The sequence below is a fragment of the Girardinichthys multiradiatus genome, chromosome 22, assembly GCF_021462225.1.
Source record: "Girardinichthys multiradiatus isolate DD_20200921_A chromosome 22, DD_fGirMul_XY1, whole genome shotgun sequence".
In the NCBI taxonomy this organism is placed as follows: Eukaryota; Metazoa; Chordata; class Actinopteri; order Cyprinodontiformes; family Goodeidae; genus Girardinichthys; species Girardinichthys multiradiatus.
The window spans coordinates 17,481,486-17,553,574 of record NC_061814.1 but is presented as its reverse complement, the minus strand read 5'-3'; the positions used below and the strand labels follow the sequence as shown (position 1 = coordinate 17,553,574).

The window sequence follows — 72,089 nt, the reverse complement described above, 5'->3', positions numbered from 1 at the left end:
TCACAAATAGAAGTCAGGCCATAACTCCTATGGAAAAACTTGATCACACTGGAGGAGTGCTTCTAAATGGCGCAGATTATACTCATCTGCTACATGTTCCTCAACATAATAATGCTATGAATGTGGGGGAAAAAGACTTTTGCACGGGACAGTTTAATGCAGCTGGACTGCAGACATAGGCCAATTTGAATCTAAATATTGTGGCATGTTTAACATGCCACAATATTTAGATTCAAACAAACAAAACTGGAGGGAGGAGCAAGGATTAGGAGAAGACGGGTGCTTGTCCGTGCCATGAGCTAGTGCACTCGTGCACAAATAAATGCTCGTCAAATATCAAAACACTGTTGGTGGCAATTGATGGCGGAGAGGGTAATTTTTTATTCTTAAATATTGATGACAAAATAAAAAAATTGGGCTCGGGCACAAAGGGCACTTTTCTCGTCCAAGGCAAAAAGTGAGGTGCTTGAGCACCACTAGGTGTCTATTTGTGCACATGCCTGAATGTGTCCAAACTCTCCATGGTGACAACTAGTAGCATACGCAAAAACCTCATTTGAATAGGCACAACTTTTGTGCAATCAATCTTAGTAGATCACCCACAACACGTCCACTAAATGCAGTTGCTGTTTTTTTGTTTGCACAAGCAAATTATTATTAATAGTTATTTAAAGTGCCTGTGACATCAAATTTTCATGATAAATCCAGCTACATTAATGGAAAGGAAACATTGATCAAATATTTTAAAACCTTCATTCATGCCACTGAAATGAACAGTTGTTAAGATATATGGTCATAAATTTCACTAAAAAGGCATTTCCAGACTACTTCTCTGCGCTCTTTTATGATGTATAAGGGGAACCCCAGTACATAAACTGATTGCTGCTACAATGGCCAGCAACACAGACAGCAGCGAAGAATCTGATATGTCTTTATATATATTTCAGTCACTATCACAGAGAGACACAGCAGAGTCAGGAGAAGAAAGTCAGCTGTCATCAGTTGGCACAACACAAGTGCTGCAGCATGCAGACGGACATCTACCAGAGTAGAGTCTATTTTTGCCGGATGCACAGCCGGAGTCAATATGTATAATATGTCATCGACAGGAAACAGAATGAGCAGAACATTCGGATTTTTAAAAATAATTTACTAAAGACAGACTAGATTTCACTATATTAATAAATACACATATATTTATATATACACATGTATATATTGGCAGTTGTTAACATTAGATCAATTAGATCAGTTCCTAGGTTAACTAAGGTATTATAACCTGAGCAATTAAACATTAAATGCACCAAACTAATCAACAAATATAGCTTCTCTGCACTCATTCAGTTTACTCACCCATTGTAGAACAAAACACATGAAAATATCTGGATGCATAAAACACAAAAGGAAGCAGTTTAATTGGTTTAACTCCAACAGAATGAGTTGTTTTGGACTTGCTACTGCATTTATCACTGGCTTTTATTGCAAGATCTGCGTAGGCTTCTTGGAGCTCCTCCGGACCGGAGCAGATACGGTACAAATCCAGTGTTATATACTGTATATAAGGCACTGAGTGAAACAACCGGAGGAGAAGTGATCAGCATGGAGCACCACCAGCAGACACAAGGGATAATTTAAGATCTGAAGACACTACCTTGTGTGTCTTTTTTTTTTTAACTTCCCTTCAGAATCTTTAGAAAAACATTTATTTGAATATATCCTATGCGCATGTAATTTATCCTATAGTTATATGAATATTTTCAGATTAGTATTATTAATATTAAAAAAATTAAATGTTGGATTTTTAATTATTAACAATAACTGCCTAAATGTACTTTTGTGACAAGAAAGTGTTCTTATCTATTGAGCCTTGATCTGTTTAGCAACAGCAACAACAACCTTTTCTTTGGCAGTCTTTTCCCATCAGATGCACTGAACAGCTATAACCTTTGGTTATAGACTCTGCTTCAACATTTTCCTTTGTTTGTAAGATATCCCGTCCTCTGATATCATTTTTCTTGTGAATTCAGAGGTTTTTTGTTCAAAGCAGTTTGCTGAAAAGTGATGCTCACACAATGAATGACCCCCTAAACGTCATTTCTGGGCGACTTTGGATTTGCAAAATGTAACATCAAAATATGCTTATTTTATGTCACAACTGTCTTTTATCACATCTTTAATCCTAATATCTATGTCTATATATATATATGTATATATATATATATATATATATATATATATATATATATATATATATCAAATCCATGTTGTTTTAAGTCCACTGAGACGTTTCCACAGTCAGTTATGATTCGTGGGGGGGGGGTCATGTCATCGGCTGGTGTTGGCCCACAGTGTTTTCTTATGTTCACAGTCAATGCAGCAATTTACCAGGAAATTTTAGAGCACTTCATGCGTCCTTTGACTAACAAGCTTTAGGGAGATGCTTCATTTGAATTTTCTTTTCATTTTATTGGACTTGACACCGGCCTACACTGCCTAAAGAACCAAAAGCTGGGTCAGTGATCCATGGTGTTACTGTGCCTGACTGGTCAGCAAACTAGCCTCAACTGAATCCCGTAGAAAAGCCATGGAGTATTGTTAAGAGGAAGATGAGAGACACCAGAATCAACAATACAGATTACCTGAAGGCTGCTATCAAAGCAACCTAGGTATTTATAACACCTCAGCAGAACCACAGGCTGATCATCTCCATGCCACGCTGCATTTACGCAGTAATTCATGCAAAAGGAGCCTTAAATAAGTATTGAGTGCATATAAATTAACATGCTTTTTAGAAAACATTTCTGTTTAAAATATCCTTTTTATATTGATCTTGTGTAATCAAATTTTCTGAGAGACTGAATTTTGGGTTTTTGTTATCTGTAACCCATAATCATTAAAATTACAAGAAATAAAGTGTGTAATAAATAAATAAATATATATATATATACCTCCACCTGCCACCTCCATGTGCCATCAAGCATAAAGAATTTGCATATTTTAGTAGTCATTCCAGTAGTTTTGTGCATGCTTAAAACAGTTCGGGAACTCTTACACCATCAGGTGCAAAGGGGAGCATGAAGCCTTCTTGACCTCTCCAAGACCCTGATGAGACCATCTATGCTTTAAAAAAATTTTAATGTCACGGTGACAGTGTGAAGGTGAAGCAAGCAACGGACCTCCTTGTTTGTACCAGAGTATCTAAAGCTGACGGTAGGCCTAAAAAAGAAAAGATTTCCGTCTAACCATGTCTGCCAAAGGGAGCTCTCTGAATGCCTCTAACATGTCCTGTACATGACAACATAACGGAACTCTCTCTAAGCCTATTTTGGATATGTCAGGCTACAAAACATACAAGAAATATATATGAGCTGCTTATAATCTACCATTTCACTGAAGGTGTTTCCTGAATCTGATCATGTGAAGCACCTCCAGCAAAGCAGTAAAACCCTTCTCTGTGAATTCTTTAATTGCATCACTCCATAATCATAGCACTCTCACGTCCTCTTGGGAAGATGAGTGCCTCTTTGTGTCAATCAAATTTGCAGTGCTTAACCTGTGTCACCTGTCATTCGTCTGATTAAGCACTGTGTGTAATAAGGATGCTGTCAGTGGAACTGTTATTGGGTGCAGCAGTTTACATTAAACAATGAGTCATAGGTCTGCCATACTTTACTATTACATGCTGCACATGCTGCAAGAAGTTAAAGCATATCTCAAATTATTTAGTAGAACAAATGTGGGACCTTTTCCAATTGAAAACAAATCAGTTAAACTGAATAATGTAGTTGGCATTTTATGCTTATTTGATTTTAATATTTAATACCCCTTACTATGTATGGACTGCACAGTTGGTATCACTGTTGACTTGCAGCAAGAGAGTCATCCCAACGCAACCTTTAAGCTTGAAAGAAACATTGGTTGCGAGATATATTCAAAAATAGATAGATAGATAGATAGATAGATAGATAGATAGATAGATAGATAGATAGATAGATAGATAGATAGATAGATAGATAGATAGATAGATAGATAGATAGATAGATAGATAGATAGATAGATAGATAGATAGATAGATAGATAGATAGATAGATAGATAGATAGATAGATAGATAGATAGATAGATAGATAGATAGATAGATAGATAGATAGATAGATAGATAGATAGATAGATAGATAGATAGATAGATAGATAGATAGATAGATAGATAGATAGATAGATAGATAGATAGATAGATAGATAGATAGATAGATAGATAGATAGATAGATAGACAGATAGATGTATATAGATATATATATTTATATATATATATATATATATATATATATATATATATATATATAAAACTGTGATCTCTTTCTTATATAAAGAGATTTGTTTTGGTAAAATGACCAAAACAAGCGGGAGCTAGAGAGGAGATAGCAGCACACCAGAGGACTTCTCCACAGACGGGGAGCGTTGTAGAGGACCATTTAGGCTGAAGCTTCTGACATCATGTACAATACAACAAATACTTATAGAAGTTTATGTGCTCATTTACTTGACTATTAAGGGGGTGTATCACTTTGTGGTCGAGCCGGTAGCATTTTATTAATTCACTGTTATTCATTGTACGGAAACTATCTCTCCTTTCTCTCTGTCTTTCTGCCATCTTGCCTGCTTAAGGCACTCCAAAGCTCACCAAAAGTCCTCCTCACTACTCTCAACATTTCCTCACGTTAGGAGGTGTCTTAAGGCCTAAAATGCTTTGTGAATGACTTTTATCATACCGAGGGAAAATTCTAAGAATGACGTCACTAGGAACTACTTTTAGTCTTAGGATTCTTTGTGAATATGGGCCCTGGTGTTTATGATGAAGACAGTAAAAAAAAAAAAAAAAGTAATAGTTTGAGTGAATAATAAATCTGAAAATCGAAAGACTGAATGCTTTATGTTTGGCTTTTATTTATTAGATTTATTTTTTTGCACTGTAATGTTTGTACTTCCTGTTTCTGAAAATTTTTTGAGAATGTTATTTAGTGAGTTCATCGCTGTCCTGGGTCTAATTTCTCACCTCGAGACCTTTGCTACATGCCTTCCCCCCTTCTCTGTCTAGTAACTCTTATTAAGGGCTGCATTGAAGCGACAGTCCTCAATGCAGCTGTCATGGGTTCAAATCCCACCCCGTTCACCTTTGCTGCACTTCTTCCCCTCTCTACCCATTTTCCTGACAGTCAACTTACATAATAAAGGACACCAGTGCCACAAAAACTAAAAGAAAAAATTGCACCTTATCTCAATAGAAACTAACTCTAAAACCAAACATTAGCATGAGAGATCTTTCAGTGTTTGAAGTTGATGGGATGCTAACAAGAATTTTGTTAGCGGGAATAAATAAAATAAAAATTAGAAGTCAGAAAGTGAACTTCTGCTTCTTACTTACATAAAAGCTGGTGTTAGTCCTGCAGCACAGCTTGATGTTGCCAGAATTTATTTGAATAACACTTTGGAACTCTACCATGAATACGTTTTTTTCATGTTTATTTATTTTTTGCCCTGTCTGAAGAAATAGGCAAAGAATTATTTTAGAGAGTGTATTCCATGATGGTGTTGAGAATCAGTGTTTTGCACAAACAAGTTCAGAGTCATGAGTACCATTAACATATTGGGGAACTTTGAACAATGGTTTTTACTTGACAAATTTGAACTGAGAGACTCTCAACAGATATATTAATTTAAGCTCTATTCAATAAGTAACACTCTGTAAACTTAGAGACATTTAGAACACATGTTAGGTTCTTTATGGAGAAAAGAGTCACAACATGTCTCCTTACAGGCAAGATATTTGTAAATGATGTTTGTGTGTGTGCTTGTGTATGCATGCAGAGATGCTCTTCAGGCTGTTGTCACATTTATCTGAAAATCATCATGTATTATATGCCTCTCCCTTTGCGTTATACAAAACAATATAAACCTAACTAAACCTAACCTGTTGTAACCATTAGAACTTATAGATTATGCTACATTATGTCTGCAATACATTTTATTTGAGGGTGCCTTTCTAAAAACCATGGTCCCCTTACAGAGAAGAACGAATAAATGAATAAATAATCACTGAAATAACTAATTAAAATAGTAAGTCAGTAAACACCATTTGACAACAGTTAAAATCTGTTGTTACCACATCAGAGCCTGTTGCGGGCAGGGATTGGGTCCAGGTGTAGGTGAGCAGGTACAGCAAAGATGAGAAGATAAATGAAGCCCCAGCTCAATGCATTCCGTAACTTTTACCTTTTTATTTCAGACCTCATACAGGTAAAAAAGCAGCACAAATGTCGTCTTTACATTACATTTGTAAAGATTTTGTTTGTTTAAACAGGATTTTATGAGAGTAGAATACCAACCTCCACGTGCTTTAAAATTAAAGTGAGAGAAATTGTAATATAGTCTTAATAGGCCACTTTTCAGCTTACTAAAATTTGTTTTCGGATTTGTGAACCTTCATTTTCTAAATCTCCAAACAGCAGCAATTAACTCTACAGCAGCCTTCTCCCTTCACTCAAAACTGTTACTTGGTAACATTTTTCTCTTGCATGGATATTTTAAATCTTATGACAGAATATCAGTATTTTAAAAGTTCAGTTAGTCAAAACTTTATTAAATACTAACATGCATTATCTTAAAGTGACAATAATAGTTCTAATTTAACTTTACATGCATGCTAAGTTACTTTCTCCAGTTCAGTAAATGGTGGCTAAAATAGAGAGTAATACATTACACTCTGTTTGTAAGACAACTATTTTAATCATACTATGATATTTAGTCATAAATTAGTCATGCTAATCTTTAAGCTGATCATGCTCATTTTTCCACTTATGACCGAGAAACCCACAGCTGAACTGCTCGCAATAAATGTGCTGCTTTGCATGCAAAACCTAGAGGGAATTTCTAATTAGGTAAAAAAAAAAAAACAGCACAACACTGCAAAGAGAGGACCAAAGCAGGAGGAGGATATTGGTAGAAGCCTAGAGAAGGAGCAGACTGGTGAAAGATGAGAGAGAAGGCAGAAAAGGGAGAGAATTGGAGAAAGAGAAGACATAGTAAATAGTGTGAAAGATGACAGGACGCATGGGGACTTATCAATAAATCATATCACAACAGCAGCTAGAGAAGGCTGTAGAAATATCAACCTGTGATATTGAAAAGATGTACAGTGGGACAGATGCTCAGAAAGAAGTCTGAAGACTGCAGAGATTTGCACACAGAATGAGATTTACACAAAGAGATTAGCGAGAGGAGTTCATAAGAAGTTCCTAAAATGAAATTAAAAAGATTGTGGGAAATGAAAATCCCTCACACTCACACTGGTATAGATCATCAGAGACACCGGAGAGGCCATGTTCAAGTCACCTTGTCTACCTGACTGTCAAGCTCTACATGTCCCACGGATGATGCTCCAGAGGGGCCGGGCTCCGTGCTGACACATTCCAACACACAAGCCATTTTGAGCCTTCATGAGATGGCAATGATATGACCAGAGACTGGCCTGGGTCAATCAACACTGGAGAACTGATACGTGCCTAGACTTTACCACTAAGACCGTCAGACTGTCACTCAATGAGCCCGCAGATTGCTATGTCGTTGCTGCTTTAGGAGTTTGGGATTAAATATGTGTGAAGGGGGCAAAAGCACAGCCTCATACATGATAGAGAAGTAAAGAATCATGTAGACAAAACATTCAGCTGGTTGCTAGTACACACTTACACTAAACATAAGCCGCATGGCAGCACCACCTGGATCTTGGAGTACATTCTATTGCCTCTCAGCCTCAGCCAAAAATTACATTTAAATAAGAAGCAAGGACCAGTTTCAGTTGTGTTTCTCTGTTTGTTCCCATTTGCAATTCACGCAGGTACTCAAGGCCTTCTACTCATACTTGCAAATGATGCGTGGGAGTACCGGTAAGTGGGTTCACATGGATGCTGGGAGGTACACTGAAGTACACTGAGCTCGGCAAATCAAAACAAATGTTTAAGAAACAGCCCATTAGGAATGACTGCCTAGAATGTTTGGGTTTAGTCAAGACAGTGCAGTACAGGTGACAGATGAAGATGTGTCACATTTTATGTAATGTAGTTTTCTGTGACCTTAAACTGCTTTGGAAAAAAGTTGTGCATTCTTTTTGTTGCCCTTCTATTTTAGAAATATTTGCAGGAAATGAAATAAAGATAAAGCTGTGAGTTACGTTGGGATTGGTGACTCAAAAGGCACTGACAAGACACCCAGAAACTTTGCCATGCAAAAGTATTTATATCCATTAACCTTTTTAGTGCTGTCACATTACAACCACAAACATCTATGCATATTATGTGTTAGAATAACAAAAGATAGTTCAGAAAAGAAAAATGATAAATGTTTTTAAAATATTCAAAAAATACATTTAATATTTAATGAATACCAATGTTGTTAATTTTTTATAATGAATACATAATCTTAATAAATACCAATAAGTGTGAGTATTAAGACCCCATAAAGCACCCGTTGTCAAACTCTTGCTCCCAAGGGCTGCTGTTCCTCGACCTTTAGATGCGTCTCTCCGTCAACATGCCTGAATTTTTTAATTAGGCTATCAGTAGGGCTCTGTAGAAGTTGAGTGCATAAGGAAGTAATTCAGTCATTTGATTCAGGTGTGTTGGAATTGGGACACATCAAAAAATCACATGACTGTGGCCCTCAAGGACTGGAGTTTGACACCCCAGCTTTGCATATCTAAAGACTGAATGTTTTGGCAGTTCTTCTGACTTGATGATGAGTGTCTGTGAACATAAATTTTTAAGCTGTGGCCTGGATTCTCAGGTGGGTTTAGGTCTGGATTTTGACTAGGCCATGAATATGCTGTGATCTAAACCATTCGATTGTAGATGTTCTGGGCTAATTGAGCGCTATGAGTTGTCTCAACATAGTATTTAAATCTATTGCCTGCTTGGTAACCACTTAACAAATCCTTTGATGTTAATAAAGCAAGATACATATTTGGCTTTGCAAATGGTGTGTTTTTGTGTAGGTGCCCACTCTGAGTGTAGTAGTTCAGGCCAGGTACACAATGAAACAGAAAAGCAGAGAGACAGATTTAAATCCAAGCCCGCTGGGGAAAAGTGAAGGAATAAGCAAAAACCAAAAAGAAGCAGCTTCTGGCTGTATTTCAATGAAACCAGGGGCTGCAAAGCTGAGAGCAGAATTTATAAAATGAAAATATCCCTCAAAGTTTGGTCAATAACAAACTTGCACAGATACCTATAGGTTTGTATTGAGCTGTTAATTTTAAGGGTTTTTTTTTGTAACCAAATAACTCAAATAAAATGTTATTTTCCCCTTTCTAAGACACATTAGGTCAGATAAATTAGTTTTTGCATGGAGCTAAACAAGAGGCTGCCTATGAAATATTAGGTTCAACCTAAAAATTAAAAGTCTAACTTCAACGGAGAAAACACTGTGTGGTTTGATTAGTATCACTGTTCAGCATATACTAAGAACTGCAGCCCTTACCTGTGTTACCAGTTTTCACCAAAATCAACCACATCTAAACCTTCAAGACTTCAAGACATGAAAGTAACAACATTTATTACATGTAAATATGCAAAACAAATAAAAAACAAATACGAACGAATTTCACAGCTTACTGGGGTAGGTGAGAGTGTTGCCAGACAGCACCCAAGTGTAGAAAGACTCGGATGGTAAGAAAGATAAAAAGGACAAAGGCACAGCAAATACAGGCACAGCTGATAAGGAGACTTGGTGGTGGAATGAGGAAACACAGGATTGTGTATGGAGAAAGAGATCAGCTAAGAAGAAGGTTAGGGTGATTAGGGATCGAGATGGAAATGTACTGACAGATACAAGTGTAATAGGAAGATGGAAGGAAATGAGAGAAAAAAAGAGCAAAAAATTGAACCACTGTGGATGAGGAAGTAGCAAAGAACATTAAGGATAAGGTAAAGAAGGAACTGAAAGGGATGAAGAGGGCAAAGGCAGTTGGTCCTGATGATATACTTGTGGAGGTATTGAAGTCTATGAGAGACAGCAGTAGAGTTTTTGACTAGGCTGTTCAATGAGATTGTAGAGAGCGACAAGATACCCGAGGAATCGAGGAGAAGTGTGCTGGTACCAATTCGTAAGAACAAGAAAGATGTGCAGAGTTGTGGCATCTACAGAGGAATAACGTTGATGAGTCATACAGTGAAGTTATGGGGAAAGAGTGGTGGAAGCTAGACTGAGGTCAGAAGTGAGCATCTGTGAGCAGCAGTATGGTTTCATGCCAAGAAAGAGTTCTACAGATGCAATGTGTGCTTTAAGGATGTTGATAGAAAAGTACAGAGAAGGTCAGAGGGATGTGCATTGTCTTTTTGTAGACCTAAAGAAAGCATATGACAGGGTGCCGAGAGAGGAACTGTGTTTTTTTGTGAGGAAGTCCGGAATAGCAGATAAAATTGTTAGTGTTGTATGACAGCTGTAAGACAGTGGTGAGGTGTGCTGTAGGTGTGACAGAAGAGTTTAAAATGTATGTGGGACTGCATCGAGGATCAGCTCTGAATCCAACCTTGTTTGCTGTGGTGATGGACAGATTGGCACATAAGGTTAGAGAGGAATTTCCATGAACTATGATGTTTGCAGTTGACATTGTTATAGGTGATGAGAGTAGAGAACAGGTGAAGGAAAATCTGGAGAGATGGAGGTTTGCCATGGAAAATAGAAGAATGAAGGATAGTTTGGGCAAGACAGAATACATGTGTGTGAATGAAAGGGACCCATGTAAAGAAGGTACTTAAGTACTTAAGGTCAACAGTAAAGACCAACAGTGAATGTGGAAAAGAGGTGAAGAAACATGTCCAAGAAAGTTGAGTGGAGAAACGTATAGGGTGTGTTGTGTGATGAAAGTGTATCAGCCAGAATGAAAGAAAATGTGTACAAGATGGTGGTGGGTGTTGTATGGTTTAGAGACAGTGGCACTGAGGAAAAAACAGGAGGCAGAGCTGGAGGTAGCAACTATGAAGATGTTGACATTCTCTGTGGAAGTGACGAAGGAAAAGATCGGGAATAAGTAAATCAGAGGGACAACTCATGTTAAATGTGTTGGAAATAAAGTCAGAGAGGCCAATCTGAGAGGGATGGAGTGAAAGATGACATGAAGGTAGTGGGTTTGAAAGAAGAAGATGCAAATGAAATGGTTAGATGGACACAGATGACACGCTGTGGCAACCCCTGAAAGGGAAAAGCCCCAAAAAAAAGACTGTTAAAACTGAAATACCAGGAATGTTTAGTTCTTTAATGCCCAGTTGGAGGTAGCACTTTGTTGGCACAATTGGGGAAGCCTGTTGGCTTTTATTCAGTTGTACTCACAGTTGTCTTAGGAAATCACAGCTTTTATGTGTGGTCAGTTCTAAACCCTTCTGACTGGAGCGGTTTAGGGATCCCTCTGGCTCTCTGCAAACAGATGGAATAGAGTTGGACCTTAGAGTATGCAGAGACAAGTTCTTGAGTACTTCTGGTGCCGCAACTTGAATGGCATGTCTCCAAAGCCCAACATTTAGATTTTACAAAAATCCCAAATTAGCTGTCTCCAAATAACTCCAAAATAGAAGCTCTCAATGATTCCACTTACTCAATAACTCAGTGCAGAAACCTTTTCCCCATGTGCAAAATGTTTCCTCTCAAAGAACTACGGGGATAATTGAAAAGCTTCGGTCTCTCTTTCAGACTTTGTTAAATTCAAGCGACAGCACTGAATAGTTTTCTTACTCTAACATACACCAAAAACAGCCTAACAACATTAGAAGTCCTATACTGACACAACAACGAGAGCAACCAACTCCCTACTGACTGTTGATGCAAAAAATATATGGAATACATGTTGGGCTGCAACTGACAGATAAAAAATATGCGTTTTATTGCTAATGGCGCCCCCCAGGCCATGACATCCTAGGCAGTGAGCCATGTTGCACATATCAAAAACTGCCACTGTTAATAATGAAATTGAGTAGAATACCTATCCAGTTGTGAGAGTTTCACTCATCTATCTAGAAAGAGGCAGAAAGGACAGCTAGTACCGGCAGTAAAAGACTAAAGTTGTGCAGAAAAATAGATTTCATTTGTTTTGTTTTTTCAGTTGGTATCACTAAGATTCTTACAGTTTCCACTGCACTGGGGCAGTGAGGCACCATTTGTGGCAATATTTGAGAGAAACTGCAAAGGCTACCATTCATTGTTTGAAGTATTGGATTTATTTTCTTGTGCTGCTTTTTCTTACATTTTTCCCCCAGACACTGTAGTTTCTCTTTTAAATATATAATGTGAACATATACCCAGTTCTGTCTCAAAAAACAATATGATTAGAACAGGATTAGGGTTTGGCTTTTAAAACACCTGAGAAAATTACACTTAAAGTTAGCTTAATTTAATAGATTTAAAATAAAAACATTTTTAACACTGTGCATTATCAGAAGCCTAATCAGCAACAAAATAATTAAAACACATTTATGTGCATATCGGTGTGGAACGGCTTTAAAGCAGACAAAAAGGATCTAATCAATATCCTTCAATGCAATAGGTGTATTTATGCAATCTATGCTGTTATAATTTTTCTGAAGAAGAGACATGTTTTCCTAGGGGCTTAAGTTACACTATTGTATTTACACTATTTATAATTCAAGGTTTGTATATTTTTTGTATTGCAGCATCAAAAGAAAAGTTGGTCTTCCAACAGCACCATAGCAGATGCCTTCTTGATTACGTACTGATTCTCTGCCATAGCAGAATCAAAGGATCCCACATATCCAGGTTAATTTAATGATTGACTCATGAGAGCTAAAAATCCATGTTTGTTTGAACATCCAAAGGCTTCTTGATCACTACACGCACTTCAAATCTAAATCCCTTTCTACGCAAAGTGAAGTGTTTTCCCTTCATTCTTTAATCAATTGTCTCTAAACTGGAAAGTGGATTTCATTAATGGATCTAAAACATCAACAAAATTGTTTTTGATGGGGTTTTTTTGATTGTTTTTTTTTTTCCGTTGCTGATAAACATTCAATTTCAAAGATCCCTGTGAGGTAGAACATTATATTTCATAGTGTGGGACTGCTCCAGGTAAAGCCCACTCTTCCTGAGAGCTGCTGTGACAGGCATACTGAGTGACAGAGCACCAATAAACTATGAGCACATTGCACAAGGTGGAATGAAAAGAAAATTAATGAGCGGTTTAAAATTTAATTTTGAACATGGAAGAGGGGGGAAAAACCATGCAATTAAGAATAATAATGATTCATCCAGCAGAACATCTAGATTGTGGGCCCATCAGCTCAATATGAAAGAAGCAGGAACACCATTAATATAAAATGTACAAAACCACAAGCAGGCAAAAGCCAGAAAAACAATTAGAAACCAGTTTGTCGGACTGGTAGGCACAGAAATGTTTAGTTACAGTGAGATCGCCACCAAGAGCTAAAGATTTTCTTAAAACATCTCCCTAATGCAGCAATTTATTGAAGAAGGTATAAAATTAGAATTGATATATGGGTGACAAAAATGACATGAGTGATTATTTATTATGAGCCATTTAACAGCTGGTTCAGAGCTAATTATGAATGATTCATTAGCAATGTGGTCAGTGTGCTGATCTGTTGAAAGTGGTTTATTAACATCATTTTTTAACTGAGTAGTCTTATTCCCTGATTGCAATCCTTTACTATGAAATATACATTTAAACATCATTTAGTTTGTCATTTTGGTTTTAGGCTCTGCAACTCAATTTCTGAAGCTGGCCTCGTGTCAGCTCAAAATGTTATTAGGCAATACCCTTAATCCTTTATGAAATGATGTGTGTGTGAATGGGTAAAAGAGCTGTGAGTGGTCAATGAGTGTAATGTAATTTAACAGTGGTGTTATGAGCTGCAGCTGCTGCTGTTTCCAGCATGAAAAACTACGGGGCACAAATGTCAAGATGTATACTTTTTAAAACAGAGAAGATATTGTTTGTAGCGATGTAGCAAAAACTGTAAAAATGCACCAATGGGTCTTGTCAAAGTGAAGGCTGTTTTGAGATGGCCTATCTAGTTGCTGTTAGTGTGTATGATTTGAAAGCTAGTTTATTAACTTTTGATAAGGAGGTGTGTGCGTTAAGTTTGACAACATGCATTTATGTTTGACAATCTTATTTCAAAATACTGCAGTGTTGATGCATTGTTTGTCAGGCTTCCTGATAATAAAGGTTAGTAAAGAACTGAAGAAACATGGTGACACAATTTTGAAACTGTATAATTATAAGACAAGATACAATTGATTTGTAAGTGATAAAAGAAAATATTGTCATGTAGTGGTCTGGCAAGTCATACTGAAGTCAGAATCTAAGTTGTTATTTTGTACTGAAGAAAGGGCTTTTCACAGGTTTTTGATAATCTGGACTGCATTTGATCTTCTAGTATGCATTAGCAGCCTTAGTAGCAGGCTCAAAGTCTAAAATAACTTTGACTGATGAAACATGAATTAGAAACCTCTAGACTGAAACTGGATTCTTTAAAACCATCACAGTTTGAGATTTATGAAATTTTTATTCTATTTGGGAAAATAAAGATTAGAAAAAGGGAGCTCTCTTTAGTTTCCAACAAATTTGGTGAAAATCTATGGTTATACACTATAATCATGAGCATAAAAGAAAAATGTCTGCCAGAGACCGATTCCTGCTAAGGTTAAGAGTAAAACCATCTATGCCACTAAAACCACAGTCATATCTGCAGTCAAAATCTAAAGCCATGTGAACATGCCTATATTACATTTTTCAGCATACAAGCAATATTTTATTCAGAGGTGTCAGACCTGCAGAGTGCTCAGACTCCCAGGTTTGAGTTTCAGTTGTACTTTGAAATATAGCATATAGCATTCATTGTTTGTAAAGAAACTCTCTCTGCATGTACTCTGACTGATTCGAGACCTATTTTAGACTTGATGACTACAATAATTGTCCCAGGGGTCAGGGCTGTATTCTTTGACTAAAATTATCTCTCAATAGTAATACAGAGATAGAATCAGGCCCATAATCAAATTGTGAAAACTTGAGAAACAAATTAAAACTAATAGGTCAAACCCAGATATATTCATGCCATGTTTTTTGCTTTTGTAAATCTTAAAATACTTCACGCAACTCAAAATCCTTTTGCTAATTTTAGCATTTCTAATGTCAGTCAGTGTCTACCACTTCATCCATAGTGGGTCGCGGGGGAGCTGGTGCCTATCTCCAGTAGTCTATGGGCAAGAGGCGGGGTACACCCTGGACAGGTTGCCAGTCCATTGCAGGGCACCACACAAACAACCATGCACACACTCATTCATACACCTAAGGGCAATTTAGAGAGACCAATTAACCTAACAGTCATGTCTTTGGACTGTGGGAGGAAGCCGGAGAACCAGGTGAGAACCCGAGCATGCACAGGGAGAACATGCAAACTCCATGCAGAAATTCCCAGCTGGGAATCGAACCCAGGACCTTCTTGCTGCAAGGCAACAGTGCTACCAACCGTGCCACTGTGCAGCCCCATTTCTAATGTATTATATTCAATTGTCAATACTGTGGGGGTGACATTTACTGAAACACTACATTTTACAGCTCTCATTTTGCTACCCATAAAAGAAATTCTGAATTTAAAATGATAACTAAACAATAACTGTGCAACAAAATGACCACTATTTAAACAACAGTTGGTTAAATAAATAAAACCTACAGGGATATAACAGGAACATAAAATGTTATAATCGAGCTATCAGTGTAACTAAGGTGGATGTAAAATATGATGTCCGACTATGAAAATGAATGTAATTTGGGTCCTCTGATCACAAGTGGCCACTTGCAAGTGTTGTGTTACCTGGTGTAAAATGACTCACTTCTAATTGAGTCTGCCTGGAAAGCCTTTTGTCTGGCAGAGACCATCCCTGAGCTCTTTCAGAAAGAGACATTTAGCCCACAATAATATTTAAAGCAACAAAACAGCAAAAGAAAAACGTGGGGTTACCATACAACAAAATACAATGCACAATATAAATAAACTGTCAATTTTCTTATCTTGCTGCATATGCTGGCAGATCTGAAAAAGAGTTTTAGGTGTATCTAAAGATAAAAGACATGAAGCTCATTTTGTGAAGCTCCAAGTTCTCTCATGAGTCAACCTTTGTGCGTGCGTTGAGATTAAGGTTGTTCAAATTAGAAAAAGTTACCATATTTGGTGAAAGGTTCAATACTCTATACCAAACTCATAGTTAACAAGCTGTTAAACAAGCACCCCGGGCAATACTTGGACTGCCATTAGTGATACTCAGAGGAAATTCTGTTACAAATATCGTTGCAAAGCAAAATAACTATAATGTAGAGTTTAAAAGGTCAAAAACACCAAAAAAAAGGGTAGTTCAAGCACACTGATCTTTGCCTAAACAGATGCCACTTAAGCGTGAAGGGCAGTGAAGAATATTTCAAGAACCCCCAGAAAGTTAACCAGACATAAGTGCCATTGACACCTTGTGCTTCATTTGTATCACAAGTTGGACCTAGCCATGAAACCCCATTTAAGAATATTTTAAATGCATGTCAGAAAACCAGTTGGACCTACCAGTTGTACTCAGGCAAATCACTGTTCGCAATGCAAGCTAATGGTCATGTATATTTCTACATGATATGTATTTTGGAACATGTTCACAAATACAGGTTGTATTTATGTATGGGAAAGAATTAAAAGTGTGTAGATATACATTATATACATACATTATATATATACAGGTCCTTCTCAAAATATTAGCATATTGTGATAAAGTTCATTATTTTCCATAATGTCATGATGAAAATTTAACATTCATATATTTTGGATTCATTGCACACTAACTGAAATATTTCAGGTCTTTTATTGTCTTAATACAGATGATTTTGGCATACAGCTCATGAAAACCCAAAATTCCTATCTCACAAAATTAGCATATCATTAAAAGGGTCTCTAAACGAGCTATGAACCTAATTATCTGAATCAACGAGTTAACTCTAAACACCTGCAAAAGATTCCTGAGGCCTTTAAAACTCCCAGCCTGGTTCATCACTCAAAACCCCAATCATGGGTAAGACTGCCGACCTGACTGCTGTCCAGAAGGCCACTATTGACACCCTCAAGCAAGAGGGTAAGACACAGAAATAAATTTCAGAACGAATAGGCTGTTCCCAGAGTGCTGTATCAAGGCACCTCAGTGGGAAGTCTGTGGGAAGGAAAAAGTGTGTCAGAAAACGCTGCACAACGAGAAGAGGTGACCGGACCCTGAGGAAGATTGTGGAGAAGGGCCGATTCCAGACCTTGGGGGACCTGCGGAAGCAGTGGACTGAGTCTGGAGTAGAAACATCCAGAGCCACCGTGCACAGGCATGTGCAGGAAATGGGCTACAGGTGCCGCATTCCCCAGGTCAAGCCACTTTTGAACCAGAAACAGCGGCAGAAGCGCCTGACCTGGGCTACAGAGAAGCAGCAATGGACTGTTGCTCAGTGGTCCAAAGTACTTTTTTCGGATGAAAGCAAATTCTGCATGTCATTCGGAAATCAAGGTGCCAGAGTCTGGAGGAAGACTGGGGAGAAGGAAATGCCAAAATGCCAGAAGTCCAGTGTCAAGTACCCACAGTCAGTGATGGTCTGGGGTGCCGTGTCAGCTGCTGGTGTTGGTCCACTGTGTTTTATCAAGGGCAGGGTCAATGCAGCTAGCTATCAGGAGATTTTGGAGCACTTCATGCTTCCATCTGCTGAAAAGCTTTATGGAGATGAAGATTTCATTTTCCAGCACGACCTGGCACCTGCTCACGGTGCCAAAACCACTGGTAAATGGTTTACTGACCATGGTATCACTGTGCTCAATTGGCCTGCCAACTCTCCTGACCTGAACCCCATAGAGAATCTGTGGGATATTGTGAAGAGAACGTTGAGAGACTCAAGACCCAACACTCTGGATGAGCTAAAGGCCGCTATCGAAGCATCCTGGGCCTCCATAAGACCTCAGCAGTGCCACAGGCTGATTGCCTCCATGCCACGCCGCATTGAAGCAGTCATTTCTGCAAAAGGATTCCCGACCAAGTATTGAGTGCATAACTGTACATGATTATTTGAAGGTTGACATTTTTTGTATTAAAAACATTTTCTTTTATTGGTCGGATGAAATATGCTAATTTTGTGAGATAGGAATTTTGGGTTTTCATGAGCTGTATGCCAAAATCATCCGTATTAAGATAATAAAAGACCTGAAATATTTTAGTTAGTGTGCAATGAATCTAAAATATATGAATGTTAAATTTTCATCATGACATTATGGAAAATAATGAAGTTTATCACAATATTCTAATATTTTGAGAAGGACCTGTATATATATATAAGCATTTGGTATGCTGAGATGAGGGAATCTTCATCAGTCCAGACAGAGGATTTGCATAACATAGCACAAGCTTAAGTAACATCATGGTCCTTGCTACATTTACTTACAATTCATAGCTGTGACACTAGTACCATATAATGTTTTTAATAGGTCAAACAAAATCATGGCAGCCAGACTTAGCTGGAGATTAAAATCCTTTTCCAACAGCATCAGGTGCACACAAAGACCTGAATTAATTTAGGTTGAGTTATTTACTTAACACTATGCATCTTTGCATGCTATTGAAATGCAAGGCAGATAGTCAATAATGTGACAGTATGGTGGGCACAAACACACACATCTGACTTTCATCCACAGAAACTGCTTTCCTTCAAAATCCCATAAAAATAATCCTTGGTGGACGTTTTAGATTTGACCTCTCGATCCTGCAGCTGACGTCCTGAATCTACAAAATGCAGATATTTTTAAGATGATTGATTGATGCTCTACGACAAGTCAAATACGGATTAAGGTTGTAAAGCTCTGACCTGAACTTTTCTTTATTCTATTAATTTTTAAACAAGAATAGGAAGCAGCTTAATTAGATAGTTTCGTACCTACGAGAATAGATTGTTTACTTTCCTGGCCTTTTACTGAGTCTAAAGAGGTTCGTAAAAAATAATTGTTCATTTTTCTTATTGGCTGTCTTGGACAACATGACCTCCGGTTTAACAAACATGTATCTACAGGGGTTGGACAATGAAACTGAAACACCTGGTTTTAGACCACAATAATTTATTAATATGGTGTAGGGCCTCCTTTAGCAGCCAATACAGCGTCAATTTGTCTTGGGAATGACATATACAAGTCCTACACAGTGGTCAGAGGGATTTTAAGCCATTCTTATTGCAGGCTAGTGGCCAGGTTACTACGTGATACTGGTGGAGGAAAACGTTTCCTGACTCGCTCCTCCAAAACACCCTAAAGTGGCTCAATAATATTTAGATCTGGTGACTGTGCAGGCCATGGGAGATGTTCAACTTCACTTTCATGTTCATCAAACCAATCTTTCACCAGTCTTGCTGTGTGTATTGGTGCATTGTCATCCTGATACACGGCACCGCCTTCAGGATACAATGTTTGAACCATTGGATGCACATGGTCCTCAAGAATGGTTCGGTAGTCCTTGGCAGTGACGCGCCCATCTAGCACAAGTATTGGGCCAAGGGAATGCCATGATATGGCAGCCCAAACCATCACTGTTCCTCCCCCATGCTTCACTCTGGGCATGCAACAGTCTGGGTGGTACGCTTCTTTGGGGATTCTCCACACCGTAACTCTCCTGGATGTGGGGAAAACAGTAAAGGTGGACTCTTTAGAGAACAATATATGTTTCACATTATCCACGGCCCAAGATTTGCGCTCCTTCCACCATTGAAACTGACGTTTGGCATTGGCGTGAGTGACCAAAGGTTTGGCTATAGCAGCCCGCCGTGTATATTGACCCTGTGGAGCTCCTGATGGACAGTTCTGGTGGAAACAGGAGAGTTGAGGTGCACATTTAATTCTGCCGTGATCTGGACAGCCGTGGTTTTATGTTTTTTGGATACAATCCGGGTTAGCACCCGAACATCCCTTTCAGACAGCTTCCTCTTGCGTCCACAGTTAATCCTGTTTGATGTGGTTCGTCCTTCTTGGTGGTATGCTGACATTACCCTGGATACTGTGGCTCTTGATACATCACAAAGACTTGCTGTCTTGGTCACAGATGCGCCAGCAAGACGTGCACCAACAATTTGTCCTTTTTTGAACTCTGGTATGTCACCCATAATGTTGTGTGCATTTCAATATTTTGAGCAAAACTGTGCTCTTACCTTGCTAATTGAACCTTCACACTGCTCTTACTGGTGCAATGTGCAATCAATGAAGACTGACTACCAGGCTGGTCCAATTTAGCCATGAAACCTCCCACACTAAAATGACAGGTGTTTCAGTTTCATTGTCCAACCCCTGTATGTGTCTGCCAGATAATAAGACTGATGGAAGCTATACCTGACATATTCCTTTTATGGAATTCAGAAGATTAAAAAAACAAGTCAAAGTTTTGTATTGTTTTTTATTGCTTCTATAATTGGCCATAAAATTATTTAAGGCTTTAATTAATAGCTAACTCTCAAGCTAAATCCAATTGAAATATATATGTACAAAATGTCAATATGTGCATGCATGGTTTGCATGGATGAACTGACAGTTCACTGAGTTAATTTTTTTCCTCCAATCCATTCATCCATCCACGGTCTATTACCGTTTATCCTAACAGGGTGTTGGAGTCATTCCAGGAGATTGTATGAATGAAGGACTGCTTTTACCTTGAACCAGTCCGCAGTCTACAGTCAATCTAACACACTCACACTGATAGACAGAAACATAGACAGGCTTCTATTAAACATCACATATAATCATGCGAAAAAATTAGACAACCTTAAACAGCCTGCGTGTTTTAACCAATGGATATTTAATAACAATTTCAACAATACTGAGAAAATAGGTTAAATAAAAAAGGCTGAACAATAGACATTTAAAAATTGTCTGCAAGATGTAGTAGAAAATGCTGTTTCTGCTAATGGATACATTTGGACACCCCCCACATTTATTCTTACTTAAAATGGCTAAAATTACCCAAAGGCATGTCACCTAATTTAAACAGGCCAAGCCTCCTTCTTAATGCTGAGAAATGATGTTCTCATTGTGAACATCATTACCCGGCATTTTTATACATAAGCCACAACACAAATACAAAAGTCACAATTAATTTATTTGTAGAACATAATAATAATAATAACTAAACCAAACATTAACATTAGATATCATCTGATTTAACCTCCACTTATTGGGCAAAGTCAGCAGGAGTTTGAAAACCGCCCGGTCAGCAGACAGCTGGCGAAGCGTGCCAGCTGTCTGCTGTTAGTGCAGTGGGAGCGGATGTCTCTGAACATGTCAGAGCACTTAAGCGATATCTTGGTAAACAGAGCAGATATTTCAGCTTTACACAGCTATATTCTCACCCAAAAACATTGTAAAAGTTAATTTTGTTTCACAGAAAGGACCACTGCAACTTCCGTGTGAACACTTCGACCCGCAATGAATCATGGGATAGGGTGGGCCACGAAGGATAAACCAGACCCATCTATTAAATCTGGGGAAGAGAAGGACACATTTGTTAGCTGCATTCAGCCTTCAAATTTGATGTAATCAGCCTTCGAAGGAGGCAGCAGCCCCTGAATTTGGACAAAACCGTGGGTTACAGATTTTGGTATAACACCGTACTGTCACGTCCGCTGCAGGTCATTTCCGTTTTGGCATTTGTAATCGTGTTGTGGCCTTTATATTTGTGTTGTGGCTTTTGAGATCTCTGGGCCACCGTACAAAGTCTGAGTGACCAAGCAATTTTACACTGAAAACAGACAGCAAGATGCTAAAACAAGTCTGTCAAAACTATAAATCTCCAACCTACAGAGCAGGCTCTTGGTGCGGCTGATATAAAAGTACATGCCTGTACATTCAGAAAGAGACTGCAGAAGTTTAACTTTCATAGGATGTATGCAGGGAGAAACCATTTGTTCTCTAAGAATCTCACAGCTGAGGTGAGAAATGGGTCAAACGTTCCTAAGACTGATGTGAGAAACTGGTAGATGGCTACAAGGAGTGACTCACTGAAGTTATTTCAGCCAAAGGGAGAAAATCACATCTTAGGGGAAAGGCATCCCTAACCATTTCCTTTGATAGAATGACATTTTGCTTGTCAGCTGTAGTCCTGAGCACACTCGCATGCCTGCACACCTGCTCACAGTTTTTCTAATGAATACACCGGCCCATAAATAAGGGTCATTGCAGGCTGTGCCACTTTACATATACTGATCAAACTTCTGTTTTCTAATTTTTAGTGACCGTCTATCTAAAGCTGAGCCCTGCTTTTAATTTTAATGAAATAAACATTTTATTTGCACCTGCTCTGTCACTTGATGTAATGATCACACCACCCCTAGAGTTGATATATGTGTGCAGAAATCTGTGAAAATACCAAGTTCTTGAAATGAAATCATGATAAATCACTTTTTTTCTACCTTTAGTGTCATACATATCCTGCACAATTCAACTGAAAATGAAGTAAATCTTAATAAAATCTTTCATAAAATAGAGCTATAATCTGGTTGCCTAAATGTGCATAATTACGATTAATAACTAATACTTAGTTGAAGTACATTTTAATCAAGGTACAGCATTAAGTTAATCTTTGATAGGAGTCTGGCAACATGCCACATGTGTACTTTGACCGCTCTGTCTTGCTAAACTCTACAGTCTAAATATTCCATATTATGAGGAAGTCCCTTGTTCATAATGCTTTTCAGGTGAATCAACATGAGTTTTTCTCAGTGATTTAGGTCCAGACTGACTAACTCATTCCAAAACTTAACGTTTCTCCTAGTGAAGCCATCCTTTTTATTGATCAGGATGTGGTGATTGTGATGTAAATTACACTTCCATGTTTAGTTTTCTAGCAGACCCTTAGGTTTTGATTCATAACTAACTGGTATTTGGAACCGGTAATGATTTTATCCACCTTGGGAAATCCCCAAGTTCAAACTGAAGAAATCCAACCCACAGCATGATGCAGCCAACACTGTGTTTGACTGTGGGGATGGTATTCGTTTGATGACATTCAGTGTTGTGTTTTGTCACAAATGTGTATCAGAACTGTGGCCAAAAAGGTTTGTTTCATTATTACACAACACATTGCCTCGCAGATTTTGGAGATTTTAGTCAGGCCAGGATGTTCTATATGGAGAAATTAGTTTTACCTTGCAGCCTGTCTCTTTATTTCAGACTACTGGAAAATATTGGAGATTTGTGTAACGTGTAGAACACAACTATTAATTGCCAGAAATTCCTGTAGCCCTTCCTGAGTTATAGTTGGCATGTTGGAAGAACCCATGGCCAGTTTCTTTATTTTATTTCCTATTATCTTTGGAGCAACATCTAGTTTTTGTTATTTCACATTTGTGCACCCTTTTCACTGTACCTTTGGACAGTGAGATTGTGTTTGGTGTTTTGCCATCCTCTCTGCAAACTATGGCTTTAGAAAATGGATGCAAATGTGCAGAAAATCCAAATAGGGCAGCTGAACCTTATTTCAGGTTAATTGGATTGACTTCATAGGACTCAAAGAAACAGAATTTTGGTTGTCAGGACATGTGTCATATTAACACTGGAAAAGGTTTTGAAATTAATTATCATTTGGAGTGTGTACAGTTTTATGAGTTTGCTGTGCTTTTACAACCTTCAGAGGTTCATTCTGGAAAGAGTACCATTGAGATGAATAGGCTAAAACATTGCCTACAATGTTAATTATCAGATGAATCTGTGGTGCTCTGTGTGAACACTTTAACATTTAGCAATTTGCTGAATTTTTGAAGTGAAGAAAAACACTTTATCGAGAAATGTTTGTCCTGTGGCGTGATGTTTATTCATCAAGCAGCATTTAGAATGTATGGGCACTATCGATTAGACTTAGCTTCAACTGGTTCTGAATAAAAACTGAAATCTGTCAAGTGTTTAGAGCATCTTGTGAATAATGCATATCTGTTCATGTTGACTGTTAACTTCACCCCACCAGTTCTCACAGCGGAGTTGAGTAAATCTGATTTAATCAACTTCCTAACTCACATGGATGATTATGATATTCCTGAGGCAACCTTAATAAAAACTGTTTGGTTAGTGATTTCATGCAGTGCAGTCTGTTTGTTTCTTGTTAAGCAGCAAATGAATCAATAGCAGCACTGAAATAGAAGACTTTAGGTTTATTTCCACTACAGGAACAAGCGTAAGGAGGTGGTACTTTTTTGGATGCACCCTGAACAACAGGTGTAGTTTTGGAGGAATATGGCGCATTTCTTACTGGCTGAATATTTCCTGTATATGTCAGTTGTCTCAAACTCCTCTACACTTCCAATTTTCTGTTAGCTTTCAATTTTGTAACAGGAACAACTGGTTGTTTAGTTTGCAAACATTTAAAACCAGTTATTGAATATCAAAGGCTTTATGATGTTTACTTTCAATAAATACATTAATCATTTCAGCTAACATTTTTGCAAAAAAAAAAAAACAAAGTTCTGCCTTCAGCATCAGTGGAGGCTGAGTGAGTGGTGCTCTTATCAAAGCCATTTAATTAGAGATCTTGTAATATTTATCTGTGTTTATGTCTCAAGGTGCAAATAAAAAAACCAATGCCCCAGGATTAAAGATGCAGTTGCTCTCGATGCAAAGGCAAGTAGTCATTTATTTAAAGTTTTAGTCATATCTTTCCATAAGGTTTGGACCTATTCTTCTAAAAATGTATTCATTGCAACAGAATGAGGTTAATTAGTTTTATTGCTTAAAATCACAGGTTTTATTTTCGTCACTCGGACCCTTTTTCTCAACTCAGGTCATTTAAAATCCATTCTTGCTACACATTTACGCAAAGTCTGGAGCGACACCACCTAAGCTTTTAAGCCATAACCACTTTAAAGCAACCCGGTTTTGATGCTGTATTGTTCTATATGCCTGGATCACTATCAGTGAAAACCTGACACCATGTTAGAAATGCAAACAACTGAAGGATATGATAAAATATGAGGTTTAGGGGTACAAATGTTCCAGGTCTCACAGTCAAAAGCAATGTTAGGTAGGACATTATATTTAATGTGCCATGCATATAAATTCTGCTTGCAAATTATATTTGGATAGACGTACACTGATCTCAATCCCCACACTTTATATATTTTATTGGCTGAGATGCTAAAGCTCACAAAAATGTGGTGGGGACATTTAAAAAAAAAAAAAAAAAAGAAATAGTCAGGAAAATTTGAGTTAATCGTTATCAATTTCATTACCGCTATATTCAGCAATAGTATAGGTTTGAAATGTTTATATGATATACAATCATACAGTTCTACATTCTGGATAATATTGCTATCACTAAACCTTGGCTGTGTCAGTGTCAGTGAATCCATCATTGATGCAACAACTAAGCTTCCTCGCATGCCCAAAATTAGAGTCAGTTTCCCAGCAGGGGGTTGGCTGGGTGGTCCCATGAGACACACAGCCCTGTGGCTGATTGCTGTGCTGAGGCTCTGATGGAGAGGATAATTAAAAGAAATGAGCATTAATAGTGCATGAGACACTACGCATTCTCAATGTCTCATGGAAGGAAGACACAAGGGTGGGATAATTTGTGTGCATTAATGAGGTTCTTTATGTCCTGGACAAGGTGTCCTTAACATAAGGAAGGTTTCAGCTTGCTTCTAATTCTGCAGTGCTCTCATGTTTTCTCAGACAACACGTGAACATTTGACAGAGGTTGGTCACTGTTCATCTGATATGAGCTTTCAGCTGCCACTGCTGCCATGGCTACAGCAAATAACAAATGACATCCATTTAGGAAAATTTGCTTAGGGAAATTCATATGAAAAACACAGATTACATAAATCATGAAAAGAAGCCACTTCAACGCCAAGGGGGGAGTAACCACATGATAACTGACTGGCAGGTAGATGAAGCTACTGTCATGGAAAATGAGATAAGGGTTTACATGCAGGCAGATGCAGGATAACTGTACTGCTTAGGAAGTAAGAATGAAAATCTAAAGATATAATGTCTCACAACCTGACTGTAACAAGGTAACTGGTAACAGGTGTCTGAGTGGGTGGGAAAGATCAAGAGATCAGAGGTTTCTGAGCATTAGATGAAAGTAGGAGTCATGGAAATTCTCATGAGCATAAGAAAAATTAACTTTAAATGGTCATGCACCAAATGACAACGAAGCAATAATATGAGATGACTGGAGAAGCAACTGTGACCACTTAGATCTGTCTTTTAAAAACTTAGAGTCTATAAACAGCCACATTCCCGGTGGAATTTAAAACGTCAGGGATACATAAGTTTGAGCAATCATGAGGGGCCAGAGGTTAGGAAAAACTAAGCACAGGACTTTGCTATCAGGTGTGAATACCAAAATTCTCTTCTGAAATATTTCTGCTGCTGCACTTAAGCTGTTTAGGAATAAAATTTCCATGAGGCTCAGCTGCAATGCAGGGTATGTGTCTGGGCAAAAGCAAGCGCAGGAATCCATTTCTTCTGACCAATGTGCTACTTGGATTTGTGTTTCAATTGCCTACGGCTAGACTTTCTCTGTCTTTGTGCTGTCAGAACCTGAGTCAGAGCAGAATATGAGAAACGATATTGGAGGCAGCAGAGACAGTGTGATTCTGAGGGTAAGTCAGAATGGGTGAGGAAGAAGGACACAGAGAAGAGGAGATGAAGAGACAGGTGAGAGTTTCGAAGCTGAAAATGGATATGTATTCTTTCCCAGAGTGCATAATTTGTCTTCGGGATATATATTTTATTATTTTTGAAGGGGTTCAGGTGTAACCACCAGGGCTAGCGAGGATAAAAACCAGCAAAAATGCAAAAACTCAAAGTGAACTCTATAAAGCCCACCGCACACTTTCTACACAAGCAGAAGCTTGGAGAGAGGAAGAGAGAATTGTTCTCAATTAACCATGACAATATGTTTTGCTATGCATGGATTAAGAACAGCAGACACAAACACAGGAGATCTCAATTTAAAATATTTTATCACTGGCAGACAGACATGAATTTATAAAAATATATACAGAAAAATAAAGGTGACCAATGATTATGTTGCCTTAGGTTGATCACCAGTGGGATGAACTAGGTCAAATCATTAGATCTTCATTGGTGTGCACTGGTTTATTTTGCTATGTTACCACCACAAATGTCATTGTATTTTATGTGATATGCCAACATAAAGATTGTGGATTATTAAAAAAATGGGTGGTGCATTTTTGTACAACCCCCATTAAACAATCTTCTGTAGATCCACCTTTTGTTGTGTTTTGGGTCATGTTTCTACCAGCGCTGCACATCCAGAGACTGAGATTTGTTTTTTACATTATTCTTTGCAAAATAGTTCAAGTTCATTAAGACTGGATGAAGAGTGTCTATAAATAGGAGTTTTCTGGCCATAAATGTCTACCAAATTTAGGTCTTGGTCATTCTGACACTTTAAGAACTTTCATCTAAACCAGTCCATTGTAGGTCTGGCTGCATGTTTAGTAGTGGTGTTTGAGTTAGGGGAAACCTTTAGCATAACTTTATGGACTTTCAGTTTAAGGTGCTGTCTCTAACAGGGTTCATCTTTCAGGATTGCCTTGTATTTACCTCCATTTGATTTCTATCGACTCTGACAAGTTTCCTTGTGTCTTCGGAGTAAAACCATTACTACAATGTGATCCTGCCACAACCAAGTTTATTGGTGGGGGGCTTTAAAATAGCATTTTGTATGTGTGTCCAAATTCCCATCAGACCACACCAAATGTGGAGGAACCCGACACAATATGGGACAGTGCGAACAGGACTAATGACTTTCCTTCAACAATGGCTTTCCTCTTGTTATTCTCCCATAAACACCAGATTTGTTCTGTCAACAGACTATTGCAGCTGAACTGTTGATCTATGCAGCAGAGTTACCAAGAGCTGCTTGGCTGCTTCTTGGTAACTAATACTCTCCAAGCCCAGCCATAAAATCCTAATTAAATTCAACAAAAAAATATATACAGTATATATTTGGAATTCCTGTATGGCCTTATTAGATTGAAAAGTACACTTGCTTTGGGTACAGACATTTACTTTTGTGAAAAATTAACCTGCATGTAAAAAAAAAAACTGTTTACATAGATTTCACCTTCAATTTTCAGCATGTAGCATCTTATGGATGACTGTCGTTTTCATCCGCTTAGTCAAGGTTGGGACAAAGAGGTAACAGGTCCAGAAGAGAAACCCAGACATCCTTCTACCCTGTGACATTTTACAGCTCATTCTGTGCAGTCAATGAACCCAAGGCATTCCCAGGACACAGAAAATATGGGTTTTTTTTACATCCTTGCCCCAAGGTATCTCCCCAGTGGGAAATGTCCAAGTAGTTGAAGGCATCCTGATCAGATGCCTTAAGCCAAATTCTTCAGCATCGAGTCTCAGCAGATCTACTCAGACATCCTACTGAGGACATTTAAATTGATCTATTCATATCAAGGATCTGGTTCTTTCAGTCATATTCCATAGTTCACGAACACCTGAGAAAATAGAAATGTAGCAAGACTGGCAAATCGAGGACTGTGCCTTTGAGCTTGGCCACTACAACAGACCAGAGCAACATCAGAGTTGCAGAATAAACACTGTTTCATCATTCAAGGTCTGCTCAGTTTCTTCCACAATTTTTCTTTTAACTTTATTCTTACTAACAAGAAAAATACCTCGTTAGTTGTGGCTTCAGTGACGTGACGTCCTAGATTTGCTTGGGGAAACAAGCATGAAATTGTTAAATTTAGCTCCTGTGATGCTGACAGACCAGGCAACAGCGTAATGAGAGCAGTCGAGTGACAGTTTTTCCCACCGAAAGCTGACTTGTTTTACTCAGATACAGCGTGTCTTCTCATTGCATCATGGTCTAATAAACATGCTCCTTGTAAAAAAAAGCTGCTATCACTGTTCTGTTTTAGTATCTTCCAACCACTCTGTGGGTGGGTACGGAAGATCTCTGATTCTGTTATATCTCACTACTAGTACAAACTAATGTTTAAACACAGAAACCTTGATATTTACAATGCTAATTATTCATACTATAATAAAGGGTAGAATAATGAATTATATTTATATTACTTAATTGCAGGAAATCAACCCATGAACTATTTGCTCTGTGAAAAGTTTTGTTGAAGGGAGTTTTTCCGCAAATATCCCAAACAAGATGCATAAAACAGCCTCTGTATTGTGTCGTAATGACAATTTTAGTAACAGTAAAGTATTTTCACATTTACATTAACGCCTTGTATTTTGATTTAACATCTGCCATTGGGGTTGCAACTGTACATGTGATTGAAAATGTTTGCTATGTTCAGTGATACCGACTTAATGACTTTGTCAAGATATTTAATGATTATCCAGTCCCCTTTAGTGACTATTTTTCAATAAAATAACAAATCTAGGACCTTCCTGCTCCTTCTTTTCTCTGAAACAACTCCTAACCCTTTTGGCTCAGTGTATTCATGCACCAAATGAATGCAGTCTTGTTTCACAGCTGTATATATGCAGAGAGCACAGACAAATCAAATCTTAAAAACCATTATCATTATAATCTGTTTTTTGGGAATATAACAGTTTCTCAGTCACATATTGGCTTTCTGTTTAACTTAAACACATTATTATGTTATTGGTTATGATGTACAGTGCCTTGCGAAAGTATTCGGCCCCCTTGAACTTTTCAACCTTTTGCCACAGTTCAGACTTCAAACAGAAAGATATAAAATTCTAATTTTTCGTGACAAATCAACAAGTGGGACACAATCATGAAGTGGAATGAAATTTATTGGATGTGTCAAACTTTTTTAACAAATAAAAAACTGAAAAGTGGGGTGTGCAATATTATCTGGCCCCCTTGCGTTAATACTTTTTAGCGCCGCCCTTTGCAGCAATTACAGCTGCAAGTCACTTGGGGTATGTCTCTATCAGTTTTGCACATCAAGAGACTGAAATTCTTGCCCATTCTTCCTTGCAAAACAGCGCGAGCTCAGTGAGGTTAGATGGAGAGTGTTCGTGAACAGCAGTCTTCGGCTCTTTCCACAGATTCTCGATTGGATTCAGGTCTGGACTTTGACTTGGCCATTCCAACATCTGGATGCGTTTGTTTGTGAACCATTCCATTGTAGATTTGGCTTTATGTTTTGGATCATTGTCTTGTTGGAAGATAAATCTCCGTCCCAGTCTCAGGTTTCTTGCAGACTCCAACAGGTTGTCTTCCAGAATGGTCCTGTATTTGGCCCCATCCATCTTCCCATCAATTTTGACCATCTTCCCTGTCCCTGCTGATGAAAAGCAGGCCCAAACCATGATGCTGCCACCACCATGTTTGACAGTGGGGATGGTGTGTTCAGGTGATGAACTGTGTTGCTTTTACACCAACATATCGTTTTGCATTGTGGCCAAACAGTTTGATTTTGGTTTCATCTGACCAGAGCAACTTCTTCCACATGTTTGGTGTGTCTCCCAGGTGGCTTGTGGCAAACTTTAAACAAGACTTTTTATGGATATCTTTGAGAAATGGCTTTCTTCTTGACTTGATTACACACAGGTGGATTCTATTTATCATCATCAGTCATTTGGGACAACATTGGATCATTCAGAGATCCTCACTGAACTTCTGGAGTGAGTTTGCTGCACTGAAAGTAAAGGGGCCAAATAATATTGCACGTCCCACTTTTCAGTTTATTTGTTAAAAAAGTTTGACACATCCAATAAATTTAATTCCACTTCACGGTTGTGTCCCACTTGTTGATTCTTCCCAAAAATTAGAATTTTATATCTTTATGTTTGAAGCCTGAAATGTGGCAAAAGTTTGAAAAGTTCAAATGGGCCGAATACTTTCGCAAGGCACTGTATGTATTTAACATACATGGTTTTGGTCTGTTTCCCTTAATTTAACTGTACCAAAAACATGCTGAACCATGACTTTAATAAGTACAGCAACTGTGATGTTTATTGCATTCTGCTTTTCTGCACTGCTTACACCCCTGACAGCCATGTTTCCATATTTAATTAGTTCTGGAATTTGGCATAAAAATAAGCATTACTCCCTTTTAGGTTAATAAAATTTAGGTTGTAATTTTAATGGTTAAGAAGCTTTTTGGTGTAATCACAAAGACTGGGTTTGCTCACAAGAACTATAGGGATAGTATAGTAAATAGCCTGTCATCTCCGGTGAGCTCATCTCTTTACTTTGATTAAGGCTGAAAAAATATAAACAATTTATATTCATGAAGAAAATCACCACTGTTTTATCTGAATTCTGTGTTTATAAAAGTTGTCCACAGTTCTTTAAAAAACTACATTGTAGAAACTAGCACACCTCACAGTGCTCCCATGCAGCTGAAAGACAACACTAGGGAGATACTGAAGTAAATGTTTGCTTCGTTTTAAACTGTTAACACTCTCACAGAGAATTAAGAGCTTCTATGCCAGTCTCATTGGCTTAAAGGAAAATCCCAAATCCAAAACCGGGTTCTGGAAGAAGTGTTTTCTACAAAATAAAAGCTTTAAGCAGGTTAGTTCAGTTTGGTGAGTTTAAAAAAATCCTAAGTAGCATATCGGTTCAAGCCAAAAGCAAATATAATGCACTTATAGCGACAGAGGGAGAAAGCATTCCCAAACCGAAGCCATCTTTTGTTTAAAGCATAGCCACAAACTTTTCCACACCCTCAAGGGCTTTTCTCTTCTTTCTCTCCCACTAAAAGAAATTTTACAGTCCCAGTTTTCTTTAGTTCCAACTTTTCTACCTTTGTTGTAGACACCAAGGTTTCTCAGGAGAATAACTGTCCTGCAACAACAGGAAATTAGGTTTTCTATAGTTCCTACAAAAATACTTACTGTAGACAGTTTTATGTAAATGATGGCAAGTGATTTTACCTTCAGATTCCATCATATCTGAGCACATCACATTCTTCTAGTTTCTGTTTTGTTCTATATACAAAATAAATGCAAAACAATGGTAAAAACTATTTATATTTTATATGAATGATGATACATAAAGCTGTTGCTCCCAATAAAGAATACACGAATCTGTATATTTAATTGAGCTCGTTGAGTTTAGTGCAAGGTTGTCAAATTTAAAACACCAATGGTGATATCCATAACTAAACCAACATATTTAATCCATTCGTGGATTTGTGATCATCCTTGTAAAAATCATCCACAATGACTGCAAATAGCTGCTATTTTTAAAATATTTGAATGCCTGATGCTCTGGCCATGGTTATTGTTTAGATATTACTTTTCCTTTCTTAGTAAAACAAATGGTCAAATTTCTGGGTGCACTGCACACACCCTAAGTGATGCTTAAACTTAAAATGCATAAAAGTTAGAACTATTCTGACAAATAAAGGATATCAGCAGTCAGTGAGGCTACAGTTACATTCAACTCAAGGCTGGCTAAAACAAGTTAAAGTAGAGCCCATTCCAGTTAGAAATGATGAACAGATGATTACATTTGTGAGTCAAAGCAAGTCATCTCAAATTACCACTGAATTATTGATTGGGCTGCTTGAACGTTTAAAAGTGTTACTTTTAATACTTATCAGAATGTTTCCTTTTTCTTGTGTCTGGACAGCAAAATGAACAGCTCTATTTTGCAATTTATATCATTTTGAATAAATAAATACAAAAGTATAATGCATGGGGTTTATCCAGGTACTCTGAGTTACTCCCACCGTCTCTTAATTGCCCTTATGTATGAGTGTGTTGTTAGAGTATTGTTTTAGTGGTTGTTTGTCCTGTGATGGACTGGAGACCTGTCCAGGGTGTACCCTGCCTATCGTCCAATGATTGCTGGAGATGGCCACCGGCAACCCTGTAAGGACAAGCAGGTATAAACTATGGATGGATAGATAATATAATATGAAATGGTTTTGTCCAGATTACCACTGCTCTTCCTCTGTTTTTAGGCTGTGGCACCCTGTAGACTTGCTTTGTCTGTACTTGTTGAATGTGAGACAATGGAAAACCATGTTTTTTTTTTTTGCACCAGACCTAGATGTTCAATTTTCTCCACACACAGCATTTTGCATGTAGGTCAGTGTCAGTTTTTGTCTTACCTGACTAGAAGACATGCTTTTATATATTTGCTGTGTCCCCTAAGTGGCTCATGGAGAACCGAAAATGGGATTTCTTATGCCTTTTTTTCAACAAGGGTTTTCTTCCTACCTCTCTTTTATAGCGGCCCGATTTGTCTAATGAACAGGTAATAACTGGCCTGTCAACAGGTTTCCGCACCCAAGCTGGGGCTCTCTACAGCTCCTTTTTGTGAAAACCTTTTAAATCCCTGTATCATATGCCTTCCTTTGTGTTGCCCTATCACATAAACTCCCAGTAAAATACATAGAATTTTGTGTTTGCAATGTAGCACAGGTTAACTAACTATATTTATATATATATATATATATATATATATATATATATAGTACAGACCAAAAGTTTGGACACACCTTCTCATTCAAAGAGTTGTCTTTATTTTCATGACAATGAATATTGTAGATTTACACTGAAGGCATCAAAACTATGAATTAACACATGTGGAATAATATACTGAACAAAAAAGTGTGAAACAACTGAAAATATGTCTTATATTCTAGGTTCTTCAAAGTGGCCATCTTTTGCTTTGATTACTGCTCTGCACACTCTTGATATTCTGTTGATGAGCTTCAAGAGGTAGTCGCCTGAAATGGTTTTCCAACAGTCTTGAAGGAGTTCCCAGAGATGCTTAGCACTTGTTGGCCCTTTCGCCTTCACTCTGCGGTCCAGCTCAACCCAAACCATCTCGATTGGGTTCAGATCCGGTGACTGTGGAGGCCAGGTCATCTGGCGCATCACCCCATCACTCTCCTTCTTGGTCAAAAAGCCCTTACACAGCCTGGAGGTGTGTTTGGGGTCATTGTCCTGTTGAAAAATAAATGATGGTCCAACTAAACGCAAACCGGATGGAACAGCATGCTGCTGCAAGATGCTGTGGTGGCCATGCTGGTTCAGTATGCCTTCAATTTTGAATAAATCCCCAACAGTGTCACCAGCAAAGCACCCCCACACCATCACACCTCCTCCTCCATGCTTCACGGTGGGAACCAGGCATGTAGAGTCCATCCGTTCACCTCTTCTGCGCCGCACAAAGACACGGTGGTTGGAACCAAAGATCTCAAACTTGGACTCATCAGACCAAACCACAGATTTCCACTGGTCTAATGTCCATTCCTTGTGTTCTTTAGCCCAAACAAGTCTCTTCTGCTTGTCGCCTGTCCTCAGCAGTGGTTTCCTAGCAGCTATGTTACCATGAAGGCCTGATTCACACAGTCTCCTCTTAACAGCCTCAGCGATTTCTGAGGCTGGTGACTCGAATGAACTTATCGTCCGCAGCAGAGGTGACTCTTGGTCTTCCTTTCCTGGGGCGGTCCTCATGTGAGCCAGTTTCTTTGTAGCGCTTGATGGTTTTTGCGACTGCACTTGGGGACACTTTTAAAGTTTTCCCAATTGTTCGGACTGACTGACCTTCATTTCTTAAAGTAATGATGGCCACTCATTTTTCTTTACTTAGCTGCTTTTTTCTTGCCATAATACAAATTCTAACAGTCTATTCAATTGGACTATCAGCTGTGTACTGTATCCACCTCCTGCACAACACAACGGTCCCAACCCCATTTATAAGGCTTGAAATCCCACATATTACACATGACAGGGCACACCTGTGAAGTGAAAACCATTTCAGGTGACTACCTCTTGAAGCTCATCAACAGAATACCAAGAGTGTGCGGAGCAGTAATCAAAGCAAAAGGTGGCTACTTTGAAGAACCTAGAATATAAGACGTATTTTCAGTTGTTTCACACTTTTTTGTTCAGTATATAATTCCACATGTGCTAATTCATAGTTTTGATGCCTTCAGTGTGAAGCTACAATATTCATAGTCATGAAAATAAAGACAACTCTTTGAATGAGAAGGTGTGTCCAAACTTTTGGTCTGTACTGTATGTATATATAGGGGTTGGACAATGAAACTGAAACACCTGTCATTTTAGTGTGGGAGGTTTCATGGCTAAATTGGACCAGCCTGGTAGTCAGTCTTCATTGATTGCACATTGCACCAGTAAGAGCAGAGTGTGAAGGTTCAATTAGCAGGGTAAGAGCACAGTTTTGCTCAAAATATTGAAATGCACACAACATTATAGGTGACATACCAGAGTTCAAAAGAGGACAAATTGTTGGTGCACATCTTGCTGGCGCATCTGTGACCAAGACAGCAAGTCTTTGTGATGTATCAAGAGCCACGGTATCCAGGGTAATGTCAGCATACCACCAAGAAGGACGAACCACATCCAACAGGATTAACTGTGGACGCAAGAGGAAGCTGTCTGAAAGGGATGTTCGGGTGCTAACCCGGATTGTATCGAAAAAACATAAAACCACGGCTGCCCAAATAACAGCAGAATTAAATGTGCACCTCAACTCTCCTGTTTCCACCAGAACTGTCCGTCGGGAGCTCCCCAGGGTCAATATACACGGCCAGTCTGCCATTGCCAAACCTTTGGTCACTCATGCCAATGCCAAGCGTTGGTTTCAATGATGCAAGGAGTGCAAATCTTGAGCTGTGGACAATGTGAAACATGTATTGTTCTCTGATGAGTCCACCTTTACTGTTTTCCCCACATCCAGGAGAGTTACGGTGTGGAGAAGCCCCAAAGAAGCGTACCACCTAGACTGTTGCATGTGCAGAGTGAAGCATGGGGATGTATCAGTGATGGTTTGGGCTGCCATATCATGGCATTCCCTTGGCCCAATACTTGTGCTAGATGGGCGCGTCACTGCCAAGGACTATCGAACCATTCTTGAAGACCATGTGCATCCAATGGTTCAAACATTGTATCCTGAAGGCAGTGCCGTGTATCAGGATGACAATGCACCAATACACACAGCAAGACTGGTGAATGATTGGTTTGATGAACATGAAAGTGAAGTTGAACATCTCCCATGGCCTGCACAGTCACCAGATCTAAATATTATTGAGCCACTTTAGGGTGTTTTGGAGGAGCGAGTCAGGAAACGTTTTCCTCCACCAGTATCACGTAGTGACCTGGCCACTATCCTGCAAGAAGAATGGCTTAAAATTCCTCTGACCACTGTGTAGGACTTGTATATGTCATTCCCAAGACGAATTAACGCTGTATTGGCCGCAAAAGGAGGCCCTACACCATACTAATAAATGATTGTGGTCTAAAACCAGGTGTTTCAGTTTCATTGTCCAACCCCTGAATATATATATATATATATTGTTTTTTTTCCCACAAGGTTGCTCTATCCACTTACATTAAGTAATTGCACATTAACTAATTGTAAGAATCAGACTTTGTAGTCCTTCTCACTTCCTTTACACATTTTTATTTGTTTTGCAGAATTTAAGGAAGATCGCAATAACAGTCTAGGAAAGGTCATTGCTCAAAACAACTTGTCTCTTGTTGTTCTATTTCTATGTTTTTGGGAAATAACTGATCATGCGAGCCCCACCAAAGAACTTTCTGGATTTGAAGGATGTGTAAATATCTGCTTTATTGCCTTCTCAAATGAAGCCCAGCCTAGTTGTGACTCCACAAAGAACAATCTAGCCACCTTTACAATGTTGTTGGGGACATGTGCATGTTCTCTGCAGTGTGTCTCTATGTTCACCCCCTCTGGGCAAGGAAGCCATGCAGGGCACAGGGCCAAAAGAGAAGGATTAATATTAATACTTTTGAAATTACTCGGAGATTCCGTTATGCATGATAATTTAAATACTGAGTCTTTCCAGTCTGTTGTACAACCCGTTCTAGAAAACCATCTGTTTTTAAACAATACTGCTCAGTTAGAGCAGTTTTGTTTGATACAAGTTTGGATATAAGTTTTAACAATTATTTCTTCTTCTTCTTATGTGGACTCACTTTTTTGGGGAATCTCTGGGAGATATTTTAGCATAAAGATAATACCATTTGATAAATACAACAATTGCAAATGTACAATTGTAAAATAAAGCTTGCTATGTAATGTAGTTTAAAAGAGGAAAGCCCTTTCTGTGTTGTCATCTCTCAGCACTGCAATGAAAGTTTTGTCTCGCTGAACGTCAACCTCCAGGGAGGTATCACAAGGGCCATTAGAGTGGAAAAGGAGCAGGTCTTCAGACTCTGTTTAGAGGCTTGAGAGGCTGATGTTTTGGTTTCTCTTTTTTTCATCCTTTTTTATTTTTTTTTTGAAGCCGCAGGGGACTCTGCTTGATGGGCTGGCATGCCCACACATGCTTCACACTGGCAGTTAATCACTCAGATCTCCAGCAACAAAACCAACCAAGCAATGTGAGAAAAAGAGGAAATGGCATGATGGATTGGAGAAACAGATGGGAAAAACCAAAGCAGATAGATAGATAGATAGAGAGAAAGAGAAAGAGAAAGAGAGATAGAGAGATAGAGAGATAGAGCGATAGATAGATAGATAGATAGATAGATAGATAGATAGATAGATAGATAGATAGATAGATAGATAGATAGATAGATAGATAGATAGATAGATAGATAGATAGATAGATAGATAGATAGATAGATAGATAGATAGATAGATAGATAGATAGATAGATAGATAGATAGATAGATAGATAGATAGATAGATAGATAGATAGATAGATAGATAGATAGATAGATAGATAGATAGATAGATAGATAGATAGATAGATAGATAGATAGATAGATAGATAGATAGATAGATAGATAGATAGATAGATAGATAGATAGATAGATAGATAGATAGATAGATAGATAGATAGATAGATAGATAGATAGATAGATAGATAGATAGATAGATAGATAGATAGATAGATAGATAGATAGATAGATAGCAAACAGTGTGCAAAAGACAAACCATCCCTAAGATATTGTAAGAGCCAGGCCTTCCTGTAATTTTCTAAAGTGATCTTGATTTAAATTTCTTCTGGCTTTTTAAAGGTCTTTCTTTTTTTGTGTCAGCTATATATATATATATATATATATATATACAGTACTGTGCAAACGTTACAGTGAAAATGGTGTGAAAAAATGCTGTAAACAAAGGATGATTTCAGAAACATGATGGGAGAGGAAGAGAAAGACAGAGACACAGATACATGTATATGTATAATATATTTATAAGTAGGGTCACAGTGAGCATCAAAATAGCAAAACTCCTGATGCTTTTCAGATTGCTTAACTTGTTCAAAGTAACAGATGGTTTTGCAGACAATCCATCTGTACATCACAGTTACTACCCTTTATTACTCACGACTTGCAACAGTCACAACATTTAAGCTGACTTAAGTTGCTGCAACACTTTTTTTAATCTTTGCTCAATGCCTTTGTAATGTCACTCAGTTCATTTGATGAGAGTAAGTAGTTTCTTAGAGCAAGCAAAATGCAAAAATGATGAACCAGTTACAGATATAGCTGGGTAGTATTTGTAGATGTTTCACTTTATTTCAAATCTACTGGTTCTTGGCAGCAGAGAAAGTATGTCAGATCAAATTCTGCTGGCAGTGAACCGTCTCTTTCTATTCAGGTGTGTAACTAAGGAAGCTGCGAGAAATAATTTCCAAGTCTCACCAGTTTCTGGTTTAAATTGTGTTATATAAGGCATATCAGTTCATGTTTGGAGCCTTGATGCATAGGACCTTCTCTCCTTTATAACCACAGTTAAGAGAAATAGTCTTCCACAGAGATCTGTTTTCTGCCATTTTATATAATATCTGCTTTGAGGATAGCGAAAACAGAGAACATATAGTTCAGGATAAATTATAAATACAAGAGGGCAGTTCCAATGGCTGTGAGATACTTGTGGGATAAGATATTGTGAAACTGTTCAAGGATCGTCTCCGGTTTACATTCATTAATAAATTAAAGCTTAATCAAATTGTTTAAAAAAATACATTAAGTAAAAGTGAAAAGTATTACCTGTGTGGACTCATGAATAGCTTTGCAGGAAAATTCTAACATTACATTCTCCATACTTCTATCAACACATCGGCCTTAGCACATGACAGAAGATAGATAAGGTTTCCCTTACTCAACTATAATGAAAACAGGTCCCTAACAAAGCTCCTTGAAGTTTTGTCAATAATTGCAGGTCTTTTGCAATTGTTAACAATTGTTTTAGGCAGTAGAACTGTCTTTTGTCTAAGAATGCAAGTGTGTAATTAATTGAAGATCTTTTGCAGGCTGATAGTCCACCAGATCTACTGAAGGAACCTGCAGCAACTGCATATTTCAACACCAACATGCAACAGTGTTGTGTACACACATTTTGTACTCCCGCATTGCCTCATAAGTCGGCCTTAACGCAAACACACAGATGGGCCACTTTAAACACTAACAAGAATTCACTGCTAAGCCAAGACAGCACCTATCCAACTCCCCCCTGCTGCCACAGATAGACATAAGGCCGACTGGGCCTAGAGGTAAGGAATAGCAAGGGTCTGTGCCAAGGCAGCGTAGTAATACTAGCACTCCACTCTGCTCCTCATCTGGCTTGCCTGTGGACAAAAGCTCATCCGTTAGAGTGCAGGTCACGCACACCCAGGAATACAGATGGGCTGGTGAGTCTTTCTTTCCTGCCACTCAAAAATTCAAGGACTGAAAAAATATGAAAGCAGTTATATGGACATGTATGGCCAAGAAGAAGTGTGTGCTTGTTCTGATTTAAATGTATGAGTGTTTTCAGATTCAAAGTGTTGCACCTACAGTTGTACCTTTGTTTACCTCTTTCACACTGTGGTGTTTAAAGGACTGTGTATTTTTTTGTACGCCTGACCAACTGCGAATCTGTATTTGTGAAAGCAAACAAGAAGTGGGCAAAAGCATCCTTTTAGGCTGCTAAACACACAATGCTGTTGCAGCAGACAAGGGCAACACTGGTAGACAAACTGAACAAATTCTTTGCAGACAACTCACTGATCCAAAAGGACAGAGAGCACAACAGCTGCTCACTCTTACTTTAGGGTGAACCTCTAGGCAGACATTCTGCAATATTTTTATATGGGGTTCCCAATGTTTTCCTCTTCTGCAGTAACTTGCTACCATCATTATTGCTGCCTCAACATCATAACAAAGCACTCAAAGCAAAAGCATGGCAACACAAACAGCCCATATATAATGGTATGATTTTTGTCAGTTTATCCCAACTCTTATTAGGCTACATGTAACAGAGATGAAAATGCATTTGATTTCTTTTGATCACCTCAAAACACTAGACTTATAAAACCCTGACAACAATTTGTGCCCTAAATTACTTGACATCTACTAGAAAATGATTCCCTCTGGAGCGCAATTTGGGTTTTGCAAATGTATGTGCAAAAGAGTCACTCAAACATATGTTTTTAATTTGCAAACAATGCTAGGGATGCATCTATCAAGATTTATGATTAGGCATTAGCTAAGAATCTCAGTCCAATAATGGAGTTTCTTCTATGTGCTTTTCTGGATAACAACAGATAGTCTGTTCGAGCTGGAACTTCTGCAGGTAGTCTTGAAAATGCTGCTCCAACACAGGTTAACCAAATAAATAAAACAAACTTTTTTTTTTTTTTTTACAAAAGGCATCATCTAAATTCTAGTTTGTATTTAGATATTATCTGACTCGCCACATACAGCGGCAGGCTTTGAAAAATCCTCCCCCCAATGACATTTCATGGTATGCAATTTGTTGAAATAGTGAGCTAACAATGGTATGTTTTCTCTGTTTTGATACGACTCTTTGATAATTTGGCTTGTAGCTTAACTTTATTGATGTTCCAGATAAATGTCTGCAAAGAAAACTTACAGCAAATGTTGCTCTCCTGCTTCCTAAACTTAGAGCTTTGTTTGGACGTTTCTATAAAAATACCCATATGTGTTTACTATAAGTGATACCAATTCAAAATCTTGGAGGAATTCCACAGACCTTGTATGTAAACATGAGCAGCAAGTTGCAGCACAGGCTCAGGAGAGTTCCTTCGATTAGACAAAAAAAAAGCAACAAAATAAAAGCAGCACTATACAAAATGAAGTATCCTGCAGGGAAAGAATTATCCAGAATAATGTCCATAACTCTCTTCGTGACAGAACATAACAGGAATACATTATGTTTATCTCAGGATTGTGTTTGTGTCTGTGTGTATATGAGTCTCTAGGTAAAATATTTCAATATTTCATCCATCCATCCATCCATCCATCAAAAAATGCCACAGTGGACCTATGTTTGTGTGAGGGTGTGTGTACTCTTAACTTCAATCACAATTGTTGGTAGATAAATGTTGCTAGCTCTGAGGTGAAGGATTGGGGTGTCCAAAGACTGCTTAGGGCACATTCAACCAACATTTTGTTTGGGTTTGAGTTGTCATTTGGCTTCATACACACAATGATCTGACTAACCTACCCCTCTTTCAGATCTATTCAGATTCCACTGCCCAGGCAATAAAACATATTCTAGCTATTATGATGGGGTGTTTTGTACCAGTTTTAAAATACATGTTAGAACCCATCCCAATACTGTCAAATAGCTTGGGAAAAGTGCATTATGTTTTGCCCAATAAACTATAGCTGCAAGTCAAATAATTTTGTCTGTTAGTGCCAAATCAAGTTTATAGTTGGTCCAAAAATGTATTCCCTACTGCAAAATAAAATTTACCTCTATAAAATATGTAAGCAGCTGTTTCCAGCCATGTGAGATCAAGGAGAACATAAATAAATACTGAAATGACCATAGGGCCCCTTTCTCATCTCTCATTATAGGAATTGCTGGTGTTCTCAACTCCATAACTCAATATTTAAATTTCATGAAACCAAAGTTTTCAGATTAATTTTCAACAGTTTCAAAAACAATGCATTGTAAATTATAGTTTTTTCTTTGTTTAAATTTAATGTCAAAAGTACATATTGCACGTTTTTTCCCTCACTAAGTCAGAGAATACAGAGATTACATTTTACTTGACAATATTGATTTGATATTTTTTTAATTTATATGTATAAAAAGCAGTTAAAAACATAGTTACAACAATATTTTAAAACTAATACGCTTGTTTGCCAAATGCAGTATTAAATATTTCTTTATGAATAATGAACAAGTAAGTCAAAGGACAAGCTATCACAGCAGTGATAAAGAATTTTTGGCAATACCAAGTCACCAGTTTGCACATTGGGACAGGTTCTGATGCATTAAACATAGGAACCGACTAATATTGAGCTGTTTAATTCATGCCCTGCTGCAAATTTAGTCACCCTATTTTTTTATCAATAGCTTTACTAAGGTTTGCCACAGTGTTCCAGTTAAGTTGCATCATCAAAACACTTTATTAAATTCTGTTGTATATCACCAGGAATTCTGTTTTTTTATCTTTTTAAACCCAAATCTGCCCAAGCTACAGTTGTTGCACTGATGAGCTAATGTTGAATGACAAGTGCCCTGAGCTGCTGTGGGGTTTCTTTGCATCTGCAGACATTGGATGGGGGCTGCTCCCCAGGCTTGGTGGAGGTGCCTTGCCCCTTTCTTGTGATCTTTTCATTTTGATAACTTCTGCCTGCACTTTTGTGTACACTGCCATATTGGAAAACACACACAGACATACAAAACATGTGTACTTAGACACAGGCAGTATAGAATTACAGGTCCTTCTCAAAATATTAGCATATTGTGATAAAGTTCATTATTTTCCATAATGTCATGATGAAAATTTAACATTCATATATTTTAGATTCATTGCACACTAACTGAAATATTTCAGGTCTTTTATTGTTTTAATACGGATGATTTTGGCATACAGCTCATGAAAACCCAAAATTCCTATCTCACAAAATTAGCATATCATTAAAAGGGTCTCTAAACGAGCTATGAACCTAATCATCTGAATCAACGAGTTAACTCTAAACACCTGCAAAAGATTCCTGAGGCCTTTAAAACTCCCAGCCTGGTTCATCACTCAAAACCCCAATCATGGGTAAGACTGCTGACCTGACTGCTGTCCAGAAGGCCAATATTGACACCCTCAAGCAAGAGGGTAAGACACAGAAAGAAATTTCTGAACGAAGAGGCTGTTCCCAGTGCTGTATCAAGGCACCTCAGTGGGAAGTCTGTGGGAAGGAAAAAGTGTGGCAGAAAACGCTGCACAACGAGAAGAGGTGACCGGACCCTGAGGAAGATTGTGGAGAAGGGCCGATTCCAGACCTTGGGGGACCTGCGGAAGCAGTGGACTGAGTCTGGAGTAGAAACATCCAGAGCCACCGTGCACAGGCGTGTGCAGGAAATGGGCTACAGGTGCCACATTCCCCAGGTCAAGCCACTTTTGAACCAGAAACAGCGGCAGAAGCGCCTGACCTGGGCTACAGAGAAGCAGCACTGGACTGTTGCTCAGTGGTCCAAAGTACTTTTTTCGGATGAAAGCAAATTCTGCATGTCATTCGGAAATCAAGGTGCCAGAGTCTGGAGGAAGACTGGGGAGAAGGAAATGCCAAAATGCCAGAAGTCCAGTGTCAAGTACCCACAGTCAGTGATGGTCTGGGGTGCCGTGTCAGCTGCTGGTGTTGGTCCACTGTGTTTTATCAAGGGCAGGGTCAATGCAGCTAGCTATCAGGAGATTTTGGAGCACTTCATGCTTCCATCTGCTGAAAAGCTTTATGGAGATGAAGATTTCATTTTTCAGCACGACCTGGTACCTGCTCACAGTGCCAAAACCACTGGTAAATGGTTTACTGACCATGGTATCACTGTGCTCAATTGGCCTGCCAACTCTCCTGACCTGAACCCCATAGAGAATCTGTGGGATATTGTGAAGAGAACGTTGAGAGACTCAAGACCCAACACTCTGGATGAGCTAAAGGCCGCTATCGAAGCATCCTGGGCCTCCATAAGACCTCAACAGTGCCACAGGCTGATTGCCTCCATGCCACGCCGCATTGAAGCAGTCATTTCTGCCAAAGGATTCCCGACCAAGTATTGAGTGCATAACTGTACATGATTATTTGAAGGTTGACGTTTTTTGTATTAAAAACACTTTTCTTTTATTGGTCGGATGAAATATGCTAATTTTGTGAGATAGGAATTTTGGGTTTTCATGAGCTGTATGCCAAAATCATCCGTATTAAGACAATAAAAGACCTGAAATATTTCAGTTAGTGTGCAATGAATCTAAAATATATGAATGTTAAATTTTCATCATTACATTATGGAAAATAATTAACTTTATCACAATATGCTAATATTTTGAGAAGGACCTGTACATGCACTAACAAGGACTCATGCAGCCCCATGATCTGTTTTTGTAATCGTCATGGTTTGCCCTCCTTGCTGCATGAACCAAATGTTGTCAATCAGGCCATTTAAAGAATAAAGTCAGAATTTCAAGAGGGAAAATATCCTATTTTCCTTTGTTTGTAGAGCAAATCTTTCCCCGACAAAGTGAGACAACCAGACCCACCCTACTGTTGCCCTAGGTTATCAAGAAGGGACATGTTACAAAGAAATCTTAAGGTTTACCAGATCCTCTGGCTGCCAAAAATGCTACTGCGCTGTTCTGGTCAGGGTGAAAAGAACATACATGTCCCAATTTTATCCTTTTAGACCTACTGATAGATTGGAATGTCCACCCCTTAAAAATTGGTTAAAATTATTTTACTTTGTCATCAGGTTAGGGGCGTACACCTAACCTGATAAGCGTCAAATTGGCAGGTTACCAACAATCTAGCTTTAATAGATGCAATCACATTTCCAGAGGATCTGTAAAGATAATCAGATTAACATTATGACCTGATAAATAGAAATTTCAGGAGGTTTTTTTTCTTTACTATTTTCTCTATATTTCCAACATTATCATTAAATTGCATACCACTATTTCTGATTTGAAGTATTGAAGCAGGACCAGCATCATTTTGCATCACTTTTCTTGCTGAAAAAGCTTCTTATTATATTCTAATAAGGGTGGATGTAGATGGTGTGTATTGTGCGTTTGCACATTTTGCACCTCTGCAGTCAAAACCAGCTTGTAGGAATCATAAATATGCACCTCTTCACCCTTATAAACTGCCACGAGAAGCAGGAAAATTGCACAGATTGAAGTGGTGAATGATTTTGCGTGTGTGTGTGTTGTATATCTTGGTAAACAAATGGCAAAATGTTTCCCTCATGCAGTAGCATGATTTAAGTAAATAGGGACACTTACAGTCAGCAAAGCAGCTATTGAGCAAATTCATAAATGTTTCACCATTCTTCAGGGCATGTGTGAAGGTGCGTGCACGCCCTTGCATCGGCATCACAAGCCCGTTTATCTCTGCAAAGACATCAGAGTGCTTGCAGCTTGAGGAGAAATCAGTGGGCTACACTGCCGATGAGGAGATACGCGTCTGCATGTAATGTGCTTGTACACAGGAGAAAGAAAAATATGTTGGATTTGTGTGCACTTCATTTAACCAATCAGGCTCACTGTGGTCAGATGCTGTGCACTCACACCACCTAGTGGCATTAAGGGCTTGTAAATGTGCTAAGACAACAGAATACATCTATTCTGTCCGTGCGCCATGAATTGTGAAAAATAAAAATCAAATATTACAGCTTAGAGCCGACACAGATGGCTTTTTTCTGAGGCAGTTATTCTAAGAAACACTACAGAAACAATAACAGTTAATCAAAAAAATAATAAAAGAAACATCCACAGGGGAGAGAAGAGACTCAAAGACAAGTGTTGAGCCATGAAAAAAAAATGTAGCTGCAGACAGAGGGAGATCAAAGCATGAGCACTGGGAAGCCGCAGGAATCGGTTGTAGTCCTCCGCCTCAGGAAGTGCAGCTTCAATAAGATTGATTTTGATTGACAGGTGCGAACTAGTAATCCCCCCCAGCCCTCCCTCACATTCTTGGACATTCCTACCAATCTACTTAAACTCTACAAAAGGCTATTTCTTCACTTTGTATTTACTCATTCCCTTCCTTGCCACATTGATCATCCCAAGGTGCTGCAAGCCATCAAGGTCCTCCAAGTGGAGCCCTGTCATGTATTAAATATAGGGGTGAGATGAAAGGCAGAGGTGCAGGTCATCAATATTCAAGAATCTCTCTTTGAAATTTAAATTTCCTCCACCAATAAACTCTAATCATGTATTTGCATGCTGGGCAATGAGACGTAAAGACATAATTACATGGTATTGATGCAATGTTTATAATACAAACACTACAAGCACTCCCGGCAGCTTCTGACGGTTTAGATTTAAAAGCTGCCCTGCTTGTTGCATCACTGTTAACACAGCTGTCTCCTGTCGCCTCTTTGTTACCACATAGCATTTCCATAAATTCCCCTCACTCCCCGAGCTATTTGTAGGGTGAGACTCTGCAAGCAACTGCAACAAGAATCCTTTGTTTCCAATATCCATCAGTCAGGCAAACTGAGAGGCCGTGTCCACAAACTGTCACTGCTGAGTGCAGTTAAGAATGTCGGCAACAATCTGGAGTCTCTGTCCCTGACAGGCAGTTTGTCCAGGATGAGGGGAGACATTGGAACGGAGATGCATACACACACATATCTACATGGCCCTCCAGTATTTATTGGCACCCCTAGCAAATATCTGTAAAAACCCTTGAAGTACATTCATCTTATGCTGCATAATCTCACACTGAAATTTATTATTAGAAATATTGACCCATTAATTTGATAAATTTACTCAATGGAGGAAAACATTCAATGTTTAGACAATCGTTTTTTAGCAAAATCATTCATCTTTTACATTTTTTTTCAATGCATACATTTGTTTAGAATTTAATTCAAGAGTAAAATTAAAAGCATTTTGTTTTACTACTTAAATTCCATTCCTTACACACTGTGATATACTCCAAGTGTTCATTTTGATGATTATGGCTTACAGCTAATGAAAACACAAAATTCATTTTCTCAGAAAATCACCAGGCAGGGGCCAATTAAGACTTTCGGCCACATTTCCAGAACTGTAGCTTTAGCGTGCAAGCACAGGTGGTTTGATGGAGATAGTCCCTCATTAAAAAATGTTTAGGGTTGTAGGGGACTCTTAATGCAGTGGTGGTATTACTAACCCACTAGGATGTTATTTGTTTGTGTATCTCTCCATGCTGGTGCATTGGGTTGCTCTGTTGAAGGTTACTATCGTTTTAAGACATTCTGATGTTTTCTGGTTTAGGAGAGACCGGATAAAGCAGTTGTATTTGTTATTTGTTCTGAAAAAATAAAGACACATTCAGTGGAGTCAAAACAGACAGACTTCCTTGTTTTCGCATCCACCACAGAGCAAAATTGTTATTGATGTGAAGCATTAAAACATTTCTTTAAAAAGCTGCTGAGAAGTGAAAATCTTAAAATAGAAAATGTAAGGTAAACACAAAGAATTTGTCTATTATGCCACAGGCTTTTTGCTTTTATTCCAATTTGATGTGGTGTATAAATAAGACCACAAACATTCAGTTAAAAAAAAAAAAAAGCACAATAAAAATTATTTCTGGTTTTTAATTTAAAGATAAATAAATTTTTGTAGCCCCAGAGTGCGTTGAAATTTACAAGTTTGACCCGGGGAACAAACGCTTTGGGCTACATTAGTTTACACTTCATTGAAGAAAACGGCTGACCAGACAGGTAACACCCTCCACAAGGAGGACAAGCATCAAAAAGTTATTGTTATGGGTGCTGGTTCTTCAGAGAAGCGTATTGAAGCATTTTAATGAAAAGTTGAGTAGATGGAAAATGTATGATTACCCTAACCACAACATTGAGAGGAATGTAAAGCAAAGCCATTTCAGAAATGAGGAAGACATTCAATAGGGCTGGACTGTAGCTGGGGTCAGCATTTCACTACACACTCACAAACATACCCAGGACACGGCCGGTATGGCAGCATTCCTTGTGTTAAACCAGTCCTGAACCAGAGACGATGTCAGAAGCATCTCTTCTGGGCTCAGGAGAAAAAGTACTGGATTGTTGCTCTGTAGCCCAAAGTCCTTTTTTAAAAGAAAACAAATGTTGCATTTTATTTGAAAATCAAGGTCCCCTCAAGTCTGAAGGAGTGGACAAGCACAGAATCCATGTTTCTTGAAGTCCTGTGAAGCTTCCACGGATGATTTAGGAGCCATAGCATCTTCTGCTGTTGGTCCACTATGTCTTATCACGTCCAAAGTCATGGCAGCCATCTACCAGGGAGTATTTTTGCCAATAGGCTTTATAAAGATGCCGATTTAATTTCCTAGCAGTACTTGCCTATACTCCCTAAAGGTCCGCTACTTTAATGGCCAGGGTATCACTGTGCTTTTCTGGCCAGCAAATTGACCTGAACCTCTATGGAGGACTTCCAAGAGAGCAATCAGACACCAGATCCAACAAAACAGATAAGGTGAAATCCACTAACTTTGGCTTCCTAAAATACCACAGTAGTATCGCAGTCTGTCGCCTCCATGTCATACTACATTCTACGAAGTAATTCATGCAAAAGGTCGGACCAGCTATAGAGGGCAAGTACAGTACGTGAATACACTTTCCAGTTAGCTGAATATTCTGTACCAAAACCTGTTTTTTTATGCAATATTCAAATTTACTCAGGAATGAGGTTTGGGTTTTAAACCACTGCATCTCAGAATCAAAATTAACATCAACACTTGAAATATTTAACTTTATAATGAATCTGAGTTTGATTTGTTTTAAATTACTTTAAAAAATATTTGATGACAACACAGAGGTGCATTTCTGAGGTACACTTCACAATGGGAAAGACGAGGAAACATGGTCAAGCAAGATAGATGTGTGTAGATCTCGACGCGAGGGCAGCAGACTCAGTAGAGACATGTCCTGGGCCATCCCCAGGGCCTCCTCCTCCCGGTGGGACATGCCTTGAACACCTCCCAAAGAAAAGGTCCAGGAGGCATCTGGTATAGATGCCCGAGCCACCTTAACTGACTCCTCTCGATGTGGAGGAGCAGCGGCTCTACTCCAGTTGGCCGAGCTCATCACCCTATTTCTAAGGGAGTGCCCAGCAACCTTAAGGGAAAAGCTTATATTAGCCGCTTGTATCCAGGATCTTGTTCTTTCGGGTCAGGACTCAAAGTTTATGGCCATAGGTGAGGATAAGAACGTAGACCGACCGGTAAATCGAGAGCTTGGCTTTTTGGCTCAGCTCTCTCTTCACCACAACGGACCGGCACTGCCCCACTTCTGCAGCAGCAGCACCATCAGTTTGTCGATCTCCCGCTCTATTCTCCCCTCACTAAACAAGACCCCAGGATACTTGAACTCCTCTACTTGAGGCAGGAACTCCCTTCCAACCTGAAGAGGACAAGCCACCCTTTTCCGGTCGAGAACCATGGCCTCGGACTTGGAGGAACTGACCTTCATCCCAGCCGCTTCACACTTAGCTGTGAACCGCTCCAGCGGTCCCCAGGTCTTGGCTAGAGGGGGCCAGCAGGACCATGTCATCTGCAAAAAGAAGAGATGAAATCCTCTGGTCCCCAAACCAGACCCCCTCCGGCCCTTGGCTGTGCCTAGAAATCCTGTCCATAAAAATTATGAACAGGACCGGTGACAAAGGGCATCCCTGCCGGAGTCCAACATGCACCGGGAACAGGTCCGACTTAGTGCCGGCAATGCGGACCAAACTCCTGCTCCGTTAGTACAGAGACCCGATGGCCCCTAATAAAGGGCCCCCGACTCCATACTCCTGGAGCACCCCCCACAGGGCATCACGAGGGACACAGTCGAATGCTTTCTCCAGGTCCACAAAACACATGTGGACCAGTTGGGCAAACTCCCATGAACCCTCGAGTACCCTGTAGAGGGTATAGAGCTGGTCCAGTGTTCCACGGCTGGGACGAAAACCACACTGCTCCTCCTGAAGCCGAGGTTCAACTGTCAGCCGGACTCTCCTCTCAATACCCTGGCATAGACCTTACCAGGGAGGCTGAGGAGTGTGATCCCCCTGTAGTTGGAACACACCCTCCAGTCACTCTTCTTATGAACGAGGTCCACCACCCCGGTGTCGGCTTTCTCGTCTTTCAGCGGATCCAATACCACAAGGTGGTGATCAGCGGACAGCTCAGCCCCTCTATTCACCAGTGTCCAAAACATGTGGCCGAAGGTCTGATGATACGACAACAAAGTCGATCATTGACCTCCTGCCTAAGGTGTCCTAGTGCCAAGTGCACTGATGAACACCTTTATGCTTGAACATGGTGTTCGTTATGGACAATCTGTGACTAGACAGTCCAATAATGAAACACAGCTCTGATTCAGATCAGGGAGGCCATTACACTCGATCGCGCCTCTCCAGGTGTCACTGTCGTTTCCCACATGGGCGTTGAAGTCCTCCAGCAAAATAATGGAGTCCCCGGGAGGGGAACTATGCAACACCCCCGACAGGGATGGCAAGAAGGCCCTGTACTCCGTCAAGAGACCTGTCCCCAACTTGAAGACGCAGAGATGCGACCCTCTCATCCACTGGGGTAAACCCCAACACGAGACGGCTGAGCTGGGGGGCAACAAGCAAACCCACCCCAGCTTGCCGCCTTTCCAGAGTAGAAGAGAGTCCAGCCTCTCTCAAGGAGCTGGGTTCCAGAGCTGAAGCTGTGCACGGTGAGCTCGACTATTCCTAGCCAATACCTCTCGACCTCCCACACAAGCTCAGGCTCCCTAGAACCAGCCTATGCATCCGGAGATAGGGCCGCCGAGGTCTCCACCTTCGTCTATTGTGCAAACGAACCTCTTTGCACCGGTCCTCTCATGGTTCCCCCTGCAGCTGGTGGGCCCACTGGGGGATGGCCCCATGTCTTTCGTTCAGGATTGACTTGACCCGGCCGGGTCCCGCGAGAAGCAACCCGGCCACCAGACACTCTCTGACGAGTACCGACCCCAGGCCTGGCTCCAGAGTGGGAGTAATAACAAAAACATTTAAACTGGAAGTGTGACAAACAAGGCTCTGAGGAGGTAAAAAAATTTAAAAAAATGTATCCCACTGTGAGCCTATGAAAGTACCATAAAGTAGGAATTTAAGGCCTTTAAAAACACTACCAATTAGTGTCAACGGTGCAGAAACAGAAAATGCAATAAAATAAAGGACACACACCAAATGTACTGAAAGTAGCAATTTTGTTCCATTTTCAGATACAACTATGTACATGTAACCAGAAACTACGTTCTCAAAACTGGTACAAACATTTTTTTTTTATCTTGCAATTATCGATTTTTTTTTCCAAACAACTCAGAAATATAGTATAAAATATTAGCTTAAAGGAAGGGAGGGGGCAAAAAAAAAAAAGAGAAGTCTGCGTAAATGTCCAGTAACCTATATGTACACGAGTATTTACATTCTAAAATCTCCTTTAGAACAAGATATTGCAAAGCAATTAACAGTAAACACAGTCAAATTTATGCTCACCACCGCCCTACAAAAACCAGATCAAACCAATATTTATACAATTATGGCTGTAACTCGGTTCAGTGATCGAACATGAGAGCAGTACACGACAAGAGGCTTTTCAAAGTTTCGGGTAGGCAAAACAGGGGAAATGACACCAAAGCAGAATAAATAAATTTGAGCTCAGGACGAGGCGTCCAAAGCAGACACATGATGATAATGACTAAGGAAAAGCATGACGCTACATCCAATCAGAGTTTCTTAATCAAAAAGTATATTTTTTGTTAAAACTTGGGCCACAAACTATAAATTTGCTAAATCAGTTACATGATTATATTAATACAAAACATAATCCAGCTCAGTAAAGGCTTTGCATTTACACAAGGAGAGAAAACTTTTAAATTAAATACAATTCTTAAAATTATTTCATTGCAATTAAAACCAAAACAAAAACAATCATTTGGAATATTTCATTATGTGCTATAGCTGAGTTAAGTGGATATAGTAACCACACTGCTGAATTAGTTGACATTTAAATTAATTAAAATATAAACAAATATGGGTGACAAGGAAATAAAAACCTATGACGGCACGTCGTTTCCTACCGTCAGTCTCAGTTAAACACAGGACATGCTGACATGATTGCTCTGTCACAGGGACCTGGTAGCTGTTAACAGAAATCAATTTGGGAGAAAATATCCTGAAGGAGTAAAGAAAAACTTAATTACATTACCAGCTAAATTTGTTTAAAAACATAATTGAAAACATAAAAACCAAAAAAAAATAAAAAATTATTTCCCTTAAACATTCAGTCTGTGAATCTGAATGGGGGGAAAAAGAATGGATGATTGAATTCAAAATCATTTCACACTGGTTTACATAAAGATATCGTTCTGAAGTCCATGAAGATGATTGATTTCCCTGCTGATCAATTATTTCACCCTTGCCTTGGATGTGGATAGGCAGAGATTAAGATGTAATGATCCATAAAATCTGATTCCAACACTTGAGCTGCACGGCCAGAAATCAGAATCTGACAGCGAATATGACTCCTCCTCGGTGGCTTATTGTTGTCAAACCTTTTGGGATGATGCATGGGGAGATCCACCTTGAGTCCATTTCTAATGACAGCCCACTTATTAGAAAGCTTGCAGAATTATTTAGCAAATAATCTGTGCAATTCACAAACAAGAATGAACCTGGACATTAAATGTGGTGTCTCGTATGAGAAAAAAAATAAAACAATCGACATGTCTATAATCTAACAGGGCTTTGGTTCAGGCTGTGCTCCAGAAAGGGACAGAAACTTTCGTTTTTGTAAGTTTACACACAACTTGTTGGTGTATGCGTCAATGGATGTTCAAATGAGGTCAAGGGAGTGTGACATCAATGGCCCCCTCTGGATGTGAAGGGGACCCAGGGAATCTTGAACCCTTTAAATGTGCAGAAGAGTCTGAGTTTGTTATGGTTCATCGTGTGTTAACAGTGCTCCAGGTAGTCGATGACCCGTGAGATGGACTTCTGTCCCGTGGTTCCCATTGCACACTATGTGGGGAGACAGGGGAAGGAAAACAAAAGCGTGAGAAGCGTTGTGGGGTCTTAAAGGCGCATTAAAAGGAAAAGATTACACTGTATATAGTTTGAGCATCTGTTCAAATGAAAACTGAAACATTTTTCCAGGCATCCGTTCTGTCGGAACGCTGCAAAAAATGCAGATCTGTGACCATAAACTCCTCAATAAATATTAATATTAATATTCTGAATTTATTACTGCTTGAAATTTGCAGCTTGGAGATAAGAACTTTGGAGATGGATCACATTTTGTATAATAATGGCAGCTGTTCTTAAAAGCTACTAGAGGCTGTGGAGGTGGTTTTGCAGCCTCTGGAATCAACTGAGACACCAATGAAATAAGAACACCCGACCGCCTGTTGTACATTTATCTGTGCAGACGAAGCTCAGCCGCTTCTCTTCCTTTTCATGGAAAATGAAACATGAAGACCTTCCTTTTTCAAAAGAGGGACTGAAATTACTTTTAACTGAGGACAACAAAAAAAACACTTCACAACAATGTGCTTTAATGCAGTTGGTGCAAATAAATGTGTTTTTCTATCCCCATTTCAACTAGCCAAGTCAAGGACTGATTTAACAACTGAAGGCATTTAAATAAAAATCTTTGCATTTTTATTATCTTATCGCTTGCAAATGATTTTGTTTTTTTCCTTTTTAGCAAGAAAAGTATTAATTTGGCCATGGACCAGTTTCTGGTTTAGAGGAATATAAATGTTTAATTTTTTATCATATTTTCATACAGTTTTCATTTATTATGAGTTGCCAGAAAAAGTGCCAGACTGAGGTGAGTTTTTCTCTGGGTGTACAGAGTAAAATAATACCATCTTCCCCCTTCCCCACCTGTTTCTGCATGGTGGAAGGTCATTGTGTAGAAAAATAAATCCCTCTTATTAAACAAATGCTGTTTCTAAGTACACTTAGAAAGGCTAGAGGGAGCTTGTCTGCTAAGTACCTGACTAATTAACCAACTAATATGGGCTTGTTAGACTTCTGGCAGTAGAGCAAGGAGGAATAATATTCTGCACAATAAACGTATTTAGTTTAAAAGCCAATATTTCTCATATAATTACCTTAACTTTCTGTGTATCTGTTAAACAAATCTAATTCGTCCCGGCTGTTCCTACACATTTTTAATTTAAGAAAGTCTACAGTTTCCAGGACTCAAATTAAAATTTTTCTTCCTGTAGTTTTTATAACTTCGTGGACATTAGAGAAAAAAATAATGAACCTTTAGCTGCTTGAATAAAAATCAAGTCTAATTATCTGTAGGTTACAAAAACCATGTAACGACAATAAACAGTACAACTTTGGATTTGAAATTTAAACAGATGGAAATTTGCATTTCTGTTAGATATAAAAGCAACCAGATCCTGTTATACATTTGTTTTAAGTTTTTGTGTTAATACTTTAAGACTGCTGTATTTTTACTCAAGGTTATCGTTCTGTGAGTATCTCATACTTGCCCATGTCTGATTTGATGTGTTAGCATCTCATCATTTTGACTCTGATCAGGTTCTTGCGTGTCTCCATAATTTATCTTAGCTTTGTCAGAATTTGGGTCGTCAAAAGAAACGATATTTCAATATATTAACTCTTAAAAGTGGTATCTTGTCTACTGTTTTGCCAAACAGGGAAGTGACACTTAAAATTTTCTAAATAAAGGCTGAATTGCCACCTACTTATTGGTTTTGCCCAAATAAAGGAAGTTAATTATTATCATATTGTAAACATAATTGTGTTGTTCCTATCCAGAAAGGACCATGTGCCTTCAAGAAAATCGGAACCGGTATTAGAAATGGTATCCAGCATTTTTCTTAGACCGTGTTATCTGGGTTGTATGGTTATTCCGATTAGGGTTGCCACGATAACGATATTATCTTCGCAGTGATACTCACCGTGAGGTTCATGAAACTCAGGAACTTCTTCAGCATTTCTGTCATTATAGAGAAATCCCCTTTAGGCAGGTGCTGTCTCACAGTAGTCACATTTATCTGAGGAGGACATGGAGAGCCGTGATCAACAACAAAAATATTTCGTTGAGTGAGAATAGATTCCCAGAATATATTATGTAAATGTGTTAGTCATATCCTCACCTGGCTGCCCTGACAGAGGCAGCCTAGTAACAGAGCTGTGTAGGAGGCAACGATGCTGTCCTCCATGTGTTTGCCTGCATGCTGCAGAGCTGTAGCAAACAAGGGAAAAGGACATTTATTCTCAATTAGTCTTGCCTAAATATCTAATAATGGAAGATGTATTCAATGATATTTGCATAAAAATGAAATTATGAAAGTAACAACTTTTAGAGACTTCTTAATCAAAACGCTGTAATGCGTTTTATTCTTGTAATTTACCCTTCATAATAACTTACTATAATTGGAAAGCAGAGAATATAATTAAGCTGAAGCTACACAGTAATCCCTGCTACCGAATCAAGAACATATGTCTAGACTTTGACTAAAAGCAACAATAATAAGAACAGATGCACATTAATGTCCACCTTTATTTAGGTCCAACTCTTCTTCCTCTTCCTCTTTCTTTTCAGTTTGGCTGTCGTTTGTTTCAGATGCCACCCACTGGATTTCTCCCGACGTTTCCTGCCACTCTCCGCTTTGGTCCAGGGCCGGTTTAGGAGCCTCACTGATGAGGTCATCCGTCTTCGCCTCAGCCAGGATGGCAGCACGCTCTCTCTCAAGGAAGAGCTGGGTATTGGTGGGAAAATAACAGCGGTGAACTCAGAAAAACAAACTGAGAAAAGGTACATGCAGCTAGAGAAGACAGAAGCTGGGTGCTAAATACTGTGAAAAATGGGCGTTGATAAAAACATCTAATTTTAAACCTTGTTCTTATTGATTTATTTCAAAAAGCAGAAAAAATAAAACCTTAGGTCAAACTGTGAGAGTTCAATAAAAATCACAGCTTCTTCTTTAAAGACCACAATCACTGAACAAATATCCATTGACAAACCCAGAAGACCTTAGTTTTCAGGCATAAAAAGTAGACTGTGGCATTAAGGCAAGTTTCAACTTCAGGAACCTTTCCAAGGAACCACAGTACTTTTTTAAAGCAGTTCTTTACCCCTCAGCTTTCCACTACATCTATCGGGTCAAAAACGATTACCAGTGCAGAAATTTACAACAGAAAACAACCCTGGTATGGAGGCCAGTGCCAGTGTAAAGGTCTCTGAAGGCCACATTTTCTGTTACCTTTAAGTAAATCATCCTAAAATCACAGGCTTCTGCTTTCAGCCGTCTATGGAGACAAACAGAGTAAATCCTGACAAACTATGTTTTTAGATGTAGAATGTTACACATTTCCTCAGAGTTGGGAGGGATTTGAAATAAAAAAGTACAGATTAATCAGCCACAAATGCAGCAAAGGTAAAAGTCTGCATCTGTGGAATTCCAGTAATGTTGGGGGATTAAAGTCATTGGGGAGCAACATTGATTTATATTATTTTTCATTTTGAAGCAACAGAATTTATGCAGGCAGTAGCTATTAGAGGTTCGAGCCTGTCAGAGTCAGCGGGCATATTTTACATAAATAGCACAGTTCTGTATTGCAGAGGAAACAAACAACAAACAGACCAGCGGAGATTAAGATTTCTGGGAAAGCAAGTTCTTGGGGATAAAATTTCAGGGATGCATTATGGAAGTACACCCATCTATTTAGCAACTTAAAATGGTTCAACATTGAGTTGTGAAAGTTACATTCAGCACAATGTGGAAAAACATGGCGCTCCAGCTTTGTACAACAATTTTTTATCTACAATTCTTAGAACATCCCTGTTACCTGTAGAGTCTCCCCATGATTTGATATAAACAACCTACAGTGACAGCAGCCGAGCGTATTAATACGTTTTGGCAGTTTCTACCTTCACCAGGGCCGCTAAAGCTCCAGCAGGCTTCGGCGTGTCAGCCTCGTCCCCCTCAGTCTCAGCTGATTGTGCTGCTGTCTCCGCTTGTGTCGGATCAGCAGGCTGCATCAGGCTGTCTTCCAAACACGTGTCATCCACACTGAACTCCATGTCGACCAGACAGTGGCGGTTTCTGGAGCTGTACTCCACAAGGTTAATTAGCAGCCCCAAACCCTGATGCACATAAATAAAGCAGAGAAAACACAGGTTAGAAGGGATTATTTGAGTTTGTGCCGCTTTTATTACGGGGGTGTTTACTTCGGAAGAATCTTACCAACACTCGCACGTCAAAACGCTGCTCCTGTGGGATGTAGCGTGGGACTCGGAGGACACAATTTAGAGCAGTGATTATTAGCTGCTCCTGCTCGCCTGTCTTAGTGCTTCCCCACTCTGCAAACAAATATATTGATCATTATAGACCTCAGCTTAGACCAGTAAACTAGACCCTGCCGAGTAGTTTATTTCGGCAAACCTGCAAGAACACCAATTTGTCCATAGCGATACAATCCAAAATAAAAATACAATGACAAGAACAAACTGAATATAATAAAAGTACGCTCTGAATTATTGCATCTTAACCAGAAGCTAAACTAAAATGATAAAAGTTACACTACCATTATCATGGGTGAGGTTGAGCAGCACCCCTATGACAGCCCTCATGCAGTCCTCCACTGCCTTGCCCACGTTGCTGAAGCTACAGTGTGGCAGCGTTACACCGGACGATGATAAAGAGCTGTTGTTTAAGGCCCTGCTGTACCGCTGGATCATATCTTCACAGTACTGCAAAGCTCTGATGACAGAAACAAAGGCTTTTGTGAGAGATCATATAAAGTGAAATGGCAGAAGTAGGGCAGAAAACAGAAGATGGGTGTTGGAGAGAGGCACACAGACGTAAAGCTAGGAAGATTAGACAACTTAGATTAACCTTTTCTGACGGCTGCGGTTTGTCAAAATGTATCAACTTTTAGACAAGTCTAGATCAACGGCTCAAGTTGTAATCCAACTTTTGCAATTTGTAAACATCTTTAAGTTAGAATCAAATGTAAGAGACAAAACAAAATGTGTAATACAGCCATTAAGACCATTTACACTAAACTTTGTGAGGTTCTTCGTGTCGAGTTTATTTATTGGATGCTCTAAGCAGGGCTGCAGCATGCATCCAGTTTGGTTGCAACCAAACTTTTGTCAAATTTGTTTGCGATTATTTTGTGGGTTTTTTTTTTTTCCAGATACAAAAAACAACATGAGTTCAGTTCCATCGGTCTTCACTCATCTGCCTGTAAATAATGCTACATCAGTTACCATTTAGCTCAATGTTAGAAGTCTTGAAAATGGTCTAGCTCGCCTGTTTATCTTGTAACCAGCTGGTGAGTTTTACTGGACTAATTGCCTTGTCGTCAAACACACCATCAACACACCAAATGAAATGAGGCACAACGTCCCGTGAAGTTTCACAATAAGAGCCTTAAACATGCAACTGAACTTAAAGTGGTATTCTATTAACAGAAATGTATTTATCGGCCCATAAAATGCGCCCTCAAAGAGGGCTAGATTGTGTAGTTTGTGCTGCTGACTGATCAACTTAACATATTTGTCATTTTATTTAATGGAAGCCATGAAATTAGCTGCTAACCACTGTTCTGCATCAGACGGAAACCAGGCAGGTGTATTTGTTTGTTTAATATCCACTGCTTGTTGGACATGTAATGTTTTTACTCCAGCATTTTAATACCTTTACTTATCAATTTTATTTACTGCCTATCTGCAGAGGAAATGACAAAAATTGGACTTAACGATGTGCAAGAAGCTTTGAAAACGCTGCCGTTTTGCACACAACTGAAAAATCTAGAGCCATCAGCACAAATATTTAGTCTGGAGCTCTGTTGAGTAATTATTCAATAATTAGTAAGTATTCAGGTAACTCAAACAACAAACCAGTGCTCACCTGGCAGAAGAGACGATGAGTTGTGAGTCTTTGTAGGCAATCAGATAACCCTGGTTTTCTGGGTTCTGCACAGTCACCTGTTTGCAGAAGATGACAGGATGAGATACATAAAGTGAAAAAGGTTAAAAGGAACCAGGAACATCCAGATTTAACTCGGATATTTTAGGAGCCGCCAACAATTTGTTTTGAACATGTCTTTCATTCAGTGACAAAGTTCAAATCTCAACGTAAAAGTCAACCTATTTTGTCCCTCTGTCTCACTTTTGTAAAAGTTTGAAAAGCTTTAAAAGACGTAACTTACACTTTCAAGCACTCTCAGACATCTCTCAGCTCCCCACAGAGATGCAACAAGGTTCTCCTTGTCCTCCTCTTGGCTCAGGTTCTCTACACACTCTTTCACTGTGGCAATACAACACAGTCACTTGACTGTTCACAATTTTAAATCACCAAGCAAATTGCTGACACACACACACACACAATATCAATAAAGGAGGATTCAACACACACAGACCTTTATCCACAATATGGTCCAGGCCTCCTAATAGCCGCAGTTCTTCTTTGAACCAATCACCCGCCCTCTTGGAGGTCAGGGATAATAACGCCTCCATGGCAAGATGGCCCGTCTGCAGAAGGAGAAAAATGTGTAGTTTTAGATTGATTAATAATGTATTAAATCATCTGTTTCCTCCACATCTAGGTTGTCAATATGAAGCACCTAAAATAGGTTAAAATATTTAGAAATTAACAAACGACAAAACAGAAATGCAAAGAAATTACATTTTCTTGATTTGTTGCAACATCGTTCTTCATCACATTTCTACAGAACTATACAGATCAAGAACTGAAGTAAAACTACGTGTTTTGCAGAATCAGAGGCTGTTAAAGTCATGATTAATACAAGAATAAGATGCAGGTAAAGGTTAGGTGCAAAGATTATGGCTTTCCACTGAAAATATTTAAATGGGTTTTTAAATGGAGAACCTACCGTGATGTTTTCTAAGTCCAGATGCTTGTTGTGCACAGTCTCACAGAGCTTTCTGATCTTCTCCTTGACCTTTTCCACTTCTTTTGCAGTGAGCTGATCCTGGTGGCCTGAGTAGTCCTGGTCTAGCTCCAGCAGCTTGATCATTAGCTCCAGACATGCCCGGTCCAGATCCATGTTGAGACGATCCCTACTCAGGATGTACATCAGGGCAGCCGTGCACAGAGCAAGGTTCTGGAAAATCAAAACATGAGATCCGCTTAAGAACACGGATTTAGTGTTTATGAAAGCTACTTACCAAAGTCCAACTTAATAATCTAAGTTAGAACTTGGAAATAAGTTACACAAGTACAAGAAATACATTTTAATATTGAAAACCTTGGACTTTAATGGAAACAAAAGAAAAATACTTAAATAACTGAAGGCATAAACAATAGGGCAGTTCAACAGTTTACAATATAGACCATCAATACCAGTCTGTTCTGCAACAGGATACAAACACATAATACAACAATATGGTTTCCAGCACTACAAGTAGATCTGCTGCATTAAGACCCTGAAACTTGTGCTTATGATTCAAGCCTACAAGTTACACAAATGTAATAATGCATTTACATTCAACAAATGACTGGAGAGACACCATAATGATTGACTGACCGGATGCTGGGGAGCATCACTGAGTATTTTGAAGACCTGAGCCACTTTTCCTCTGGCCCGTAGGTGCATCCTGAAACTCGGCATGGCGCACCGTGTGGCCAAGCTGATTATACTGGAAGACAGAGAAAATAAGAATGTGAAAAAAAAAAGTATCGTAATATTTGTGATTCTTTGTTAAACCTAATGGGCCAGAATGTGAGACCGCCTACAACCAATGAACTGTCATTGCTTGTGATTTCCATCTGTTTAATGTTGCATTTCTATCGTTTCTCCTGAGTAGGTTCCAGTTTTAAAACTGAGCATCTGCATGCTTTACTGTACCATAAAACTAATTAGGGTCGTCAAAATATTCAATGTTTTGATAGAATTGATACCAAATAAAGGACTTTTTAAAAGATGCTAATTTGTGTCAAAATCGATACAAACAAACCCATTCATATTTTGCTTAAATAGTTGAACTTCTTCCGGCAGCAGCGCCTCAACAACAGAGACGCTCTGCTCGGCCCCTGCCCTCCCTGCAGCCTCACCTGACCGAAACAAAGACCTGCTGCTGGGAGTTTAAACTCTGCTAACATGAGGAGTACATCCAGAAAAATACAGCCTCTTGAGACGACAAGGCAAACAGTACATTCGCATGGATCAGATCCTTGTGAACGCTGTAAAAAATGTGTTGAATGCACCAGATCCATGTTTGTTAGAAACATTTTATTTTAGTTTAGAATGAGCGCTTATTTGTAGTTCAGTAATAAAAATATGTATCGACAGACAAATGGAGGCACAAAGTGGCACACTGAAGATAAGCAATTATAAATAATAAAAATAATTGCACAACATAATCAAAACATAAGAAGTATTCCCAGGCAAGAGTCAGACCTTAAATCAAAGAGCCGTTTGTGAAGAAACATAAAGAGGCATGGATCTCCTCATTTCATCAGTTCAGTAAGCTAACAAATTTACCGCTATGAAGGTATAAAAACCATCTATGTCAGAGCAGACGTAAAGATCTTCTCTGCAGCAGTCACAGAAACAAGCAGCACTTACCTAAGGCATCTTGTGTTAAGTGGCTGACTGCTCTTCAGTCCCGTCTCCAGGTACTCAAAGTCATCGGTGAACTCTTGATTCTCTCCGAACTCCACCACGTCATTGAAGTGCTTCACATGCTGCACCACTGTGTACAGCTGTTGCAAGAGGAATGGGCTTAATGACAGCTAATTGGAAAGCAGCGCGTCTGTCCAGAGACACAATCAGCCCGGGCAAACACATTTGCACAAATATCGATAGAACGCCTCTTGCTGTTAAATCCCTCCGCAGGTTCCATTACCGGCAATCGCTGACTTGGCTGATTTGCCTCATCAATAACGGCTCAGCATGCATTGTTGAGGTCTGATCAGCAGTTCCTTCTGTGTGTTTACCAGTTACACCTAGAGTGTTGAGTGTGCTCAGCATGACATAGAAAGGACTAACCAAAGCAGGGGTTTTCAAAGTGTGACCCGCGTTAGTGACCTCCCTCCACTCTGAGAGCAAATAGACAACTGTGTATCTCTGTCCATGTGGCCAACAGTGTGATCTGAGCCCAGAAGGCCCATCTGTAACAAAAACAAGCTATGGGGGAAGTTTATTATTAGAAACAATCCTCATTTCTGCATTTGCCTCACAGCGGGGCTCAAATAAACAATGAGCTAGATATTCATCAAATGAATGCCATCCTGTTATTGTACAACCTCCATTGAATATAAAAAGGTACGAGGCAGCTTGTTTGTGAAGAAAAAAAAAAAGAAAACAATTAGGGACGCACCAATCAGTCTGCCAGAGATCAGAATCGGCCAATTTCCCCTTGATTGGCTCCGACTAGTGGTCAGGAGGTAAATTGGACCAGGAAAAAAAAAAAACATCTAGATTTTTAATTTTCCAGTTAAATAAATACATCCAAATTTAAAACACCAACTATGTTCTGTCCATAATTCATCAACAGAAGTTATAGATTAAAGCCATATATTGGAACGCAAACGTGTTGGTAATTTCTAATTTCTTCATTTCATATTTTACTCAACAACACTGTTTTTATCAAGGAACATTCAGCTGTTGTTTTGCTATTATTCAATACATTTCTTAGGGAAAAGAAAAAAAAAATAATATATATATATATATCGTAATCTGTCAAAATCAGAATTAAATTGGAAAACTGAGCCATAGGCTACAAAAGAGTGGCACATCAATTGCGATTATATATCAGGAAAGCAATCTCCATGAGCCTTCGACTCACCTCTTTGTCTTCTTTCCTGCATTTAAGTGCTGTGACAATCTCCTGATTGGGTCGTGTGGGGATGGTCTCCGATTTGATGACTTTTGGTGGCGGTGGAGGGGCTTTGAACAAGCCATCATCTTTATGAGAATTATTGTCCTTGTTGCTGCTTGGTAAAATGGCCTACAGAAGGAAACAAGCAGAGAGAAAACAAAATTCTGACCAAAGTAACAAAATCTGTGTAATGGCATGTCTGCAAGGTTTACCACTGCAGAACAGTTTAAACACACATATGTGAATAAGTGCTTTTAACAGATGTCAGATGAGATGGGGCAAAGTTAGCAGCAAATCCTAAAAGGCTGTGCCAGAGTTCTTTGTCTCTGAACAAACATTTTCTTCCATGGGGTAAATTCAGCTCAGTGGGTAAATAAAGAAGTAAAGTTAGGGTCACTTGTCTGACTGAATATGTCAAAAGAGTAACTTGAGAAAATAAAAACAGAACCGCTAACTTAAGAGGCTGCGCTAGACTGGTTGTTGTCCGTCATTTTGACTGAAAGGGTATTTAAAAAAAATGTGATAATAATTAAACATTATTTATTTTTATTCATTTGAATTAATATTCAGTCGGAAAACAAGCTGAACTGAGAATCACATCATGTAGATGAATACATCTCACTTTTTCTCCGCAGTGACAAATAACACCGACTGTGGTCCCAGCAACCACATATAAACAATGAAATTAAATGACTGCACTTAAAATATGAACAGATCACCCGCTGTGACCTGAACGCATAGTCTCACAACCTGGTCTTGATCCGAATAGACCTTAATCATGCAGAGGATTGTGTGTAAATCAAATGACTGTAGTGGGATTGCTGCAGAGGCACGTCATGAGGTTTCCACGTTTGCCTCGGACAGACGACCTAACGTTTTTCCATTACCATTTAAACAAAACGGTCAAAAACGATAAATATTAAGTTAACACAACCTCTGCGCTAACTACTAAATGACTTAAGATTAATATATCTTAATGGTAAAAAACAATTGTACTGCTTTTTGGCAATACTCCTTAAAAGAAGGTTCTAACAAATGTTCCAAATGATCACAGTTACACACACCCACACAATATATAAATACAGCTCACTCTTAAAAAGTCTAGATAATAAAATGTGATTAGAGCACAGACAGAAGCTATTAATGCAAACACCATCTTACCGGAGAGGTCGGAGATCGAGAAAGCTGAGGCGCTGGTATCTCCTCGTATTCAGGATGGTTCCAGTGTCGAGCATTGTACACAGCTTTAGATGGAGACTAAAACCAGGGCAAAATAAAATAACATACGGCAGTTCAGATTAAGGCAAACCATATATTTAATATAATGGCGCAGGCTGTGAAATTAAAGAGAACAATCCCATATTTTTGATGCGGGAACCATGGAATGTATAGTCTGAGTAAAAGGAACAAACTACTTTAAAATAAATAAATAAAATTGTATTTCTCTGTCTTTAATTGATCTAAAAAGCTTTATCTAAGAAAGTGCTGGTGACGTTGCTGCCCAGTCGGCCAGTTTTAGAAGTTACTGGCCCGGAAAGGCTAACTCACACTTAATTTCCAACCATGACATTCAGCTTAATGCATATAATTGTTCAATTTCAGTTAATGAAACAGGGCTCGTGTGGTAGATATGCGAGGACAACTGCAGGCTCGGTGTGGGGCTCAATAATCTCCAAGCAGCACCGAACATTTCCTGTAAATGACATATTCTGTGACTCAAATACATATTACGCAGGCAATGTAAAAAGTTATGCTAATGATGGTGGCAACAATACTTACAAAAATAGGAAGACAGATCACAAATAACCAAAAACCACCAAATATGATTCAAATAAAAAGAGAAATTTGTGTTGCAAAAACACCACTAATCTTGAAAGTAATGCTTACTGCATCTCTATTCTACATATTTGGGCTGTTATTACAGCTGCAAAATCACTGCGAGTGTCAAGAGCAGATCCATTCAGCATAGGTTCTGCAGCGTTCTATTTCTAATTGTGGAATGCTGCTGGCGAATGAGAGCTGCAAGCCGAAGGTGAAGATGTACTCCGAGTGCCCTGACAGGTCCGGACCTTTTATACAGTGTGAATACACTCAAGTGAACCCGGGTCCATGAGAGGAAACGAACTTTGGTCCGTTTAAAGCGGACCCAGCATGGCACGTGTGAGTAGACCCTTAATCTGTTCATGTTAGGTGGAACTACAAGATGGACTTCGACATTGTGCGCTCGGGTCGACAAGGTGGAGTTGAAACCTTATTACTGCTGAATCAAAAACAGCCAAATAAAACAGCTTCGGTTCAGCTTCTTAGCAATAGATTCGCTTAGTTTTTTCTTATCTTTTCTCAAAAACTTGACATATAGGCTACATCACAACACTAATTACATTAAGTAGTGCAACTGAGCGGCACTGCGTTTCTATCCTATCAATTTTGTAAGCATCAACATGAAGCGGCATCTTATTACAGCCCTCACCTGTGGAATACCCTTCCTTACCACCTGATTGCAGTACAGACTAATAATGAGGTTGTTAAAAAGGTAACTAAAGACTCATCTTTGTTGTTTTAAGAGGAGTTTCTTTAATTACTATAATTTATTCCTAATTTAACCTCGTCTTAAGTTAATTATATCAATAGTTTTAATGCATTTTTAGTTTGACATTCATTTTAAATTATTTACTTATTTTGTGTTAATACAGCAATTAGTGAATGTTAAACCAGCTTGAATTAAATGTGGAATGAAGCTTAATTCTATTTTCTATATTAATGTCTATGTTAATGATTTGTTATTCATTATGATTGCTTTTTATATTTGTAATCTTAGTTTTTAACACTCATCACTTGTGTGAATTTTACATCTGCCTGTAGTGTCCCATTAATGCAGGCGTTTAAACCAACACTACCTCTGTTAACACATTTGTGTACATTTGGACACAATATTGGCCATCCCTAAAAGTAAAGATTATAAAATTAAAGCAGAAAAGATACTTTTGAATTAAATCAAAACACATTCTAGAAGGTTACCTTTTTGGGCCCACTGAAAATCTTTTTGAGTCCAGTGGCAGAGTCCTTAGATTTGTCACCTTGCTTCCCTGGTCGCCCTTTTTGCCCCTCAGTGACACCAGGACTGGAATCATCACAGAAGTCAAAAGTATCTGTTGGAGAAGTTAAGAGTGGTTTTAAAGTATCCTTAGCACAAAGAGTAAGTAAACAGGTATATACACTGCTCAAACAAAACTAAAAGGAACATTTTTATGTACGATAGTATAATATGAAATGAAATTAACAACGGGTCGACTAAAGAGGCAACAATGAGATGACCCCAAACATAGGAAAAGTGTCCCTACTGGTAGCATGAGACGATACCTGGACCCTTCAGAGGGTGTACAGCAGTCTAACTCCACCAGGATGGCATATCAATACACACCATTGGCCGAAGGTTTGCTGTAGGGCTGCAACTAATGAACTTTCGATTAATCAAAAGTGCTTAATAGATCTTTTAGAGAATTTTCAACCTGGTGAAGCTAAAGCTATGTCACCTGAGGAGTTCTGGATGGAGCATAATTACATACAAAAGGTTTTTCATCTTAAATGCAAAATGTATATATTTTTTGTAAAACTTTGACCTAATTACTGCTCTGAGTGGGTTGTTCCTTCAGCAAATCGCATGTTTTAGAGTCTGTATACTCCAGTTAACGATTATTCGGTTACTAAAATAGCTGACGTTTATTTCAATTATTGATGAATTACGATTTATCCGATTAATTGTTTCAGCCCTAGTTTACTGTCTCTCCCAGCACCGTCTCAAGAGCATGGAGATTCCTGACGACAGGAAGTTACTCTAGGAGAGCTGGACGGGGAAAACCCATCAGCAGGACCGGTATCTGCACCTCTGTAAAACGAGGAACAGGATGAGTACTGCCAGAGCCCTACAAAGTGACCTTCAGCTGGCGGGAACATCTTTGACCAAACCATTAGAAACAGACTTCCTAAGGGTGGCCTGAGGGCCCGATGTACTCTAGTAGGTCCTGTGCTTGCTACCCGGCACCGTGGAGCTCGACTTGCATATGCAGAAGATAACCAGAATCGGCAGGTTCATTACTGCTGCTCTGTTCTTGTCACAGATGGTTCACTCTGAGCTCATGTCACAGATGTGAAAGTGTGTGGAGAAGCTGTGATGAACGTTATGCTGCAACACTTTTCAGCATGATCCGTTTGGTGGTGGGTCAGTGTTGGTCGGGGAGGCATATACATGGAGGGAAACACAGACCTGTGGAGGATAAACGATGACACCCTGACTGCCATTAGGTATCGGGATGAAATCCTTAGACCCATTGTTACACCCTTTGCAGTTGCAGTGGGTCCTGGGTTCCTCCTGATGCATGATAATGCTCGGCCCCATGTGGCAAGTGTATGCAGACAGCTGGAGGATGAAGGAATTGATACCAGTGACTGGCCTCCATGCTCCCCTGACCTACGTTTAATAGAACATCTGTGAGACATCATGTTTCGGTCCGTCCGACACCACCAAGTCGCACCTCAGACTGTCCAGGACCTCAGTGATGCCCTGGTCAAGAACCACGGAGGAGAAATACCATCCGTCATCTCATAAGGAGCATGCCACAACGTTGTCAGGCATGCATACAAACACATGGTGGCCCTTTTCAGCTACTGAGTACCTGGGCTGCTACTAACGATTGTTTTGCAATTTGATTAACCTGTCGACTATTTTTTCAATTTTAATTAATAATCAGATCGCAAAAGGTGCTTAATAGATTTTTTTTACATTATTTGTACAATTTTAGCCTCAGTACTGCTCCCAGTGGGTTGTTCCTTCAGCAAGTGACGTGTTTAAGAGTCTGTATACTCCAGTTGCCCAAGTCAGGTCCCAAAACCCAGCTTGGGAAAGCAGTGACCCAAGTCATTACTTGTTATATTGTCACCAGAGGAGTTTATGCCTAGGTTACATCACCTCTGCTCACCTGTATTGCTGCTGGCTTGACTGTCCTGAGAGTCACTGGTATGGGGACTGTCAACGCTGGAGCTCAGAGCAGCTAAGGCTGCGGCCGCCCTTTTGGCCTTTTTCTCTTTGGCCTGAGAGTTCTCATCATCGCTGTCACTCTCACTAAGGTCATCAAAGCCAAAATACTTGATCTTGTAGCTACTTTTGCCTGCCATAGCCCCCTCTGAACTCGCATCTTCCCCTTCGCCGTCTTTGTCCTCAAACCCAAAGAACTCCAGCTTCGTCTCCGCCTTAGTCTTCTTCGTCTTTGTCTGAGCAGGCCTAAACCTAAAACAAAACAAAAAAACTCAATGTTCAAATGTTCTTCAAAAAGCTGACCTGCATAATTAAAAGTATTATGGGTTTTGTTTGAGTATAGTTTATCACACCATGCAATTTAATCTGGATCAATGCATTACACATTTGTGTTTTCTTTAGCCATGACCCACATACAAGCTACAGTACGTTATTTACAGCGAAAATAGTTCAATAAACTAACATTTCAAAGAAGAAGAAAAGCACAATACAACATGTATATTTAATTTTTTATGAAAAAAAAAAAAAAAAAACGTTTGCTGGAGGGCTTGTTGGTTCAGGGTAAATGCAGTGAACAGACCAACGATACCAGACATAACTTCAAACACTGACCATGGCTTTCACAAACCTATTGAAGTGACAGAAGAAACAAACAGAGGTGGAAAGCTACAGGGGGCACCTTGATACAACTGGGTTTCATACAAGTAAGAACTGATCATATTCCTGGTTAATGAATACACTAAGTTACAGCAAACACATCACAAAGTTGAAAATACTAAGGTGTGACATTTTATTTATTTTAATTCAAATTAAAGAAATGTTATGCACACAGTAGCTACTTTTAAAGATAGAGGTGGTATTTAATAGAATATACCAATGTGCAAATATTTCAAAAGACCGCTTTAAACCCGTGACAAGATCAAAACAGTACATTTTTGGTAATAAGGTTATGTCAGAATCTTTTACAGTGCACTTTAAAGAAAATAAATCATTATTCAAGTAAAATAGCTTTAAATAATGGGATTATCACATGAGATCCCTCACTCTAAATACTTTTCAGTAGAATACAACTTTTAAAAGACAGAAAAACCCTACCGAGTAGGTTTAGGCGGTTGCGTGTCCGTCTTCTTCTTCATCTGACCCGCTTCTCCCAGGTCAGCAGGGGTAGGCTGTGCCACGAGTTCATCTATGCTTCGCTCCATTGAGTCCTGGATAGTGACATTGCAGACTGACAGACAGGAAGGGTGTAGAACCGTGTAGTCCCTCACCCTCCCACCACCCCTGCCTGCGGGCCTGGTTGCTGTTTTAGCACTGGCAGCAGTACTACTTGCACTAGCAGAAAGGACACTGTTGGATTTATCTTGGGCAGGGTCAATGGGCTTGTCACTGTTGCTCTCGCCAGTTTCAGTTAGTGTTTTATTAGACTGGTAGGGTCGTTGGTATTTCTTGCAGTTTGAGGCCCTTAAGGTAAATGGCGAAGGGGGAATGTTGTCCACTGGTTCTGGCGGGGGCTCTGTGGAAAGCTCCTGGTCCGCACTCTTCATTTCCTCCGACAGGGATCCATCATAAGAGCATGCAGGTTGAATGTTTTGCATTCCTCCAGGTACATTTGCTGACAGGGTGTGTTCTAAATTAGAGGAGGAGGAAACGGGCGTCTGGAATAATGACAAGTTTTCATTATCAAAGAGGACTGTCTCTGAGACATAGGTCACATATACAGGTTTTTGGTTGCCGGCCAATGCACTTTTGTACCACGGCTGGTTGTTTTTAAAATCATTCGCTGATGTCTGTTTATCTGTGAACAGAGAAAAAATTATATTGATTGTCATACAAAAGGCTAGAACGTATTTTTGAGAAGACCTAGCTGATTAAAACATTTAAAAAATAAATAAATTACAAGTATACTGTCAACAACAATCACGGTTTCACTTTATCCCCAAACGAGCTGTTACAAGCAGCTACTTACTTGTAAATGTTGCTGTTATACTTGCAGAGCCCTGTGCAGGTGTCACAACAGTGGCAGTCACTCTGCCCTGCGCTGTAACCGGTTTCGGTACATCCTCCTCTGGCATTTTCAACTCAGAAACATTATCAGAGGTTACAGCTTTGGACTCTTCATCACTGTCGAACCCAAATGGGTCTTCACTGTCACTGTCCTCAAGCCTGGGCCTCTTGGAAACCTCAGGTCCACCAGGTTTTAAGGAAGGCTTTTTGCTTCCCAGCTGTGCCTTGTAGGTGGTCTCCCCCCATTTGGTGGTCAGGGTGGGCTTTTTATTAGAGAACACTTCCTCAAACTTTGAATTTGCCTCCCCTCCCTTGCGATTGTATGTTTTACCGAATCTGGATGTCATTTTGTTGCTGTATGTTACATATTCTCTGTAAACACAGAAAGAAGGTATAGTTTTAAATTCCACACTAGTATCACCAAACGTGTTTGGTCATTAAAGCAGAACAACTTAACAAATGTCTGATGGTTCCAGCTGCTGTACATTTAACCTATTCACCACTTTATACCTTAGTAGTTAAAGTTGTTCGTACCCAAATAGTTTGGGTTTGAATTGTAGGAGTCTATACATCAGTTTGTACCCTCAATGGTGACGTTTGGGACTGCTTTAACAATCAACAATTTAAGATTATCTTCTATACTCAAAGTTATTTTGGTTTGATCAGGGGTCCCAATCTGAAATATCTGATATGGCATACGAGTCAACAGGCCCAAATGGGAATCAAAAGCAAAAAATGGAAATAACGTGCAACAGAAAGATTTCATAAAATAAACACTTTAATTTACGTGAATTTTTAGGATTCATCCTCCATAATGCATAGACATAATTAACTAACAAGGAAAAAGGAGGTGCAATGGTTTAAGTAGACAGGTATGATTTTTTTTACAGGGACAAAATGGCATGAGTAGGTATGAAATGGGGATACAAACTGGGGAAGAGGAGTATTGGTTTGGAGTCGACAGTAATATTAAGGTGAAAGTCCCCGTGCAAAACAGGAACTTCAGCTAATGTAGAATTGACTTATATTTACGAGTTATATTACACTGGATTCTGCAAATTAATTATATTAAAATATGAAATTACATTGAGCTTTGTTAGCATATTAAAATGTCCCAAGCAATACAGCGAGTGACTCGATATATTTTAAGAAATCGCAAGTACCATATAGTCGATGACTAGAGACATTATGTAAGTTAATTTGGCAAAGTTGACCCAAGTGATAGTTGATAGCACACCAAGTTAGCATTGTTAGCTCAAGCTTTTAAAACAAATCGGTCAATTCTTCGCCACACAAACAGAGGGAATGTTATAAAATGCCATAAAACTAAGGAGTTACTTAAATTATCTACCAGACATACCGCAGGAGCAGATAACTTATCTACGTCTGTTAGGTCCAGACTGACCCGCATGTAAAGTTAACTACTGTGAAGTTAGCCATTAGCCGTTAGCTTAAACATTGCTAACTAGGCTAACGCAAGTCTCTTGTTTACATTTCTATCCTGGCAACATTGGAAGAAGAAAACAATGCTTTTCAAAAACGACAAAGTACAGAAATATGTCCATTTGAATGTATATAATATAATATTTATGAAGTCACGGTGAGTATAAATGAGAACTGGAACATACTATACCTTTCAACTCAAGCTAACCGTCTGCTTGTCTCCTAACCAGCCGGTTAGGCCTGATCAGCTACTCACGCACAAATCAAGCGGGTAAAGTCCGTCCACTGCTGCAGAAAAAAACACTAGAAACACATCTCTGACCTAAATGTTCCTCTATAGCATTGCGGGATACAAACGAAGATCTGATCAAATGCAAACGAAGCTACACCATTTCAAAGATGAAGAATAATCCCGAGTTTTTCCATGTTGAAGTACTACTGACGGCCATTAAAATATCCCTCCGTGACGCTTGGCACTGTATTGCGCTGCTCCGTTAAAACGGAAACGACCTATCAGCAACAAGAGCGCTTGTCAGCACTGTGAAGCCGTGTCAGGGTCACCGATTGGTTCAAAAAAGTCAAAATAAACCATAGGGGGCGCTACAAGATCGCATTTGTTTACTCAATTGACAATAAACCAAATAAAAAAAAACCTAGAGGGTTTCATGAGATTATAGAATAGAATAGAATAGAATAGAATAGAATAGAATAGAATAGAATAGATAAAGTTGCAAACAGTGAAAATAATAAGAAATGCACAGGACAAAGGTTTGGAAGGAAAAG

At 39.1% G+C, this 72,089-nt stretch overlaps 1 protein-coding gene across 1 annotated transcript; it reads right to left on the bottom strand.

Moving 5' to 3' along the window:
- Positions 1-51,177: 51,177 nt before the first annotated feature.
- wapla (WAPL cohesin release factor a) lies at positions 51,178-71,797 on the bottom strand. The gene is made up of 19 exons (XM_047351854.1): positions 71,497-71,797; positions 69,826-70,235; positions 68,955-69,654; positions 67,804-68,111; positions 65,846-65,976; positions 63,989-64,084; positions 62,795-62,956; positions 61,573-61,709; positions 60,532-60,643; positions 59,878-60,108; positions 59,404-59,515; positions 59,194-59,291; positions 58,893-58,969; positions 57,562-57,737; positions 57,222-57,337; positions 56,906-57,121; positions 55,532-55,733; positions 55,128-55,216; positions 51,178-55,025 (listed from the first exon to the last, which is right to left on the bottom strand). The coding sequence occupies exons 2-19, from the start codon at positions 70,208-70,210 to the stop codon at positions 54,885-54,887; spliced, it is 3,489 nt and encodes a 1,162-aa protein (XP_047207810.1). The 5' UTR covers positions 70,211-70,235; positions 71,497-71,797; the 3' UTR covers positions 51,178-54,884.
- Positions 71,798-72,089: the final 292 nt, after the last annotated feature.

Excerpts from the sequence above, each read along its gene's own strand:
- wapla (XM_047351854.1), bottom strand. The coding sequence starts at position 70,210 with ATGACATCCAGATTCGGTAAAACATACAATCGCAAGGGAGGGGAGGCA. Across the intron at positions 69,655-69,825 it reads TATAACAGCAACATTTACAA|ATAAACAGACATCAGCGAAT; the intron begins GTAAGTAGCTGC and ends CTCTGTTCACAG. Across the intron at positions 59,516-59,877 it reads TGGACTTAGAAAACATCACG|ACGGGCCATCTTGCCATGGA; the intron begins GTAGGTTCTCCA and ends CTCCTTCTGCAG.